Source organism: Anabrus simplex, chromosome 1, assembly GCF_040414725.1.
Source record: "Anabrus simplex isolate iqAnaSimp1 chromosome 1, ASM4041472v1, whole genome shotgun sequence".
Lineage (NCBI taxonomy): Eukaryota > Metazoa > Arthropoda > Insecta > Orthoptera > Tettigoniidae > Anabrus > Anabrus simplex.
In genome coordinates, this window is record NC_090265.1 from 581,831,568 (window position 1) to 581,903,656 (window position 72,089).

Sequence of the window (72,089 nt, forward strand, 5' to 3'; positions counted from 1 at the left end):
TCATTTGGCACATCACAATAGGCTAATGTAGGCAAAATATCGAATCTGTCGTACAAGGATGAGATAGAGCTCATTTGAAGCCTCGCGATGCGAGGAACAAACCTCGGTATTTTCCTACGGGACCCGAAAACCACATTTTAAGGCCTTAAAACCAACCGGCTGAGATATTAGCACCTCAGTACCCTGGCTCTAGGAATCTGCTGAAGTGACCGGTCGTAACCGTGGCAACATTAATAAATCAAGGATTCTAGATTATCGAAAAAGGACCAATATTAGTGTCGATCCATAGTATTCAGGGTCACTGAGATGAACTGTAACAAAATTATAGATGTAATAATAATCTAAACTTATACAGTAGCACCTGATAATTTGAAATCGGTTAATTCAAAGTCCCACCTAATTCGAAAAAGCTCTCGTTCCCGGAAACACGAGGTACGGTTTTGCATGTTATTTAAATTGTTTAGTTTGAAATATGGATAATTTGTCATTCGAAGAATAATGTCTGTCCCATTACCGAAATTCAGACTTGTAATTCAAACTGCCTTTATATTTATAAAAAGTTATTTTTAGAGTAATTTAAATTCAAAATTTATCCACGTCATGATAGAACAAGTCTTCCGGAACATGCTGGGGTAGATTTCAGTATTTTCACTTACTTTGGTGTGTTTACAGTGTGCTTCAAATTTGCTAAGTTTGAGTAAAATTGTAATTCTTTTGTATTCAGCATTTTAAGGAACACAATAAAGCACTTAGCAGGCAGTGTGCGGGGAAGCAGAATCCGTGAACACCGGCGATGCCGACAGTTGGTGAAAAAGCGTGGTTGATATAATCAATTCGTACACACCGAAAATTGTCAATGACGATGAAACTGCATTATTTTTTTAATGCCAAGCCCAAACAGACTTACGGTTTTCTAGGAGAGAAGTGCCAGCCAGGAAATCATACAAGGGGGGTCATTGCACTGTGTTGCAATGCACGCAGAAGCGAGAGACCTCTCCTCGTCACAGGGAAGTTCGATAAGTCACGATGTTTTAAGGGCGTCGGGCACTTTCCGTGCAAGTACAGGACATCTAAAATGCATTCAGCACAGTAATCCAATGAATAAAGGACTTGCACAAGGTAGCCAGCATAATTGGTCCTCATCTCTAACTTATTTTAATAATATAAGTGCACCTTGTTGGATACATTTCAGGAATAGTTTTTTCCAAGGCATTTGAAAGGTTTAAACTGTGAATCAAGGTGATCGCATACATTAATGTGTCTTAGAATACTTCGTGAAGAGCAAGGGTTCGCATTTCTGAATGACAAGATAAGTACCATGGCGGGAAATCGTTCAAGGATAGGCGGGTCACTGTACTGTGTTCGAATGCAGACGGAAGCGAGAGACTTTCTCCCCTCGTCATAGGAAAGTTCGTTAAACCACAATGTTTTAAGGGCATCGGGTACTTTCCGTCCAAGTACAGGACATCTAAAATGCATTCAGTTCAGTAATCCAATAAATAAAGGACTTGTTCAGGGGAGCCAGCTGCGATTTCTCGTCGTCTCTGAATCATGCTTTTGTTTTCCTTCGTTGCGTGAGGTTATGTCTGTCAGTGAGTTATCGAAGTGGATACTGTATTGTGAATTTCAATACTGTAAATACACCTTATTGAATACATTTTGGAAATAGTTTTTTTCCAGTGGCATTTCAAAAGTTTAAACTTTGAATCAAGGTTAATTGCATGCAGTACAGGTCTTAGAATATTTTTAATGCGGCTAGGGTTGGCATTTCTGAATTATGAGTTGGCGGTCAATTCAAAATCACTTAATTTCAAGTCCGATTTTTGCGTCCCAACGACTTTGAATTAACGAGGTTTTACTGTATACGTAAAATAACATGTCCTGACTGACTGACTGATTCATTATCGCTGAGCCAAAACTAAAAAGCTGAAGATGTTACAGACATGAAAACTGGTATTTGGAATCTCCTTTAATAATAAACACGTATTTGTTTTGTTTTGTTTTAGGAAAATTCAATTAATGGAGGGTGAAGAGGAGTGACAAAGGGGATGAAGTTAAGAAGAGATTATATCTACAGTATAATTATCTCAGAAACGTAAATTGTTACAGACGTGAAAAATGGTATTTTTAATCTCTTTTGAAAATAAAATAATAATACTTTTATAACAGCCAAATGGCCAAACAAAAAGAAGGAAATTACATACAAATATAAATTATTCAATTAATTTCAGTTTGCGCTCTGGTGCCTTGGTTTGCATAGTCTTTAATTGATTTGGTTCTTTTCCTGCACAGTTCTATGTGGTAACGTTCACATGTTTTTTCACATAAGTTGCATTCACATGTCTCATCTTGCTCATGATATGATGTGTTCTTACAGATGAGATGGTGAAAACTTGTTTACCGTCAGTCTAGTAAACATGTGCCTCATCTCGAAATTCGATGTTGTCCATGTTCGGTCTATCATGGCCCCTTGCTCCATAGAACTCTTGGGTATTTCTTTTCGTTGATACTAGATTTTCTGAGGCTCCAGTGTTGGGTAGGGTCAAAAGTGTCCTTAAATCCTCGATACTGAGTGGCTCAGACGGTTAAGGCGCTGGCCTTCTGACCCCAACTTGGCAGGTTCGATCCTGGCTCAGTCCGGTGGTATTTGAAGGTGCTCAAATACGACAGCCTCGTGTCGGTAGATTTACTGGCATGTAAAAGAACTCCTGCAGGACTAAATTTCGGCACCTCGGCGTCTCCAAAAACCGTAAAAGAGTAGTTAGTGGGACGTAAAGCAAATAGCATTATTATTAAATCCTCGATAAGGAATGTTTCTCTTACGAGGAGGTAGACGAGTCTGGAGCGTGTAGTTTTTGACACTCCTAGTGCTCTTCTGATGTACGTATAATGCTTTTATCCTTTCTAGTACGGATAGGTTCTTTTCGGTGAGATGTGACCATAATAACTTATATCCCATACGTTAGTACTGGCATTATTTTAGCTCTAAATAGCATCATTGCTGTCTTTAAGTTGAGGGTTCTACAGTAATGTAGCCTATCTCATGCATCACCCTTGTTGCTTGCGCTGCTTTCTCAGTTATATGCTTAGTGAAACATTTAGCGCTTGTTTGCAGTGTGATGCCTAGATATTTGAAATCTTTTACGATGTTTATTGTCGTCCTCTTGATGCTGATATTTGCCAATGCTGGGGCTTTTTCTCCCTGTCTAAAGACCATCATTTCTGTCTTAGATAAGCTGATCTCGAACGCATGCTTGGAGCACCATTTCTCTATGCCATCTATAGTGTTTTGAAGTTCAAAGTACCGAGGAACGATTACTTTTAACAAATTATGAGATCCACGCGAGTGAAGCCGTGGGTAACTACTAGTTCTTGTTAAATAATGGAGTGTACGTATGTGTTTGGAGTACATGATAAGAGCATAACAACTGCTTACAACTGAAATATATTCAGCTTCCATTCTGACCAAAGATATATAATTATGTAATCAAAATAAAAGATACACAATGCCAATAGTTTTTGACAAAAATGCACATTGTATTCCAATATATCAAATTAATATCAAACTCATCAGCTGCAGTAAAACAAAAGATACAAACTGATCTGCTTATTGATACGTTAAGATATTACAGTACGTAAAAAAGGAAAGCAAAAGTAACAATGATATCTGTAACAATACTGTACAAGCAATAGAAAAAATTACCTACATGTATAGGCATACATATTACAAGTAGGCAGCAATCAGGAAAAATTAAAACTCTCAACAACTGCTTCTCAATATCTCCATGGAGTTGTCCTTATTTTTTTCAGATTAGAAAAGTGTAAATAAATTATATCTGAGACCACTATGTGTAAATATATTGTATACATGATCCAGGATTTAAAAAAAAACAATAACATACAACTGGTAAATACCACAATAATGATATTCTTGACTCTCTTTCTTTAGTAAGCACATTCATCATCCTTTGCAACAGAATAATTGGCCTGCACTAAAACATATCATCATGGCTCAGATCTGGGATATAATGAAGTCCTCTCTCCTTAAGAGCTTTTGCAAGTAATTTCTCTTTTTCCTGTTTTGCCTCCTGTTCCCGCCTCTGGGCATCCAAGATGTCATCCACAGACACTTTCTGTAGGGGGATGTTGTCTTCTTTATCCCTATCCTGAAACATTTAAAAAGTAAATCTGATATTAAAATTTACATTCACATATAAATTATCTCAAGAATATGAAAACTACTATAACACACACAAAAACACATTATCTCAGCAAACTTACATATTCAAGGTGACTGCTGCACATAAGAGACAAAGCACACCTCAACAATAGTCAGTTTTAAGGGCTTAGAACATTGTAAGTCATCACACTTTGTTTTGTTCTATTCAATGATATTAGGGATTTTAAACCCCCTTCTGTTTTACGGTCATCTTTTCCTTAATTCCTTCCAGTGATCATTTCTTCCTTTTTATCTTCTAATATCAAGAGCCATCTGTAATATCTTCCTGTTGAATAGGAGCTGACGACCTTGCAGCTTATAAAAATAATTATGACAATAACTACCATCGCCAGTTAGCTCGTTAACATGCCAACTGAAGATATTGAAATTCTCTTATGCCATTTTCCTGTAAAATCTGCACAAACAAAACAAAACTGAAGTGAACCTATTTTAGACCTTCATAAACCTAACCCTAGGAAAAAAAAGAAAGAAGGATCAGGCAGAGATTTGAAGTGTACAGACAAAATCATAATCTTCCTGGCATTGTTCACATCATGGTGCAGGGTCCACCTTTCTGCATCTCGTTCTCCATTTTGTCTGATCCACAGCATCAGTGGGGCAGACAAAGACTGCTTGTGTCTTCTCGCAAGCAATCCATCCATCTCTTCCTCAGCAAAATCTGGGGGTCTCTGTCAAACTGGACTAAGCTTTCAGCGTCTGTTCTGAACAACGCAACCTCACTTCCCACATCTTGTCAAGAATGGAGGCAATTCTGAAGGTGTTCTGCATGGTTTTATTTCTGATATGGTCAACTCATGTTACTCCCATGGACTATCTCAACATATGCATCTCCACTATGTGAAGCATCTGCTCATGCCTCTTTGCTGCTGGCCAGCGATCAGATCCATGGAGCACTATTGGATGGATTATTATACGGTAGAACTTCGACTTGAGGCACAGGGGGATCTTCTATTTGCACAGGACACTCATGACTTGGTGCCACTTCATTGACAGTAGCATTTTCATGAGCTCAAGAATCCAGGAGAGTATCACCATTGGATGTTACGTGGGAACCAAGGTAAACAAACATCAAAAGTCTTGACAAGTGGGGTACTATCAACTACAATAGTACCATCTATTTGTGCACCACACTCAAAGTATTCCTTCTTGGTCAATCACTGTCCAAAGTCATCAAGACTGGTTTTCCACTGATGGACCAATCTTCCAGGCCTATATTGGGTCTCACTAGCCGCCAGCATAAGGTCGTCAGCGTAGAGCAGACTCCATAGATGAGGCGCTTGCAGGTCTGCCGAGACAAGTGTCCATGTAAGATGAAAAGCAATGGTGAAAAGACAGATCCTTATGGACTCCGACTTGGATGTTGAATGGCTCAGTGATACCAGCAGTGCAGTTGAAGGAGTTGGTGGTATGAGCTGCACTTGGCAAACGTAAGCTTCTGGTACACGATGGGAGTGAAGGTAATACCACTCATGAGGGATGCGACTGAATGTCTTTCCCAAATATAAGAAGGCTAGATGGAATTTCTTTTCTCACTATGTAATGTGGATTATTCATTATTTATTTTGTGCCATACCCCTTTACAAAGCCATACTACTTTGACAAGTTGGCAATGATGCTGTACAGATGGATGCCAAATGAATATACCGTATAATCCTGAATACCACCCGCCACCAAATAAGACCCACACCCTAAATTTGAGACGGCAAAATAAGGGGGGAAAAAAATCAAATAACTTGCATACCTATTGAATTTTCTTCAAATATAAATTCAAACAGCTTACAATTAATAAAATTATCACAAAAATCGTCAATAAAATCGGTCCAATACTCTGATCATTCACAATTCACCGTCGCCATCTGAAGTTTCACTATGGGAACTTTCATCGCTGGCATCTTTCCACAAATAGTCGTCCTCACTACCGTCCACTGAATTTGAAATTCCACATTTCTTAAAGCTTTTGGACACTAGATCGTTGGGAATACGCGCCCATGCGGTCGATTCAGCTGCATATTAGTCCCACTTCAGGCCTCTTCACTTGTCCCATTGGTGTTAACGCGTGATCACCATTAGACATCCATTTGGTGTACAACTGTTTCATTGCAGTTTTGAAAGGCTGATTCACGCACACATCCAACGGCTGTAGAAAAGTAGTGAGTCCTCCGGCAATTATCGCAAGATCTGTTTTTCCTTTCCTCCTCATATATTTTACGGCGTCAGTTGTATGTCCTCGGTAACTGTCCAACAAAAGCGTTTCGTTTTTGTAACAAAGATCCCAGGTGATGTTGCCAAACGCACTTCACCCAGTCCTCAACACACTGTCCATCCAGCTGGACCCATGTGTTGTAACAATAACACCGGACGGCAGGTTTCCTTTCGGAAGTGATTTCCTTTTCAGAACCACAAAAGGAGGGAGTTTGGTTCCATCCACTAATACGCACAACATTACCGTGCATAGTTGCTTTTCGTTACCACCTGTTCTGATGGTTACACTTTTAGAACCCTTCGTATCCATTGTATTTTCCAACGGCACTTCAAAATAGACAGGTGTCTGGTCAGCATTCCCAATTTGCGACAGTAAATAAGAATTTTGCTTCCTCAAATGAATAATGTGATGCTGAAAGGCCGTTAATTTTTCTCCATACACCTCAGGGAGACATGAAATAGACATACGTCTCCGAATGCACAATCCCTTTCTCCAATAAAAGTTTCGGATCCATCCGCGGCTTGTGCAATAAAACCCTATGTTTTGAGTTCTTTTGATATCTCTAGCGCTTTCAATTGACACATTTCACTAGAAACACCATATCCTAACTCGTGGAGTCATTCTTCAATTTCCAGAAACACTGCACTCCGGCTGCGGAATGCTCTGCGATCGCCGTTACTTTTTAGAAGTTTTTCCTTCTTCCGCCAGTCACGAATAAACGATTCACCAATATCGTACTTTCAGCCAACGGCAGGATTTCAGTATATTTCAGCTTTGCTTACAACTTTAAGTTTCTCACACACAGTAAATGACCGCAGACGCCGTTTTGAATCCATCGCTTACTATCGAGACAGCACTTTCACAGGATAGATACGGAACTCAAATGTGAGTGAGGTAGACATCCATAACCAACAGTCTCGACTCTCGCAAAGTACGATATCCTGCAAGATCAGCTATTCATGCACCCAGCATGCCAGCAACACTTGTAAAACAAATGACGATCGAGCATCCGTAGCAGCGGCTTTCATATTTACCCATATTGTTTGACTGACCTTTTTCATTACCTTATTCAAACACAATTTGTTCGAACCGTACGCTTTATGTTTTCTGAATCTAATACTGCACTTTGCTGCAACTAATATATGATCGCTGTCTACATCAACCCCTGGGTAACTGTGACTGGTAAGCACTTGCTTTCTGTATCTCTGTCTTACTATAATATAATCTAACAGATGTCTTCTACTATCTCCAGGAGCCTTCTATGAATAACGTTGTCTTTTGTGAACATCAAAGCATGTGTTAGTTATTAATAGATCATGTTGTTAACAAAACTCGAGCAATTTTTCTCCTCTTGCGTTTATTTCGCCAAGTCCGAATTTACCAGTATGTTTAAGATTTTCAAGACTACCAACTGAAGCATTGAAGTCTCTCATTAAGATAATATTAGCTTTGGTGTCTACTAATTCAAAGAGTTCTTGAATACAATCCTACATTTCTTCTACAACATCGTCTTCACTGTTTGTGGTTGAAAAATATACTTGAATAGGACTACGTCAACAGGGTCAGCTTTTATCTTAACCATCATAATCCTGTCCCTGATATGAAGGGTATTTATAACATTTTGACACCATTTACCTTTTAGGATTATTGCTACTCCATTCATTCCACCTTTATCATTTCTGGTGTGTATTACCCTGAAATTCCCTGATTGAAAGTCTCAGTTTCCTGCCCATCTAGTTTCACATATACCAAGCTTACTTAGTGTTCTCACATTCCATGTACCTAAGTTGAACTTACTGTTCTCTTTGCAAGGATTTCGCATGACGACAACCAGAGAGGCCTTGCTGCTGTTTCCACTCTGCCGAATCTTGGCTTCCGACTTCCATGATTAGGTAACTATAATTCTATTACCACAACTTGGCATGGCTGCTATACAAGGGATATCCCTACGATCTTTAATGCAGTGGTTTCCCGTTGCCTTCTGCATCCTAATGTCATTGACCAGATCAAGCCAGTTCATCTGCCTTTAGGGATGATTTCTCATCCCAAGGACAAGAGAGTGCCCTGGACTTTTACCTGTTCATTCGCCCTCCGAGGAGGCCGTTGGCACTTGGTAGAATGGGACCACTTATACCAGTGACCACTCGGTAGACGCAGTTTAATGTAACAAAGAAAAATACAGAAATGTAGTTTTTGTAAATAAGCATATTATACAGTATTTTTCTACCAATTGTGTGCACCAGTATCCAAAGACTCTTGTAGCATACCACAGTTTGCGAACCCTTGGTCTATTTCATTCCTTACCAGGGTGAACCTAACCAGAGAAATTTCATATATAATTATTTTTATAGATGATTCATGGTGTGGGTTACTGTAGTCACGTCCTAGTTTGTGAACCATGGGCAACTGCTGAGTGGCCTAGAAAGTGGTCCAGAGAGTCGGGATACCAGTTGCTACGGAATGGGAGTGGGCATCTCGGATACATTCTGGGTTATGGCCCTCCTTGTGCTCAGGCGGCTAGGACTATACAATCCACAGATGGTCCCTAACCCTTAAAGGAGAGATCCTCACTTGGACTGTGTGTAAGTAGGGTAGCATCCTTCTTCACGAATTGACCACGCTCAGAACATTTTAAGCAAGCCTCAGACCTATGAGTAACAGAGTCCCACTCCCATTTGATAGGCGAGGGACTCCTTTGGAACAACTTGGTGAACAAAATGGAATTCAATGGGGAGCTATCAATATTAATGGGGCTTATGGAAGAAAGAAAGTAGAACTGGCTAAGTCAGCAAAGAGGATGTATCTGGATATGGTAGGAGTTAATGCTATTCGGGTAAGGGGTGATAATGAGGAAGAGATAGGAGATTATAAAGTGTACTTGACGGGTGTTAAAAAGGGAAAGACCGGGCGAGTTGGCCGTGCGCGTAGAGGCGCGCGGCTGTGAGCTTGTATCCGGGAGATAGTAGGTTCAAATCCCACTATCGGCAGCCCTGAAAATGGTTTCCCGTGGTTTCCCATTTTCACACCAGGCAAATGTTGGGGCTGTACCTTAATTAAGGCCACGGCTGCTTCCTTCCAACTCCTAGGCCTTTCCTATCCCATCGTTGCCATAAGACCTATCTGTGTCAGTGCGACGTAAAGCCCCTAGAAAAAAAAAAAAAAAAAAAAAAAAAAAAAAAGGAAAGGCAGAATGTGGGATAGGGCTGTTCATCAGGAATACTATCACACACAACATAGCTTCTGTTAAGCACGTAAATGAGTGACTGATGTAGGTAGATTTTGCAGTTGGAGGAATTAGGATGAGAATTGTCTCAGTGTATTCACCATGTGAGGGTGCAGATGAGGATGAAGTTGACAAGTTTTATGATGCATTGAGTAACATCGTAGTCAGGGTCAATAGCAAGGATAGAATAGTGCTAATGGGCAATTTCAATGTGAGAGTTGGAAATAGAACTGAAGGATACGAAAGGGTGATTGGTAAATCTGGGGAAGATATGGAAGCTAACAGGAATGGGAAGCGTTTGGTGGACTTCTGTGCTAGTATGGATTTAGCAGTTACAAATACATACTTCAAGCATAAGGCTATTCACTGCTACACATGGGAGGGTAGGGGTACCAGATCCATAATAAGACTATATCTTAACCAACTTTGAATTCAGGCAATCTGTTAGGAATGTATGGGTTTTCAGAGGACTTTTCAATGATACAGACCACTATCTGATCTGTAGTGAACTAAGTATTTCTAGGTCTAGGACAGAGAAAGTGAAATCTGCCTACAAACAATGAAGAATAAAAAACATCCAGGACGAGGAAATTAGAAGTACATAGGTAGGATTAGTGAGAAGTTCCGAACAGTGGACAGTAAGCAGGTTCAGGATATAGGAAGGAAATGGGTGGCATACAGGGATGCTGTAGTAGAAACATTAAGGGAATGCCTAGGAACAACTGTGTGTAAAGATGGGAAAAAGCGAACATCTTGGTGGAATGATGAAGTGAGAGTTGCTTGTGAACGTAAAAAGAAGTCTTATCAGAAATGGCTCCAAACAAGGGCTGATGCAGACAGAGAATTTAATGCAGATGAAAGAAACAGAGCGAAACAAATAGTTGTTGAATCTAAAAAGAAGTCTTGGAAAGATTTTGGCTAGGTCAGGCAGCAGGAAAACCTTTCTGAACAGTAATAAAGAATCTCAGGAAGGGAGAGAAAAAGGAAATGGACAGTGGTTTGGGCAATTCAGGTGAATTCATAATAGATCTCAGGGAATCACTTGACAGGTGGAGGGAATATTTTGAAAATCTTCTCGATGTAAAAGGAAATATTCCTTGTGGTGTCGTGAACAACCGAGCTCATGGGGAGGAGGAAAATTATGTTGGTGAAATTACGCTTGAGGAAGTGGAAAAGGTGGTAAATAAATTCCATTGTCATAAAGCAGCAGGAATAGATTAAATTAGACCTGAAATGGTGAAGTATAGTGGGAAGGCAGGGATGAAATTGCTTCATAGAGTAATAAAATTAGCATGGAGTGTTGTCAGATTGGACAAAAGCAGTAATTGCACCTATCTATAAGCAGAGGAACAGGAAGGATTGCAACAACTATCGAGGTATCCCACTGATTAGTATATCAGGCAAAGTATCCAATGGCAACTTGCAAAGGAGGGTGCAATCAGTGGTTGAAAGGAAGTTGGATGAAAACCAGTGTGGTTTCAGACCACAGACAGGCTGTCAGGATAAGATTTTCAGTATGTGCAAGGTAATTGAAAAATGCTAAGAGAACAATAGACAGTTATGCTTATGTTTCGTAGATATAGAGAAAGCATATGACAGGGTACCAAGGGAAAAGATGTTCACCATACTAGGGGAATATGGGATTAAGGGTAGTTCATTCAAATCAATCAAACATATTTATGTTGACAACTGGGCTGCCGTGAGAATTGATGGTGGAATGAGTTCCTGGTTCAAGGTACTTACAGGGGTTCTTCTTCTTCTCGACTACATTTAGTGCGACTACAGTCGAGAGCTGGACTCCATAATCAGAGAACACGGGTGATACAAGCGGGCCACGTAACACTAAAATCGGACGGTTCAACTTCAATAATGCTTATGTACATCAGCCCATATCGGAACACAAAAACTAAAGTAACAGTATACAGATACCAGTTGATCCACACTGGAGGACAACAAAAACACTGAAACTCGAAGACTTCCAGCTCAAGACTGTTTAACAATCAACATTTCATAGTTTTTAAAATTTCATCATGCTTTCTAAAAAACTTTTTACCCAACATATCATTTTGTGTCTCTCCTATGTTTTTAATACATCATACATGTCTTACTGAGGATGATCCAATGCCAGGCCGAAACATGTCTATTTATGTGTGAACTTTCATCTTAATTGGACGTAAAAAATATAGTATTGACTAGCAGGATTAAAATAGTTTTTGTACAATTTTGCAAGAAGCAAGTCAGCTCCCGGACAAAACTACCTTTACATAGGTCTGTTTTCAGACCAACTTTGCTTTACAGGAGCGAAAGCTCAGTGGATTCCGGATATCTTATTCATGAGTTGGAAGTAACAGACATGAAAGTAGCGAGAATGATTGCTGGTACAAACAGTTGGGAACAATGGTAAGAAGGTATTTGGAATGAGGAGATAAAGGCTAAGTTAGAAATGAACTTGATGGATGAAGCTGTACGCATAAACCGACTTCGGTGGTGGGGTTATGTGAGGAAAATGGAGGAGGATAGGTTACCTAGGAGAATAATGGACTCTGTTATGGTGGTTAAGAGAAGTAGAGGGAGACCAAGATGGCAATGATTAGACTCAATTTCTAACGATTTAATAAGATGTATATAACCAAATGAGGCCACAGCACTAGTTGCATATAGAGGATTGTGGCGACATTTGGTAAATTCACAGAGGCTTGCAGGCTGAACCCTGAAAGGCATAACGGTCTATAATGATGTATGTATGTATATTATTTTTAAAGGTGATAATATGAAATTGCTTAGAATTGCAGTGATCAGCAGTGGAAGCCAAGATAAAGAGGGGCAATCACAAGATATTACAAGATTCCATCATAACATACGACGGACGATCAAATATAAACACGATTGTTTTCCTTAACATCAACAGTTGGTAGAACTGGCCCCGCGCTTCTGCTTTGCTTAGGCGGGACTGTTAGGAGTGGGAAGAGCGTGCTGTTAGATATTTTCCACCGTTTAGTCAGTAATGCTCACGACGTCAGAGTAACAGGCGCACCCCTCCGCTGTGCAACGCATAATTATAAAATTTCTTGCTCGTGAAGGAGTTACAGTAGCAGAAATTTGCCAGAGATTGACTGCACAGTTCGGTGATCAGACATTGTCTAGAACGCATGTGTTTGCCTGGCATAAAAAGTTCATGGAAGGACGAGAACTTGTGGAAAATCAGCAACACGATCGCCGTCCTCGGACCACAGACGAAAACATTCGTGGGGTTAAAGACATTATTGATGACGATCGACAAGCGAGAGTATCAGAAATTGCAGAACAAGTCAGAATCAGTTACAGGAGCTGTCAAGCAATCATCACACGCGACGTAAAGTTCAGTAAAGTGTGTTCCAGGTGAATCCCTCGCCTTTTGACTGAAAATCTGAAGTTGAGACGTTTGGAAGTCTGTCAGAGGCTTACAACAAGGTTTGTAGAAGAAGGTGATGCATTTTTGAGTCGATCATCACCTGCGACAAAACATGGGTCCACCACAATACACTCCCGAATCCAAACAAGCCAGTAAGGAGTGGCGGAGGAAAGTGGAGGCAGGACCAGTGAAACCAAGACTCGACTGTCAGCTGGCAAGGTTCTTGCAACCGTTCTTTTCGATCAGCGAGGAATTTTGCTGATTGATTTCTTGCATGAGTGACGCACAATCAATGCTGCTTACTACTGTGAGCTGTTGAACAAGGCAAGGTTTGCATATTGCCGCAAAAGACAAGACCAACCGATTCGACAGGTCATCCTCTTCCACGACAATGTACTATCCCATACTGCAGCTCTAACGATATCCAAGCTACAGGAAATATACTGGACTACATTTGATCATCCTCCTTACAGCCCGGACTTATCGCCCTGGGATTTCCATTTGTTCCGACGCTTTGAAAAGCTCTAGGAAGGCAACGATGTGAAGATGATGAGAGTGTGGACGACTTCGTGTGCAACTGGCTGGTGACACGACCCTGTTTCTTTTACAACGAGGGCATATAAAAACTGCCCATACGCTGGGACAAATGCATTTCCAGAGCAGGAAACTTATGTGAAAAAATAAATTGTAATTGCAGTGTGTTTTTCAATAAACAAATTTAATTAAAAAATAAAATCCCATTTATATTTTGATCCCCCCATCATAGTAGGTAGAGACCGCATTCCTGTACACGAGGCTATTTTAAAATTAAGGACTGTTTGCCTATAATATAAGAACCACTATATATTATTTGTTAATTCCTATTCTATTCTACATACCTCCCAGCTACTTTTCCACATCATTTCATGCTTAATGAAATGTTTGTCACAGCATGGGACAAGTTTTTGTAGACCCTCGTCGTAGAAGTTTGGCGCCTGCAAGGAAAGCCATTTCTGAATTGTCGTTCACTTTGGTGTCTGTGAAAATGCTTGCCTCCATGGAACTTCATCAGACACAGGAAGAAATAGCAGTCACTAAGCATAACATCGAGGGTGTAAGGAGGGGGGTCGAACTTCTGCTGGCCAAAAGACTGAATGAGTGCTTGCATTTGAACAGGACCTAGTAGTGACTACCACCTCTTTCTATACCTGAAGAAGTTCCTCAGCAGCAAGCGTTTTTATACCAACAATGGAGTGAAAACTATGATTCAAAAATTGTTTTCCTCACAGACGGCAGATTTCTATGACAAGGATCAACAAAAGCTTGTCCCATGCTATGATAAATGTTTCACTTAATATGAAATTATGTGAAAAAGCAGCTTGATATGCAAAAAGGTATTTAAAAAATGAATTGATCAATAATATGTAGTGGCTCTTACTTTACTGACAAACAGTCCATAATAAAAAAATAGCCCTCATACAAATATTAAACCACTGGAGGCATCTGGTTTATGTAGAGACATTACACATAGGCATATGAGTGACTATAAGGAGTTATCCCCTGTGGGTAGGGGCAATAAAATACATCCACTGTATCTCTTGCCTGTCGTAAGGGGGGCTTAAAAAAGGGAATCTAGGGCCTCTGAACTTTAGAGTGTGGACGGCAACCATGGATACCCTAGCTGTGTCTGTCAATGCTTCCACTTATTTGCATCAGACCCTTCACTTTTATCTTTCCTATCCCACCTTCCTTGGTCAACTCTTGTTCTCTTCTGACTCAGACAAAACAAGGTTTGAGTGGTCTACGGAGTCTTTCATTCTTTTGCCAATACCTTCATTCTTCTCAGCGTTGGACATAGGTATTCCCCTTCCCCTTTTAATTAATGTTAAGAGAGGACGGTTGCCCAGTTCTACTTCCTCTTAAAACAATAATCACCAACATATTATAAAGAGTTACATGGATTTGTATATATGTGGGGGGGCCGGGTGTGTGCAGACTTTTGTAACTATATATATGACTTTCAAACCAAGACTGCATTTAGTTTAAGTACAGTAATATTTATTAAAGTAGACAAATACGAATAATGTAACTGGTTATATGATAAAAACATTACAGAGAAACCTAATCCTTACTATTCTCAGTACATTAATTAATGAGCATGTGTCCTTACAATTTCTCCAAGGAGAACAACATTCTCTCCACGCACAATGAAGACGCCTCGAGGTATATCTCCATACTGCTTCCCAACGTGGATCCTCTCAATGGTATGATGTAAAACCAGGTTAGCAAACTGGTCAACACTCCGCAGGAATCCAATTAGTGTGCGTCCGTCTCGAAGGAGAACCATCAACTTCTCTGCGAATAAATAAGCATGTCTCCATACAATTCCATACTTGAGTTCACCTGCTATATTACACATAATGATGATCACAATCTACTGAATCAATAGAAGATAGGCCTACAACAGTGGTTCCCAAAGTTTGATCCACGGCTCCCAGGGATGTCGCTAAACTTTAATACGGGTGTCACATTGAGGACGTTGTTGTGTGCCTATTCAGTGCTCAGAAATGATAAAACAAAACTCTTACCTTAGTGAATATGGTTTTTCTGCAATAGCTGTAATAAAGTCAAAGGTGTAGAGCTAAACCCAATACTGAAAAACAGAAGTGGGTGTTGCACTGGATATGATACATCTTTAAGACCTCAAATTGTTACCTATAGCATTTACATGGAAATCTGTAAGTACCACAACTGCATCATTTTTACAATTTTTAGTCCAAAATATGACAGGCCTACATAATTTTAATTTTTCTAGACTAAATTTACTGTGATTAATTAAAAAACAATCCAACTGGCAAGAAACTATCTTTTGAATAAGATACTACTTTTGGCTTCAGAAGAACATCAAATATTGTATTACATTTAGCAGACTTTACCTAACACTGAATCACTTAAATCTCTATTGTTGCTTAACTTCACTTCTCTACCCAAAAGTAAATATGAAAATCAGAGTACCTACCGATAGTAGCTGGGATCTTTGGTCGTGCTAGAGGGGTCATATTCCACGGGGAGAGAGGGGCAATCCACATGCTTGTATCAACATGGCAATGTTCGATTTAGGAAGCAATGTCTTACAATGTTGCTTGTGAACACTCGTGTTCTTTTCTGTTTGGGCAGTACCATGCAGTCACTATAGCATGTGGTGTGATCGTCACCAGCTGTTTACCTTTCCATGCGGCCAAAGATCCCAGCAACTATATAGGATTGTAACTGTGATGAGGGTGCCAATGGTGCACAATAGCAGAGAGGGGGGATCGTGGGTGTCAAAAGTTTGGGAACCACTGGACTATAATGAAGAGTAGAGCTGCACCACATATTCAACATATTTTGACTAAGTTAAATAATGTAGACCTAATGAGAAAATTATAAATACCGCAGTTAACCAAACCAGGGAGGATGGACAATGACACTCTTTCAGGTAAGGATTTTTTTCAGTTAAGCCATGAACATCTATTACTATTTTTATCTAATTACAGGGCGTAACTTTTTTTTTTCTAGGGGCTTTACGTCACACCGACACAGATAGGTCTCATGGCGACGATGGGATAGGAAAGGCCTAGGAGCTGGAAGGAAGCGGCCGTGGCCTTAATTAGGGTACAGCCCCAGCATTTGCCTGGTGTGAAAATGGGAAACCACGGAAAACCATCTTCAGGGCTGCCGATAGTGGGATTCGAACCTACTATCTCCCGGATGCAAGCTCACAGCCGCGCGCCTCTACGCGCACGGCCAACTCGCCCGGTACAGGACGTAACTCAGTAGTGGCTTATACTGAGGGCTGCCAAGGCTATCGGTGAAGCCCAAACCTCAGTTGAGAATGACGGAAGTCTAAAGCACATTATAATGTAAGCATCTGACACATTGTTCCATTTACAAAACTCGAAAGCAGTGAGAAAAAACGTCGCACGTATTTCTGAGAGCTAGGCATCGGAGACTGAATTCGCAGCCCAGACTCTCGTCCCTTTCCCCTCTACTCGCCCCACGCGGCTTGCTGCTGTATATCGGATAGGAGTGGGGACCGGGGAGGATAGGTGTGCTAGGCTTCGGCCTGTCAGATCGCCACTACTAACTATCAACCATGCGTTACTCATCGTATATACTTCCTCACCTCATACTTCTGACTTAATCATATAAATAACAGAGTGATGGTATTTCACTTCCGTTTACTTCTACATCCTTGTAGGAAGACACTGCAGGGCTGCTGTTATAGGAGTAATGTAGTTTTCCTTTTACAGGTAGATCTGCTAAAATGGAATGCAGTCTTTCAGGTTCTCTTTCATTGTTTGGAATCGAACCCATGATCATGGGTCGGACACCACCACATATCTCCCAAGGAAACTAATGAACCAGTGAACGATGGGTACGACCGCTGTAAAATTTGGTATTTGTATTTAATAATAATAATGGTCCATGGCACCTGTATAGGTTTGGTGGTGTCCTAACGTGGATAAAATGAGTGGCGAAGACGTCATAAACATCCAGTCCCCAAGCCAGGGGAATTAACAGTCTGATGGGTTTGATTCTGAAAATTGATCCGGGGCCATCGGACCAAAGGCAAGCATTTTGTTCATTCAGCCACAAAACTGGACTTTAATTTGCTAAACCTTAGACTACCATCTCCACTGACCAGGGGTTGAGCATTGGCAGTAGCAGAGGCCAGGGCAGTAGCTTGTGAAGCAGCCTTCACAACACAACAGGCTTCTCCATTGGCTATTGGCTGCAACTCAAAACGCTGAGGTTTGACGTTCACTAAATCAACCATCGAAAAGGGGTAACCACTGATCTCTATACCTGGATGGCTGGTAGCTTGGGTAGCAGTAAGCCGAATAGAAGATGACTGGCGTAGTAAGATGGCAGCGAGTGCATGGTGCAATAGATCACGAGGAGCGCGCTTGCTTTGTTTATGCTTAGTTCAGTGACGCCAGGCCTCTTGATTGTAGTTCCACGAGTGTTCTGTGCTTTGTTATTGCAAAGTAAATAGTAGTGTATTTTACGAATCTAGGTTCGTTGCCTTGTAGTATACTTGTGGATTACAAGATTCAATTTAAATATGTACGTGTTTATCTGAAATATGAATGAAGAAACATTCTACGGGGTATTAACATACCGCAGTGTTCAGCTTATGGATGTACAAACAGAACCGATCAGGAGAAGGAGAAATCATTTCATCGGGGAGTTTTATACTGTACATAAGAATCTCCCTAGGGTAGTGTTTTGAGTTTTAGGTTTATTGTATCTTATTTCGCATATTCTGGGAGCAAAATGGCAATTAATTTTTGTAGGTTTCCTTTCTCGAGACCCGAACATCTAAGATCATCGATTAGGAGTATCAGGCGGGAGAATTGGGAGCCTTCTAAAACAGCTGTTCTCTGCTCGGATCACTTAGAGGAAGACTGTTTTGATAGAAATGGACAAATTGTACACCTTAGAAGTGATGTACAGCCAACTGTTTTCAATTTTGCTGAACATTAACTACAAGTAAAGATTTACTTTTTTTTTTTTATTTCTCATAATTAAACTGACGGTTTCGATGAAATAATTGAGGTGACCTTATAACAATCTTAGAAAATTAAGTGTGGAGGAATTCTAGACCTTATTTACATCAATAATAATTATGGGTTTCAGACACTGGAGTGGTGGGAGAAGGGAAAGTGTGGTGGGTGTTTGGGGCTATCCCATTATACTATTCGTGGTATTTGGGACTCTTAACTGGTGTTACATATTTCTGATGATGACTGTCAATATCGCTTTGCTAGCTGAATTTAATTAAAGAGGTCTGTAATAGTAAATTAAGCTGCATGTAATGTGATATATTGACAAGTTTTGAATATTTGCTGGTTTTATAAATGTGTACATTTGCTTCAATGATATTTTAATTTGATAAGATGCGCGTTATTTCATGGAAACAGGAAACAGAAATTCATTATCAAGCACCAATTACGATATGTCGAATCTAGGCCTGTATAGTGAGCTACGTTTATAGGTACATCATTTTAAGAATGCATAATTTCGTGGCATACATGTATACAATTTACAGCAATGTTTCCAGAAACTGATTTTCACTCGTATTGTGTTACCGATCGCTAATTGCATGTATTCAGCACCTAAGTTAATATTTGTCGGCCGTTACTATACACTCATGTTTATTGCTATCCCGGAGATTTACTGAGCTCGGAATGACGTGCCAGTGATCCCAATGTCCTTATGCTTTGAGTGAACATGTCTCTATATTTTTAATTATTCCAATGCGCCATTAATTGCGACTTAAAATTGACTATATTATCATTGCTTCCCCATAAGGAGAGCTCTAGGTTGGGTACGCCAACATGGCGAACCGCGCGCTCAACTTGGCATACTTTCTCCTGCAGCGGAGACCTGCCATCAGCGATCCATGTATAGAGATCAGTGGGGGTAACCTAAGTCTAGTGGTAGCCCATGTCTTGATCCCAGCATATGCCAATGTAACTCAGAAATGCTTTGAAGGCCCAACAACAATTTCAACTCTTTTTGTAGACTACAATTGTGTTCTTTATTTAAAATTAAAATTACATTTTTAGGAATACATAACATCAATACTGGTATATACTTAGTATGAATTATTCATGCAAATATCTCAATTTTATTTGTTTCTTGCGTCCATCCTGACGTTTTCGAGCAACAAATGTCCTGCAATCTTTCATTAGAAGGATGTCAGCCAGCGTTGATTCACTGCATTGTTCAACAAATCTTAGAGCAATCTAAAGTAACACCACCACATGTACACACTATAGTTTCTGTGTTGCTTTAAAAGAAAAAGTATTTTGGAGACATTTTGGATAAGCAGGGTTTTGGCTGACCCAAGCTTGGTTAACAAGGGTTTTACTGATACAGTACTGCGTATGTCCCCTTGCTTTGGAAAACCAAGCCCACACATTTCTGTACTGAAAAATAAAATTAAAAAAGATGTCAGATACTTAACCCTTATCCAGTGAAGCAAGTTTTACAATGTGGTGAACCAATGTCAGCTTGTAAGGAATAGCTCATAAGCAAATTTCACCAGTAAAATATAACCATTGCCAGGAAAAAGAAGAAACACCAAGAGGATATTTTGCTTGAGTCAGTATGAGGTGCTGATTATAAAGTGTAGAAATCAATCTTATAACTTCAGCATGAACTGTCTAATACAATTTATTATACTGGAAGGACTGTGGTAAAGTTTTAACAATTAGGTCCACAATATAGTCAATTAGACATTTACCTTCTTAGAGGGAAGGGAAACATGGAAATCCACTGGCATATAAGAACAGAAGCCCTTGAACTGTTACATGTTGGAAATGACATGGCTGGGTGAAGCATATCATAAATGAAGAAATACTGGTACAGATTTGATTGCAGATCCACATGTTTAGGAAGCAGTAAAAGCATATAAAAATTATGTGAAGGAATGAAGCAGTAAAGAGAGATCCTTCCTTTCTGCAAGCCAGGGACCCACCAACCCGTCAGACTGTGTAAACGTGTGATATGCGACCCTTTTCTGTGTTGCTATTGGCCAGTAATGAGGAAGGCAAATCTGCTATCCTCTCCGATAGATCTCGCATCATGTCTGGCCACAGGGCTACCACATTCGGTCAAAAGAAGAAAAGTGCCCAGTTTGAAATTGTCATAGTGTGTACAAGATGCGACTGCAATGACGTTTTTACAATAACTAACATTTGTGAAATTCATGGACTTTTTAATCAATCACAGGTTAATAAAGTGATCTATTCAGGGGCGGTAAGTCATTAAGGGCTAAAGGTGCTTAGCCCCACCAGATTTTGGACATAAAGAGTTTAGAAATGTTATATTATTCATATTTTAATAATTAATTTAATGAGACAAAATTAATACCTGAGTACCACTGTTCTGAAGTAATTAATGATATGAAAGTATGATTGTATTACATGTATTCTACATTTATCCTGACACTGGGGCTAATTCGCTCTCAGTCCTCACAGTGAATATTGTTAACTGTTTTGAAAGTTAGTGAACCTTTGAGGAAGTGAAAGTTTCAATGCATTTTAAATTGTCAAGCTAGTGGCTAGCTTTGACATGCCCACAATTAAAAAAGGACAATGTAGACAAAGCTGTAGCAGCGGGTGTTATGGTGGTGTTACTGCAAACTCAAATATTCTTCTAACCTCATGTAACATGTTCTGGTGATCATTCACAAAGTGAAGCTTTCGACACATTTCATATTTTAGTTTACAGTTCGCTTTTAACAGTTGCGGTGTGGAGAGCATAAGTTCTGGATAGCATTTGTTTAACAGTGATTAGTATGTAGAGTTTAAAATAGTGAATAGTTTGTACTGCAGAAGAATTGACGAGCGCAGTTTCTTCATAAAAAAGGTAGGCCCTCACTTTTAAAGTATTTTATTATTAGTATACATTACAGTCGAACCTGTCCTAACGGACACCTTTATTAAGCGGACACTTGCCTATACGGACAATTTCCCTTGGAACAGATTTTATTTTACATAAGACAAGTGTTAAATTGGCCTCATTTAAGTGGACACCTCGAACTCCGGACAGCGGACATCGCCATTTGTCCCATCCACTTGACTTAAGCGGACACTTTACACGTTGCAGGACAATTTATTATGCCGGACCACATGTCATCCTTTCTTTTAAAACCATTCTTCAGACATAAGGAAATCCCTTCTGAATGTTTGTACTATTTCGAGTGCGAGGGGAGAGAGAGTACATCGGAATGCAGTTCTACCTAGTGGTGTATAGGCCTATTCTGAGAATTCTAATTGCCCAGAAATGCTGCCAGAGACTGTTGACTCACAAGTTACCTGGGGATTTTCGTCCCTACTTGCATCATTCTATTCATAACTCGGATTGTCACTAATAAGGTCGAGCTCAGGTATAGTTGGGGACAAATCATGACGGCCTCGCCTCACACCACTACCGGTACTTTCCAGCGGCAGCTCGGTGTCTATTAGTGACTTATAGGATTTACTACCTCTACTGCAGCCAGAGTTGCCAAATCGGCTACTACACTCTACACGAAGAAGAGAGTGAGGAAGAAAGTGGTTTGGCAGCCTCTCCAAAACAAACAAGGATCACTTAGAACTCGTTAACTCAGCAGGGTGCGGGGTGTGATTGACTACTGGCTTCCAGCTCGCTTCTAGGAACTGAGGCCGTCATGTTTTGTCCCCAACTATAGTCAACTTGAGAAGGGAAAGACAGTACAGTACAGGCGCTAATTAGTGATACAGAAATACCGTAGCAGTTCAGTTGTCTGTTAAACATGACTAACAAGAGACGATAGTGTTTAGATCTCGAGGCAAGAAGAAATGTAATTATAGAAAGTGACAAGGGACTTCTGTGGTGTAGTGGTTAGTGTGATTAGCTGCCACCCCGGAGGTCCGGGTTCGATTCCCGGCTCTGCCACGAAATTTGAAAAGTGGTACGAGGGCTGGAACGGGGTCCACTCACCCATGGGAGGTCAACTGCATAGAGGTGGGTTCGATTCCCACCTCAGCCATCCTGGAAGTGGTTTCCCACTTCTCCTCCAGGAATGCCGGGATGGTACCTAACTTAAGGCCACGGCCGCTTCCTTCCCTCTTCCTTGCCTGTCCCATCCAATCTTCCCATCCCTCCACTTGGCCCCTGTTCAGCATAGCAGGTGAGGCCGCCTGGGCGAGTTACTGGTCATTCTCCCCAGTTGTATCCCAAGACCCACAGTCTGAAGCTCCAGGACACTGCCCTTCAGGCGGTAGAGGTGGGACCCCTTGCTGAGTCCGAGGGAAAAACCGTCCCTGGAGGGTAAACAGGTTACGAACGACAAGGGACTTTCACTGAGAAAGCTTGCCGAAAAATTCAACTGCGGGAAAACTCAAATAAACACTATTGTGAAGAATAGAACAGAATATCACAGTTAAGAAAACGTGTGCTAAATTTACACAGACGAAGCTTCACGATTACTTCACGAAGCTGTAATGCTTGTAAATGATGTAAAATCCCTTATAATAACTCTCTATGAAATACTAATACAGAAATGACTTAGAATAATAAAAATAAAGATATGTATGCTCATATTTAAGGTGGATGTTCTTTGCCGTTAAAATGTTCATTATTTTTACAACTTATTTTAGCGGACACCTCTCGTAATGGACATTTTTCCTCGGAACCGACTGTGTCCGCCGAAGGGAGGTTCGACTGTATAATCAAGCATGCTTACCTACTGATACTGCCAATAAAAAAATGTAATGACAAGGTTTAATATGGGTGTATATACAACTGCAGAAGAAACAAAAACTACATTAATATTAGGCCTAATAACAATAGTAACATATAACAGTGTAATAATAATAATAATAATAATAATAATAATAATAATAATACCCACATTAGCCCCACCTTCCATTTGACCCACAAGCCGCTACCAGAACTACTAATTCTTTCTAGCAACAGAATCGACCAATAGCCTTGTCTCAATTGCCAGACGTAACAACAGAAGACCGATGGTCTTGGCCGAGGGATATTAGAGGCCCAAAGGTCGCTTTGCAGTAGCTAACATGGTAAGCCTTCAGACCTCCTCTGCTTGCTGTGCAAGTGTAATTCAATGTTTGTCCACTACCAAACATAGAATGCACTGCTGTGCAATGTTTGTGCTGTGTAGGCTAATGCCACAATGTTGGCTGCTCTGTTTACTGAATTGTGACATTGTCTGAGCTATGCCGCGTTGGATTTATTATTATTATTATTATTATTATTTTTTTTTTTTGCATATCCGCAGCTGAACTTCTACAGAAATAATCAAATAATCAAGAAGGGAACAGTTTAGCAAAATTTGACCAGAAGCAACACAGAGTATAGAAGGTATCATGAGACACTCAGGAGTTTAAAAACTGATTCTTGAGAGAAATGTAAGGTGTGAAAATGATAAGGAGAGGTCAAGATATTAATATTAAATAAATTATAAAAGGAAAGGTATAATACAGGGTCTCTCTTATAAACCAAGACCAAACGCACGGTGTTTGTACTCTGTGTTACGGCAGCTGCAGTATGGGAGATGCGTACATAGTTCTTGACCTTGCGAACAGTGTGCACATGTTTGACCTGGCAAGGATGAATCACCAGTATGAATCTCAGCTGTTAACATGTATCTCTGCAACACCGTATTTTCATATGTAAAAGTTCTGGTTTCATCTTAATGGTCATGTAAACAGTCATAACTCTCAGTATTGGTGTGCAGAAAATTCTAATGGTGTTTATGAAGTCCCTCATTATGATAGGAAGATTGGTGTTTAGTGTGCTGTTAGTGCAAGACGAATAACTGGGCCTAATTTTTTTTTTTCGAGACTACAGTAAATGCAGAGAGGTACTAGGATGACATTTTGACGCCGTTCTTCCATCAGTTAATGGAAGAAGAAATATCGTGCAGGTAGTTTCAAGAAGACAGCCCCTGCTCATACAGCAGAAGATTCTCTTCTTACAATCTTGAAAGGGTTTACAGAGTGATCAGTGCTGGTCTATTTCCCCCTCATTCTCCACATCTAACAGTGTGCGATTCTTACTTATGGGGTAAAGTGAAAGAAAACGTGTATCGAACAAATCCTCACATATTGGAGGAACTGAAAGAAAACATTACTTCAATGATATCAGAAACATTACAGTGGTAGAACTCACTTGCATCAGCCACCAGATATAGTGCCTGTATAACCCAGGAAGGATGACACTTCCAGCATCTTTTATAAGGCAAGATTTCATACAAGATTGTATACACGCTTAAGATAGGGCGGCTGCATGCGACATAAGTTTGGCTGAGGCAGCTGCCGCAGCGCAGGGTACAAACACCATGCATTCGGTATGAGTTTATACGAGAGATCCTGTAGTTATAGAGACGAAGAGATTACGGTAGTATAAGATAGGGTACCGTGGAAGGCTACCTCAAATTAGTCTATAGAATAATAAAAGTGTTCTTGTCTGTGTTATCGAAGTGTGAAAAAATTATTTGGGCATAGTGCTGGGAAAGGTGGCTCAAAACTTGAAATAACATGATGCATTTTCCTGGAGTTTAAAATTTACATTCAAGATAGTCACTGTTATGTACCAGGAAAGGAATCAGTCATCTCGAAACAGTGCAAGTTTCTAGTCCTATAGTGGAACAGGATAACGTACTTCAACAAAAGGTTAGTTCATAAGAACCAATGTAGTCTACTGTGATATCCACCAACAGTTTCATGTTTTACATTACCAGTATTACTATCTAAATTATCTATTTTACTACTAAGCAGTCATGATACTGGTACTGTTAGTATTAATTTTGGATATGAGAGCCTATACTAATTAAAGGTTCCAAAATCTCTTATTCATAATAGGCCTATCCAAATGTTGTATGAAGGTTGTGGGAGTACTGTGCAACTTTTTTTTTTTTTTTTTTTTTTGCTAGGGGCTTTACGTCGCACCGACACAGATAGGTCTTACGGCGACGATGGGATAGGAAAGGCCTAGGAGTTGGAAGGAAGCGGCCGTGGCCTTAATTAAGGTACAGCCCCAGCATTTGCCTGGTGTGAAAATGGGAAACCACGGAAAACCATTTTCAGGGCTGCCGATAGTGGGATTCGAACCTACTATCTCCCGGATGCAAGCTCACAGCCGCGCGCCTCTACGCGCACGGCCAACTCGCCCGGTTACTGTGCAACTAAGAAATGACAGACTGGAATGGTTTCAAATAAAGAGAGAAGTACAAGGCAGTTCAATGTTTCCACTACTCTTCATCATACATGTGAACATAATTTTCAAGGAAATTAATACAATGAATGCTGCAGATCTGAAAGCATTTGTTTTTGTTGATAGTGTTGCCATCTGGAGAGAGACAGAAGAAATTGGATTGCTGAAGTAGCAAGATAGAGAATATAAGCTACCTGTTAGCAGCAAAAGGTGCATGTTCAAGAATAAGAAAATCAAGCAAAAATTACTATCAGCGCACTTTTTAGTGATAGATTTACACCCCAGTGCTGAAGTGGTCGACTTCGGTTATCTTCGAGATTCGTATTGGCAACCTTTGAAACACAAACTAAGAATCGCTTATCATCGCTGTGCGACATCTGGCGTACATTTTAAGTACTCGTACTGTTGTTGTTTACACAGCAAAGCCAAACTATAGAATTCATGCTAGGAACACGTTTCGCAACGGGAAATGTCATATAGTATTATATATTGTGTGTGTGATACAGTTGTTTGCTTAAAATAATAAAGGTTTATATAATTCATATCGATCGATCATATTATCGATTCAATTCAGATTTCATTTCCATTCAGTTGGCATTATTAACGGAACCCTTCTTACTTCTCCAACGAGTACAAAAATCTATCACTAAAAAGTGCGCATACTACATGTGAAATGATACTGAAGTAGCAGAGAGGAGAGATCCTTCCTTTATGTTTGCCAGGTACCCACCAACCCACCCCCAAAATTTAAATTAAAATGGAGGCTATGTCAATCTGGGAAATAAGACTATTTCCTGTGTTCCAAGTGGCTGGGTTTGCTTTTGTCTATGACAGAGCTCACATCCTGTGTGGCTACAGGGCTGCCATATTCTATGAAAATGAAACCACGAAGTTTGAAAGAGTCACATTATGTGCTGGATGTATCTGCAATGTGAATATATTAAGTACAGAAGGAGTAAAATTAACTTATTTTTAGCCTGACCAATGGTCTTGTCAGTAGCCAATTCTGTCTCAGGGGATACTAGAGGCCTGTGGACCACTTTGCGGCTCTAACCTGGTGACTTACGTCCCCAGATCCCCTTTGCTTGCCTCAGACCTATAGTGGACATATGGTCTTGTCACTAAGCCAATAATCTAACTAAACCAAAGCAATGGTCCCCTCACTAAACACATCTAAGTTGGAGAGCAGCACCATGTTGGATTCCTAACTTCTCTTTTGTACCCCCAGTTTTACCAGCAAAAAACAGCAGCAATGGAAATGAGTACAACATCCACTCGGTGTAATCTCACACTTGAGGGAGAGTGAACTGAATGTGTTAAACGCTGTATCCAGTTATGGGAATGTTCAAAGATCTAACTTACTCTACTAAGTGCACAATTGAGTCTGGAACAAGACAGTTTCTTTAAGAACAAAACAGACAATGTTATAATACTTTCTGCCAGTCATGACAGGCTAAAACTTGGAGAGTTATGTATTAAATACACAGAATGTTACTAAATTACAAGCATATGAAATGAAGTTTTCAAAATCAGCTATGCAGATGGGAACGGAGAGAATACGTGGGAAAAATGGCCAATGGCGGAAAGACTGAGAGGCGCACGACTGAAATGGTTTGGCCATGTAAAATTCAGGAGAGTGATTCCCAGGAAGTACTTGGAGAGGATGGTGCCTGGAAAAAGACCATTCAGACATCCTAGGAAATGGTGGGACCAAATTAAAGATGCTGTGATCAAATAAAAAAGGGAGAGATATTTGAAGATGTAACGAGAGAAGTTCACATAGAAAGAGATGGAAGCATGTTGTACACACAAATCCTGCTCAGCCTGTTGGATGGTTCCACAACTGGTGATGATGAAGATGATGATGATAATAATAATAATAATAATAATAATAATAATAATAATAATAATAATAATAATAATAATAATAGCAACAATAACATTTTGACATAAACCTAATAATACAATAGGCAGTGGTGTTATATACCTACAATGTTGCAAAAAGACGAAAGTGCTTCGGCCTAAACAAAAGCTAAATGACTCATTCCCCTTAAATGCATTTAGTACCATATCAAATTTTACAATATTTACAAGATGAAATCCCTAAAGAAGTGTAGGCCTAGTATTTAAATGAAAAGTTGTTTTTCATGTTCCAAAACAAAGTCAGTTAACAAGGGGAATACACAATACAATCATCCCCTCTGTTAAAACAAGTGTAAACATGGATGAAGATAATTTAGCATAGATAGTTAATGAATATCTGGGTGAGCTAATTATAATCAAGGGTCAAAATCTGTTTATTTACAATGAGCTTCACCACATTATGTATTACAGTAGTAATGAGGGGCAAAGGGCAAATAGCATCCACTTGAGGGCTATTTTGAAATAATGAAATCCTGTCACGTATTTTAACTTTTATAAGAAAATAAAGATTTTTTAAAAAAATTCCACTTCCCCCATCTCCCACTAAACTAGTGACAATTACTAGGTTAAAACCGATAATTGCCGGCGAGCTGCCATTATATACTCTATACGATATTCCCATCATTTCTTGATGTCAAGATGCAAACTTACTGTCCAATTCTTCAAGAAGTGTAGCTGTACCAGGAAAAGCATTCATACTGCGGTGGATGTTGTTTACACACTATACTAAAACATAACCTAAAACTTTCCTAATACAAAGTTAACATATTCTGAGAATGCAATAGAAATATTTATGTAAGGCAATCCGTGGTTAATAAAACCCCGTATATCCCAAACACAGTTTAGTTTAATGTGAAAGAAAACAGAAAACCGTCACCGCTTCTAAAACAGAGCAGTGACTCCCTAGCCCATACTTTTGGAAGTACACCAAAGAGTAGTAATAGTAGTTCCACACTATAGTACGCGCACCTTTTCTTGAGCCCTGGTTCCCATTCGTTACTATGGAGATTCGGGCTCAAGAAAAGGTGCGCGTACTATACACAAAACACGTTTGACGACGGCAAACCACGGGGCAAACATGTAAATGTTTCACTGTAGGCAACTATGAAAAGCAATAGACGAAACTGGCATTAATTCAGTAATATTCGAATAGGATACTAGTAAAATGAGAATTGTTGGGTAAACTTAATATTTACATTTAAGAGTTCGAAAGAACACGTTCGAATTTCAAACAGCATGTGCCGGAGATAATGGCAAGTCCTGTTGGACAATCTGCTGAAGTAAATCACGAACTGAATCCTGAGTAAAATGGGCTATCGCGGAGATTTTGAATGCTATGTTTTGAAGTGTAAAGAGTTATCTATGCAGAATGTTCAAATGTATGTCCCTTCCCCAATGCATTTGTATTAATATCTAATTAACGGTATGGTATTAAATGCATTCTTTGATTCTGGGGAATTATGGAATGTATAACAATTAGCTAGAAGAATGTTTGAGAGGGTCAAACTCAGAATTACATTTTCTATTCGATTTTTCTCCGTTCTGTAAACTAGAAGCTGCTCGAAAAAGGACGGTTTGGAAATATGCTTCACAATTGTCATAAAACCGAATATTTCATAATTTAGTGCTGCTTGAGCAAAATGTTCAAAAGTAATGTTCAATTTTTTCCAATTGAAGAATTATATCTGAAAGAAATTCCTCATTTCTGTATATTTCTACCTTTGCACTTCTCTTAGGGCAAAAAACGAACAAATCACAAACTGTAAGATTCATCACATACAGGGATACTTTTATTTGTGTGTAACAGGCATTTTGGGGGTGGGGAATAAACTTAACGGGAGGGGGTGTAAAAGGAGTTGAATTCTATTTTAGTAGGATACTTGTATCTGAAAAACTGAAAATGTTACAGACGTGAAAATTGATATTTGGACTTTTCAAAGAAACACGTACCCTTTTGTTTTCGGAAAATCCACTTAAGGCGGAGGGGGTGGAAGGAAGTAGAGAAAAGTTGATTTTTTGTTTAGTATACTTATATCTCAAAAACTGAATATGTTAAAGACGTGAAAACTAGTATTTGTAAACTCCTTTAAAACTAAGAATCACGATTTCTTTTGTTTTCGGAAAATCGCTTAAAGGGCTGAAAAGAATTGAAAAAGCGGGTGAATTTTTAAAACGAATACAGGTATATCTACAGTATACAACCTGTGACAATAAAGTTCTTTGAATGAAGTCAAAAGGATCGATCCGGCAACACTGGCGGCACGCAACGCTGCACCTGCTTAGCAGCAGGTTTTGACGAGCTGCTCCCAACGTTGTTCAGTTGAACATCGTGTGTGTGCCGTGTAAGACCTGTTTGACACAGTACGTGTTTCGTGCGTTGGTTCTGAACTGCGAACAGGAATATGAACGACCAAAAGATCAAAGTACAGTTTTGTTTTAAGCTTGGCAAGCCACCGAAAGAAACGCATGTGTTCCTGGTACGTGTTTATGAAGATCAAGCACTGTCCTTGAAGTGAGTGTACGAGTGGTTCGCCCGTTTTCGATGAGGTCGGGAACGTGTTTCTGACAACTCCCACAGCGGAAGACTGGCGATCGCCGTCAGTGACGAAAACATTGAGAAGGTGAGGACATCAATCTAGAACGATCGGCGATTAACTGTGCGCATGATAGCGGATGAACTGCAGATTAACGGTGAATCCGTGCGACAAATCGTTACCCAGAAGTTAGGGAAGAGGGAAACGTGTTCTCGTCTTGTGCCACATCACTTGACCTACGATCAGAAGCAGGCAAGTTTAGAAGCTTCACAGGATTTTGTCGAAACGGCGGAATCATGGAATGGCGTTCTCTGGGATCCCTTCATCGGTAAAAGGTCAGAGCCGAAAAGTCACGCATCAAAACGATGCTCATCACCTTTTTTTTAATAGTCAAGGCATAATCCACAAGGAATTTCTACCCGAGGGAACGACGTTGAATGCTGCACGGTTCATTGAAATTTTGACCCGTTTCATGAAACGTCTACGCAAGGTACGACCCCAGTGCGCACATCAAGGTTCATGGTTTTTTTTGTCCATGACAACGCTCGCCCACACACAGCCAATATCGTCAAACAGTTCATGGCAAAAAAGGGAGTGGTGCAACTTTAACATTCCCCATACTCGGCAAATCTCAATCCTTCTTCTTCCTATTTCCACGACTCAAACTTGCGTTGAAAGGAAAGAGATTTGACGATTTTCCTGGCATCCAACGAAACGTGACGAGGCTTTTGAACACCATCCCAAAGGAAGCCTTCTTGTAAAGTTTCCAGGACATGTATCGCCGATCTCAGAAGTGCATAGTTATGGGAGGGGACTATTTCGAAGGACAGTAAGGTAACTGTCGTGCATTGTTCATCTATTTGATGGTACAGGACTATTATCGAACTTTATTGTCACAGGTTGTATGTCTAAAACTTAACGTCTTACTGCCATGAAACTTGGTATTTGGAAAGCTTTAAAAACTACAGGAACATTTACTTCTTGTTTTCGGAAAAGACACTTAACGGGGGTGAAAATAAGTGAAAAAGGAGTTGAATTATTTTTATAAGGATACTTATATCCAAAAACTGAAGATGTTGCAGACGTGAAAACTGGTATTTGGAATCCCCTTTAAAAATAAAGAAATATGTACTTTTGGTTTTCGGAAAATCTATTTATGTGGGGGTGGAGGAAGGACCGGTAAAGGGGTGGAATTCTTTTTAAGTGGATATACTTATATCTCATAAACTGAATATGTTACAGACATGTAAATAAGTATTTGGAATCTCCTTTAATTTTTTTACAAGTTGCTTTACGTTGCACCGACATAGATAGGTCTTATGGCGACGATGAGAAGGAAAGAGCTAGGAGTGGGCAGGAAGCAGCTGTGGTCTTAACGACGGTACAGCCCCAGCATTTGCCTGGTGTGAAAATGGGGAACCACGGAAAACCATCTTCAGGGCTGCCGACAGTGGGGTTCGAACCCACTATATCCCGAATACCGGATACTGGCTGCACTTAAGCGACTGCAGCTATCGAGCTCGATCTTTAAAAGTAAACAAACATGATTTTCTTTCTTTTCGGCTTAAGAGAAGACTGTTTCTCACATGTACAGTTCTATGTCGCATTGTCGTCTTAGCCCCAAAAAGCAATATCACAAACGTGGTTTAGCATACAAAGAGTTTCTGGGGTGAGTTTATATACTTTAGGTATTTTCAGATAATGTCTTAGTACAGTGCCGAGGAACGATTACTTTTATCAAATTACGAAATCCACGCGAGCGAAGCCGCGTTAAACTACTAGTATCACATAAATATGCATGTTAAATATGATATTGTAAGGAATTTTTCCTTTTAGAACTGATGTATTATTTCATTATTGAAATTCTGTGATCCTATTCCTGGTATTCGATTATAGGAGGACTAAAAATTGATATAGCACCAATAATACGAACAATGTTATCAGTATGAGGCAATAAATCTGCAGTAATTTTGTTCCTTAATATTTTGCACACTTTCATTCTTTGAGTGACCCTTTCTTCGTGAATGCGAATTGATGCTATATCACACGTTGTTCGGACTTCCTCAGTGGAAAACTAGGGGTTGAATGAAAAGGTGGCATGACCATACACGTCCGTATTTGAGGGAAACCCTTATCTATATATATAAAATAACATGTCCTGACTAACTGACTGACTGACTGACTGACTGACTGACTGACTTGTCGCCGAGCCAAAACTACCGGACATGAAGAAACGAAATTTTGGGGATGCATTCATATTAAAGTGCAGGTGCTCACTAAGGGAGGATTTTTGGATATTCTGTCGCTAAGGGCGTGAAACGTGGGATGGATTGTTAAAATGAGTGTATTTGTATCTCAAAAACCTAAGAGTTTCCAGACTTAAATCTTGGCATTTGGAATCTCCTTTAATAATAAGGAAACACGATTTTTTTGTTTTCGGAAAATCCCAATAAGGAGGGTGGAAAGGGTGAAAAATAAGTTGAATGCTTTTTATGAGGATACTTACAGTATATCACAAAAACTGAAGATGTTACAGACATTAAAACTGGTATTTGGAATCTCCTTTAAAAGTAAAGACACGTATTTTGTTTTTGTTTTTTGTAAATCCAAATAATGGGGGTTGAACAGGAGTGACAAAAGGGGGTGATTTTTTAAATTGACTGTATGTATAGTATATCTCAGAATCGTAACATGTTATAGACGTGAGAAATGGTATTTGGAATCCCCTCTAAATGTAAAGAAACATAGATAAACGTTTTCGGAAAATCCTCTAAAGGGGAACTGAAAAGGGGGTGTTTTTTAAAATGAGCATATTATAGTATACTGTATCTCAAAAAACTTAATATGTTACAGACGTGAAAACTGGTACCGGTATTTTTAATCTTTAATACTAAAAATCATGTATTTTTTGTTTTGGGGAAAACGCTTAAATGAGGGTAAAAGGACTGAAAAAGGGGTAAATTCTTTTTGTTAGGGTACTGATATATCAAACACTGAAGATGTTACAGACGTGAAAATTGGTATTTGTAGGCTCCTTCAAAAATAAAGAAATACATATATTTTTGTTTTCGGAAAATCCACTTGGTGCCGGTGTGAAAGAATTGAAAAGTTAGTTGAATCTATATATATAAAATAAGAGTTTTGTCTGTACATTGCTCAGAATTTGAAAAGAATGGTATTTCTGTATCGGTTTTGTCCACTGTAACAAGGAAATGCATTTTTACTTTTCCGTAATTTCTGTCTGTCTGTCTGTCTGTCTGTATGTACACGCATCACGAGAAAACGGCTGAAGAGAATTTAAGGGAACTTGGGACACATTTTCTTGTTTTCCACAATTTTTGAGCATTCACAATGAAATTTTTATGGAATATGTAGGACTATTATGGAAAGAATATATCTTAATTTCAGCTTAATATCATTATTAGTTTATGAGATATGGTGTACTTTGTGTTTATGATACTCGCAAAACAGGCAACTTTCAAAAAGTTCCCTGTACGATGTATTTATACCTGAGAGTTTGAAAACTTGTGAAATGATTCTTCATTATAACATTAAAAAAACTCTAGGATGGAATTTTTTATGCACCCTATGTTGATCAATTAACTCCTGTTTCAAATTTTTAATTTTATTTCATGTAATTTTCCACTAATTTTCTGTTCATTTTGCCTCATAAAATGAGTATATTGAAGAAGAATGCAAAATCCATCCTACAATTTCTTTGTTAGGTCACATAGAAGCTACACACCAAGTTTGGTAAATATAGGTTTAGATTTGACCCGCATGGAACACTGCAGGTTACAAAAAATGGTGTTTTGAGTTAAATGAATTTTAGTTCTAAAACCATTAAAAATTTTCATAATGGCCTTTCCAAATCTCTTAAAATTCACTAGCACTATACCTCCTACCCTCCTGCTTCTTTTTGGCTTCCTCCCTGTGCACCTTGAGGATTTTCAGTTTTTTTCCTGGCTTTCTTTTGTTGGGTGACTGACCGCTGACTGTCAAATTTTCTTCTTTCATCTCTTTGTGTGGCAAGTTTGGTGGACACTGGTGAAAGTTTATAATTCCTTACAGCCATTTTTATTTCTTGTGTTGCATTGCATCACATGTTGTATTCTGAAACTGCATTAGAAACAGCTATTCCAAGTCTTTTTGAGGACACAAAGATCTCTTTTGGGCACTTTTTCCATATACATGCATGAAGACTTTCATTGGAATTTTGAGTAGCCCCTCTACAACATCTAGACAGAAGTTCTGTTGATGCCAGCCTTTGGTATACAGGCACAATTTTCAGCAGCATTGCAGTTGTGAATTAAACTGACATTTTTTTGTGGGTTTTGAGGGGTTTGTCCTGTTGCGATACTCTTGTTGTAGAAGCACCATGATTAAGGTCCTAAGAGGCATTTCTTATGCTTAGGATCTTCATCTGTGGAGGAGTAATGGTATAGTGAGGCATATATTGCAGATTTCAATTATCTACTGAGGGAATATTTGGAGCCTCACAATAGTTGCTTCTTTCAAACTTCCAGGCCTCCTTCCACCAAGTGTAGTTCCTTTTACTTTCCACTCTTTCACCAAATTCCTCAAACCAGTCCCCATCCTTTGTGCAACATGGTTAATGCACTCTTCTTTCTTCAATTGTACATCTGGTCAATATACTGCTTCATTTGAAAGGTGGAGAAATATTTTGGCATCCCCATCAAAAAGCACAGTTGTGTAGCGCATGCCATGTTCTTCCACTGATCTTTTCCATAAAATGTCAGCTGCAAATACTTCCATTGCTACAGATGATCCCTCATAATTCCTGGAGCATTTCCTCACATGCTTTATGACCTTCCAGCCGTACATTATATTCTGGAGAATCATCACCCAGTTCATGAGCAGTTACAACACACATGTGACAATATTTAGATAACACATGGTAATCTATAACTAATCCACTCAGAATGTCAATCACTATGCCAATGCCATAGAGAGATGTATGGCCACGCCTGTGCCATGTTCCATCAAATGATACAGCAATGTCAAACACTTGTTTACCTACATTGGATGGATCTACATCCTCATGATTTGATATAATATTCACTAACATTTTCCCACAACCTTGCTTGCAATTCACGAAACTGACCAAAACAAACCCAATAGTAAACAAGGAAGTGTATAGGCTGATGTCAGGCTTGTCCACTAACTTATTAAATGTATGCATTTGGTTACAACTCTCAAACATATTAAAATACTACTTCTATAAACACATAGAATTTTTTCAAGTCAAACATGTCACTAGAATGGATATAATTATAAACATGTTCTAAAATATAAAGTTTTATGTTGACTAAATTATAGGTTGAAGTAGTTCACAACATAGCCAACAGATGGCAGTATATATTCTGATATTCAAAAATTGTGTCATCTCAATGCTACTGTAAAGAGGGAATTAATGGTAACAGAAGGGACACGGATAGCCGAGCATACAGAGAAAAGGGGGCGTGGTGGAGAATCAAATGACCGTGCAGAGCCACTTAAAAACGGCCGTAACTACATCAAAATTAGTCACAGTGGCACAAAACCACTTTTGTTATATAGAGCAAGGTTAATATAATTTATTTATGCCAGATTTCAAATTCCGACAATTTCATCCATTTACCGAAAAAAATGTGTCCCAAATCCCCTTAATGAAAATCGGTATGTAAAGTCGGGGTATGAACCACTACAATTAAGGCTATAAATCATTTTATTAATGCTGAGTGAAATGGTATATTTAGGGGAAGGCTTAAAATTTAATTCTCAAAATATTTATATTATTAGTGGTCCTATCGATAAACTACGCATAACTAAAGTTATACAGAATTAAATTCGTGATAATTTATACCTTATACATGTTTACCGTACCGGCTATGGTAACACAGATATTCATGAATTTGTATTTTTGTTGCTAAGTCCATATCAACGCCGAGCCACGAGAAAATGGGTTAACAGGATTTAATGAAAATCGGCATAGGCCTATAGAGTCGGGGAATAAGAAACTACAGTCTAGGCTATAAACAATTTTATTCACCCTGGATGAAATTGTAGTTCAGGGGAAGACGCACTAAATTTAATTTTTAAATACCTATGTTGTTGGTCCTTTCCAAAATTACTACATAACAAAAGTTATAGAGAATACAATTTCCGAACATTTGTGTTTTATTCAGTTTTACCGTACCGACTATGATAAGAGTGGTATTTCAGAATCGGAAGAAAACTAAATATGCAGGGCTACAATATCGAAAGCGCATAATATTGAGCAACAGTAACATTACATTGACCATTGTTTGTTGTGATATCCTTTGTCTCTTATACTTCCATCAACTCCGATGGATGGGATTACTGCTGTGTACCAAGTATAACAGCCTGACTGAATATTGGCGGGAAATGGCTGGGGAGTTAGAAAACTTTCTTCTTTAGCATGCCATCCCTCTGCTTCATACATTTTCTGATACTGCTGCTACGTAACATTCTGGTTCATCATAGTATTCCAGCTATTCGATTCCTACTTTGACGCGCTGTTTTGAATGAGCAGTGTGTCCACTTAAGCCAGAGGCTCGCTTACTAGCAGAAGTAGTGGTAGTATGACCTGGTCTAGAATTACAATTTAGGTCTATTCCAAATTATAGCACCACAATTAATTCCAAGTCAGATAGATTTTTCCGCCGCCAGTGTACTGATTTTCTGTCTCATCGGGTACTCCTAGGAAACACATTAGTAAAAAGACGTAGTTTTGCCCTGGTACTCTCGACTATTCGACTCCCCCGCCGAAAAAAGACGAAGAGTGTTCACGGATCACGGCTGTCTGCGGCCTGGTCATTCCAGCTCTGGAACGTTGGACTCTTAGATCGGCAGCGTTCGTTAAAAGTGAGAAAATGTGTGGTTTTTCATTTGATCGGCTATTTCATATGAAAGCATTGCTTTTAAATGCGCCATTCCTACTGACGTCATCGTAATCTATGTTCATTTCAGTTGGGAAAACCACTAAGACAGTCTTTCTGAGGATGTAAAAAGGCAGGTGGAGTGTGAGTGTCTGACATTATAATGAAAACGCCCCAATCTGATTGTGACTGATGGTAGGTAAGCGGGCCTACCTTTACAGTGCAAATGCCCTAACCCAGTTTTCATATAAGAAAATACGTTTGGTGAATTCCCTGTCGCGTTTCTAGGGTAACGTTAAGAGATATACAATTTAATACAATTTTGCTCACAACGTGTACACTACCTAACCTAGAATTCTGTATACAATGTAAAATTCTGTAGCGAAGCACGGGTACATCAGCTAGTTATTTATATGAGGATACTTATTTCTACAAAAACCTGAAGCTGTTGCAGACGTGAAAATTGGTATTTGGAAACTCCTTTAAAAATAAAATCACATGCATTTTTGGGGGAAAATGAACTTGGGCGAGGAGAGGGGTGAAATAGGAGTTGAAATCTTTTCATGAGGTTACATATATCTCAAAACTGAAGATGTTACAATCGTGATAATTGGTTTCTGGAAGCTCCTTTTATAAATGAAGAAACATGTACTTCTTGTTTTCGAAAAATTCACCTAAGGGGGAGGGTGAAAGGAAGTTCCTTTTTTTTTGGGAATACTTATACAGTATAAAAACTAAATGTTACGGACGTGCAAAATGGTATTTGGAGTCTCTTTATAAAAATAAAGAAAAACGCATTTTGGGGGTGGGGAATAAAATTAAACGGGAGGGGGTGAAAAAAGGAGTTGAATTCCTTTTAGTAGGATACTTATATCTGAAAAACTGAAGATGTTACAGATGTAAAAATTGGTATTTAGATTTTTCAAAGGAACACATATCCTTTTGTTTTCGGAAAATCCACTTTAAGGCGGATGGGGTGGAAGGAAGTGAAGGAGAAGTTGAATTTTTTGTTGAGGATACTTATATTTCAAAAACTGAAGATCTTACAGACGTGAAAACTGGTATTTGAAATCTCCTTTAAAACTAAGAATCACGAATTCTTTTATTTTCGGAAAATCCACTTACAGCGCTGAAAAGAATTGAAAAAGCGGGTGAATTTTTAAAAATAATACCGGGATATTTTATTTATTGGAAAAACAGGCCTTCGCTCCATACAGTGCTCAACATCTTAATAAGCATGACCAAATTGTATAAATTGTCCCTTTTAAAAGCAATGACAGAGTAACCATACACTATTTAGAAACAAAAGACCTACGGTCAACTCACTGGCGGAGAGCCGTTGGCCTTTGGAGTAAACCAAATCTACCTTTATAAACAATGATAAGTGTAGTATAATGAGCCCTGCACGCAGTGATCTTTGCCCAGTGTAGCCTATAGATGGCGAGGCTACTACTACTACTACTACTACTACTACTACTACTACTACTACTACTACTAATAATAATAATAATAATAATAATAATAATAATAATAATAAACGATCACCGCGCATATGAGTCTGGTGATTACCAGATGTTAAATGATGCCAGGTGGCGTGAGGTTTCTCACGTTACTATTATATAAGAGGGATGATAATAATAAAAGTTCCTCCCAGTAGTGCTAACTACAGGTTGGAATCCGATGCTAACCAGAGAAATAAGAAGTAAGAAATGTTGCGCATCCTGTTGAGGTTACGCAACTTGTAGCGGTAAAGTACACTATTGAAAACTGCCACTGCCTGTTATACCTGGCCCTGACCCATATTAACGTTGCCTCAGTTAGCTAGTCTGGTATTTCAATACCACTACCAGCGAACTTTGACAACCTCCTACTTTCTGCTGGGTGCATTAGTTTTTCCGCTGCCTCAGGTCCGTCCTCAATACAGTTTAAGTTCCTTTCCACTTAAGTGTTTACATGAATTCTTAACTCACTATCATATGCTGACTTCACTTTTCTTTCACAAAGTTTCATCACGGCACATAGGAATGGGTACAGATTTCCTTTGCTGTTCCATTTTTTTGAGATCCATGCAATAATTTTTGGTTTATGTCCAATTCTACACAATTCTTGCTGTTTAACACTTAGGAACTTATTCCTTAGCTTTTCTCTCTCTACACATTCACCAGCTAGGTGTAATTCATCCGCCCTGTTCCCGCATAAAACACACAGCGTTTTGTCATTTCTCTTTATCCATCCCTTGTTCTTATGGAACCACAAGATCCACCATGTTAAACCTCTTCTCCACATTCTCTCTCCGAATCTTATTGTAGCGGTATAATTATTGAGACTATGTGGAATTACCGCTACACCTGAAATTGTTTCATGCGGAATTAAAAAAAACAAGAATGGAAACTATCATTTAACTTTGAACCATGTAATGCAACAGAGCGAAATCTAATTGTTGTGCATTTAAAGTCCCGATTGGAGTAAAATGAGAAATAACGGTGGGGTGTTTCCTCACCATTGGCAATTCGGTGGAACTGTGTTGTTATAAACTTGGTATTGGTTGGCTCGCCAACTGACTGGCACTGTTTTCGCAGCGCGCTCTGGTGTAAACCACTGGAACCGTTGGTTGTTGTGCGTCAGCTTCGCTACAGACAATATGTGCGTGCTGCGGCCTCTTGTTACAATGGCTAGCAAAGGGTCCGTGTGTATCTTCAAACCACCATAATGTGTGATTTCGGCCAAGAATTAAATTATCTTTAGCGGTGGGGGGTTACAAAAATTATGTGTGTGTTTCTCTTATAAATTAAAAATTACGTGACCGTTCCCTTCGCCATCGGAGCATGCCGAAATACATGGAAATAATGCCACCACGGTTATAAGTTGTAAAGTTTTTCTGTGTGAAACAGCCTCAGCACCTTGGTAAGTTCAACTTCATATAAGATATAAACTATCTCGGCGAAATAGCACTGCGTCACTTCGTTCAAGTTTACTGGTGTAGGAATCCAATATGTCTGTTCGGCATGTAATATTAATTATGTTTTTGGACTGAAGATCCCTTCGTCTTCCGACCATATGAAGGCATATGAAGTGAACCTTTTTGTGGTTGAAATTAGATTATTCAGCGAATTTAAACGTGCCCAACCAATTATGTTATATTCCGACGAGTGAATAATTTCAATTGAAAGGACGCACTTCTACGTCACTAGAACCACTGTTTGTAACTGTTAGCGTGTGGTTTCAAACGATCTGCTCGTTTACAGGAGCTGTGATAAATTTACTTGCTGTATTTCAGGTTATTAATTTAAAATTTCTCCCGTTGGAAAGAAAAGAAACAAGGTAATGGATTTACCCACTGTGCAGTCTGTATATATAGTTAGGCTACCAAAGGTGTCTGAATATTTAAATTAATGTAACGTTTGTAGATTTTACACCCAAGTCAATACTGAATCGTGCTTTGGGTTGAATTGAATTTTATTCCATTTTCTTTTTGTTCTATTTCTTCATTTGCAGTTATTATTATTATTATTATTATTATTATTATTATTATTATTATTATTATTATTATTATTATTATTATTATTATTATTATTAATATTATATCCTTTTTTAAATTTTGGTATGATGGCTACTGTTTCTGAAGCTACCCTCCATTTTATTGAACTGTTGTGGTATGCTTCCGTCTATTGTTATCTTGGTAACGGTTCTGATTAGCGCGCATTGCCGCGGTGTGAGTCAGTGTCATAACAATACTTGTGGTGTTCGGATGCTCCTTGTTGTGTTTTGAGCGTATGCCATGGTGTCATGAACTTGGTCACGGGAAAGAGTTTACTTCTTTTCTTATTGGGTTACCTTATGATTGGTTTCCTTTAAACTTTTTTTGACGCAGGCTCTTAACCTTATTTAAATTTTAACCTACCCTTATGTTACTTCACGACGTTGTCGTTCTGTTTGGGGATGCGAATAGATGGCTTCTTTTAAAACGCTTCCGTGTTCATTGTGTAACGGTTCAAATCCCGTTACAAGATATTATTATTATTATTATTATTATTATTATTATTATTATTATTATTATTATTATTATTATTATTATTATATTTTATCTATGAGATTACTATTATTTTGTTATAATTATTATTTATAATTGAGTGTATGCATATATACGTATATGTAGATTAACATTAAATACCTGTACAGTGAGAGTTTCGATGTATCAGATGTTGTATGTGACGTTGTTATATTGTGCTATACTGGCGATTCTGCCAAGTCATCGCCACGTCATGGCTACGTCATCGTGAGCTTTTAGCATTTCGCTCAGAGAGTCGGCCGCCCCAGGGGATTTCACCATTACATGCAACAGTTTGAGGCGTTGTGGGAGTATGTCATTGTTATTTCTGGAGATTACGTAGCTGTGTCAACCAACGTCTATAAAAGGTGGCTGCATATTGTAGCGTCAGTCATTAGTTAAACGGAAGCTGAACAGTGAAGAAGTCTACGAGATGAAGAGACCTCAGTCGGTCAGTCAACGAGTGTGGACGAGAGATGGAGAAGACTCAGTGAGCCATTAATCATTGGTCATTGAGAGAGTGAGGCCAAAGGTTGGTCCGTCACTTAGTTGAAGACACGGATGCAAGGGCTTATCATGGAGTCAGAGAGGGATACCACCTACTATGAGGTAATACCATATTGACTTACAAAGAAGTCAGATGATATAGAGAAGAAGCAGTCACAAGGACGTATCACCAAGTTAGGCGTGACACATCTACAGTAAACACCAGATCAAAGGATTACGTCGTAATTACACTCAAAGTGTTGAAGGTACAGTCAAGTGAATCAGCGAGGGAAATATTTCGTATAAATTGTTAAATGTCCGGTCAAGAAGAATTCAAATTCATGCCTAGTTTCTTTCAGTTGCAATGTCATAATTTCATATTCTCATCTGTTTTATCGCAACGAGACTCACTATTTTTTATATATTATTTAAAGAATATATTTTGTTCTATCAAACGAATTCATAGTTTTATTTCAATGACAGTAAAATATCTCAACCTCAAAATTAATGGGGAAACCGAACGCCAATCTCCTTTTCCCATAACTTATATGGTATGTTGTCAAAAGTAAGCTTATTACCCCACACCCTAGAGATAGTCAAGAGTCTCATTCTATTAGTGCTGCACTGAGTGGTAGCCGGCGCCCTTCAAATAACGTATGTGTAAGTAAGCAGGTAACAAGTAAGTGTGAGTACAAGGTCCGACGAGTGTGTATTTTATTTAATGAAGATTAATTTTCATATTTTCCATTTTAAATGCAGATATTTCATATTTTTCAAGTTAAATGCAGTTTTATAATATTTGTAAAATTAGTCAGCGACTTAGGAACCCTATCACAAACCATGTAATTATTTGCGGTGGTTGGGCCTGTTGGCTTTGAATTGGGTTATAACAAACTGATAAATTGTAAATGGGTAAACTGAAGGGGCACGCGAACCCAGGTATGTGCTCGTGAGGTATAAAATTACATGAGTACTCCTTACATCCTCTCAATGAAGAAAAACAAGGTGCCGAGCTCAGATAGTTATTTTTTATGCAGTTCAAATTTTAATGTCAACTTAAGTTAATTTCTTTTAGGAAATCTTATTGTACCTTACTAATTGGTTGAAGTTGTAGACAATCTAGCGTTGTGATCACGCTTGGTGTGGTAGTTCTTTTTGAAAATGAGCCTTGTCATTATTTTTTAATTGAGTAGATTTCATTTGATTTTTTTTTGCTAGCGGCTTTACGTCGCACCGACACAGATAGGTCTTATGGCGACGATGGGATAGGAAAGGCCTAGGAGTTGGAAGGAAGCGGCCGTGGCCTTAATTAAGGTACAGCCCCAGCATTTGCCTGGTGTGAAAATGGGAAACCACGGAAAACCATCTTCAGGGCTGCCGATAGTGGGATTCGAACCTACTATCTCCCGGATGCAAGCTCACAGCCGCGCGCCTCTACGCGCACGGCCAACTCGCCCGGTTTCATTTGATTTATATATTTATATTGGACCACCCACTCTATTTCTTGTTTTTTTTCTTAAATAGTATTAAAATTTGGTCCTTAAGTGTGACGGTGAGTGTTATTGTAGTGAATTGCTCTATTCTGCACTCCTTCCACCTTCTGTTATGGTCATTGACCTATTGGTTTTGCCCAGATTCCATCCCTTCCCTAGCCTGTGTTTGTGTTTTGTTCGAGGCCTTCCCTCAGTAGTTGGCGTGATTTCGCACTGGGAGGCGCCTCTTATCTCTTTGGTGGTTGTGCTAGCAATCGAAGACCTGGGTTGCGGTGTTGGACCGCCTGTCATTTGATTGCCCCTTTCTTCGATTTTTGGTATGCCACAGAGAGTGAGTGATAGCTGCGATCGCGTGGTTATGGCTACGCTGTTGCTATGATTGCCGAAGTGAGAGACATTTCACCTTGAGAAATGATTATCACCGAAAGTCAATAAATGGTGGTACGTTGCTCATTTTTGCTTCCTAACCTTTTTCTGCCTGTATGTTTGCCTCACCCATTACCTTGGTGGAGCAATTCATCGTGGGTAACCGTGTATATTTTGTAAAAATGTAGTTACTGGCCAGGTACATCCGCTTATTGTTCTGGTAATTTATGTTACATATTCATCCGCGATGCCTGCCAGACCTGTACCGGACTCTCGAATGTCGAGGCGTGCTGAGCTTGAATACGAGCTGAAGATCCGTAATTTGAGTATCACTGGTATTATTGCTTCTGACGCTGAATTGCTTTCTGGTGTCGGAGATGCACCTATTGCTATTCCTGATTTTAGCCCTGAGGATATACGTGAGGAACTTGAACCAACAAAATATCAGTTAGATAGGATTAAGGAACGTATCTCACACCTTGTAGTTCGCGTGCACGACTTGCTACATGTTTGTATGGACGTCCAGAGTTTAAAGGAGTATTCTGAACTACTTTCTCTCGGTGTGACATTGTCTTATCGTATTGGTAGCATGTTCAATTTACTTGGGATTAAGACTACGTCCTTCAATATCACCCATGATAGTAACACTGACAAGGGTATACAGTCTGAGAATGTCAGTATACCCATCACGTCTAATGATTCTGTGCCTACTATAAGAGTGTTACACGAACACTGTTCATCTAGTAATTATGTTATCTCTTCCGTTAATGATATGTTCAAGGGTCAGAATTGTAATTTCAATATTGACACCATTGAAGAGGTTATCAGATTCTTAAGATTTTTGTGGAGTTAACTCGAACGGCCAATGTGTTTGACATTGACAATAAGGGAATTTTCCGTGCTTTGTATCCTGTTTGTCTTGGCGTACTTAAACATGAAGGTGCCCGGGCTCTTGATGAGTCTGTGTCAACCGATAAATTCCATGATTTTATTTTGCTAAATTATATTCCTGCCAAGGCGTTAAGAACCTTGATTTATAAATATTGCTTTAGAGTCGAAGCATCGAATGAGACCACCTATATTCTTGATTTGTGCTTCTATTGCGAAGTGTTCAAGCTGCCTGTTCCGGAGTCTGAGATGTTTGAAGATATCTTAGAAGGTTTTTCTCCTCAGCATAGGTCATATTTTTCTGTCATTGACTTTCCTAGTACTCTTGCCTATCTTAGAGCTGTGTGCGTTAAAGGAGAGCGCATCAAATATGCCCACACTTCACGTGTAGTTGATGCACCTGCTCCATTGCTTGTCAAAACCAGTCAGGACCGTCTTCTAACTTCACCCCAACCTAACCCTGTCAGGTTGTGTTATGCCTGTGGCGCGCAGGACCACTTGCGCCATAAGTGCCCGTTCGTCCGACGTACTACCTTGTCATCTCCTACCAGTCCTAAACCTGGTTGCTATTTTTGTGGTTTACTGGAACATTTTCAAAGGCTTTGTCCTTCCCAAAGTGTTAACCGTGGTAAACCAGCTGACCGTGCAAGGAAACAATGACTAGACCTGAAAGACTCTAATCCTGTAGCTCTGAATAGGGTTCGAGAAGTGTTAATAAGGATTATAATTCTCTGAAAATTAAATTTCCCCCATCCTGTGATCGTATCTCTGCCAGTATATCTATGTGTGTACCCATGGTAGATATTGAAATCAATAACGAACCTGTTAGTGCTGTGACTGACACAGGTAGCGTTGTATGTCTGATGGACGCTGAATGGTATGAAAGGATGTCTAGTCCGTGTAAAATTCCTTCTATTAAATCTGAAGTCCTCAATTGTGTTAGCTGATGGGAGACAGTTAAAAATGCTGGGATCTGTTTCAACTAAGGATTGATTAATCAATTTCACTTGGAAAATTAAAAGTTTCGTTGTGCAAGATCTGTCTTGTCCATTCATCATTGGGGCTGACTTCATATCCAAGGTGGGAATTCTGTTGAATTTACAAGACAAATGCCTTAATTTCAAATTCTGTCCATCTCTTAGTTTTCCGATGCGTGTCATATATTCCTGTACCGCTATGGCTGTCGTGGATGTTGATGATTGTGTTGAGGCGGATCATGATTTAAATAATCTGAATGATAACCAGGCTGACAAAATTTGGGAAATGTGTGACCAATTTAAGGATGTATTCACTGATCGTTTGCGTTGTACCAATGTCCTTACTTACAAGATTGATGTTTCTGATAACATTCCGATTCGATCTGCTCCATATCGTTTGGCCCCCAAAATGAAAATTCTAAAGGATATCATTGATGAGATGCTCCGCGATGGAATTATTCGGCCCTCCACTTCTCCGTATACTTCTCTAGTATTCTTAGTACCGAAACCCTCTGGTTGTTTCCGTCCAGTCATTGATTATAGGGAGTTGATGCGTATGGTGATACTTCAATCTGTACCTCTTCCTGATCTACACTTATGTTTCGAATGGTTTCATGGTGCTAATTTGTTTAGGGCGTTTGATCTCAATAAAGCCTACCATCAGATCCTCCTCGATGAGGAGAGCAATCATCTCGCTGCCTTCTGTACGGATTGGAACTTGTACGAATTCAATCGTTTGCTGTTCGTCTTCTCCGCTGGAGCTGCCGTTCTTAGCAGACTCCTAGATTCTATTCTGGGAGACATAAAATTTAAATATGTATACCACTATTTGGATGATGTCATCGTGCACAGTGAAACTTTCGAGGATCATCTCATACACATCAAAGTCTGGGCTAACTGTCAAGGTTTCCAAGGTCAACTTCGCTCGTAGTCAGATTTCCTTTTTAGGGCATATTGTATCCCAAAATAATGTCTGTATCGATCAGTCTAGAACTAAGGCTATTCAAGACTTCAAGCCTCCAAAAGATACTAAAGGTATAAGCAGATTTATTGGCATGGCTGGATTTTTCAGGAAGTTCATCCCTAAATTTGCAAATATTGCTGCACCCCTAAATTTACTTCGAAAGAAGGACCAAAAATTCATCTGGGAAGAACCCCAACAAAACGCTTTTGATCAATTGAAGGTGGCTCTATCTAACGCTCTAATTTTGGCTATTCCTGACTTCACCAACACCTTTATCATCCAAACCGATGCTTTTGCTAAAGCTGTTGCCGCAGTCCTATTGTAAGATATCGATATCGGTCGTCGAGCTATCGCCTATGTTTCCCGATGTTTGTCACCATTAGAGAGTAAATATTCCATCTACGAGTTGGAGGGATTAGCAGTCCTTTCCGCCCTCGAGAAGTTCCGCATGTATGTTGATCAAGTCTAGATTGAGCTCGGAACTGACAATATGGCATTGTCATGCGTTCACAGTCGACCCCGTAGATCTGGTAGATGGACGCGATAGCTATTTAAATCTCTTTTTTTAAATTCATTGTTCGGCACATAAGAGGATCTGAGAACATTATCGCTGATGGCTTAAGCCGCATGTTTGACGTTCAACAAGATAATTCTGATCCTGCTAAAGGTGTTCTAAATTTGCCTCAACCTCGTGTGGGCACAAATGTCCCAATGAATGCTGTTTTTACTGATTTTTCAGTACTCTATCAGGATATTAGTAAGTGTCAGGCTAATGACCCTGAAATAAAGAATATTGTCGACCAAATTTCTGCTGGTGTTACTGTTAAGCCTTATTCCATTGTCAATGGGGTTTTATGTTGCAAGTTACATTGTGCCAAAAAGTTCAAAATTGTTGTTCCACTTGATCTCGTTCCGGCTATCTTTAAATATTATCATGGATCTGTTTGCGGAGGACACCTTGGTGTATTTAAAACACGTCAAAGAATAAGATCCAATTTCATTTGGAAAGGGATGGATATCGAAATTCGTGAATGGGTCAATTCTTGCAAAATTCATGCCATAAGCAAACCCACTTTGAATACCCGTGTTGGTTTTTTGTCTTCTTCCCTTGCTACACGTCCGATGGAGAAGTTGTACATAGATTTCGTGGGTCCGTTCTCGAGGTCTCGATTGGGTCACAAGTTCGCCCTTGTGTGGGTAGACGGTTTTACTCGTTTTTGCTGGATTTTCCCAACTCGCCTTGCTAACGCTCAGACCACTACCGTATATCTAAGTTAACATCCATATTCTCTTGTTTTGGTCCTTGTAAATTTATTTTTTCCGATAACGCTAGAGCCTTTCGGTGTAATACTTTTAAGAAATTCTGCTTCGAGCTATCTATCTCACATGCCAGGACTAACGCCTACTACCCCTGTCCCTCCCTTGCGGAGAGAGTTAATCGTAATTTAAGATCATCCCTCATTGCTTACCATTACTGCGATCACTTTAATTGGGACACCAGTCTTCATTGGTTGCAGTATGCTTTCAAAACTGTGGTTCAAGAATCACACATGCAATCTCCTGTTACTATGATGTTGAGTTATGAACCATATTCTTCATTGTCTAATGCACTGAAATTTAATGAGATCCTTTCTGAAAATATGTGCGCTCATGACATGCGCAAGGTATGGGATTGTGCCAAGGCGAGATTATCTGTATCATATGATAATGTGCGTAAACAATACGATAAAGAACGTAAGCCATGTGGTATATCCGTGGGTGATCAAGTCTTTGTCAAGACTTATCCTTATAGTAAGAAGGCTGACAAGTTTGCGGCCAAATTGGCCACTCGTTTTAACGGTCTTTGCATCGTCTTACAATTTTTGTCTCCTCTCTCCTTGCTCGTCAGTGACCCTGTTGCTACGAGAATAAAGAGCGTTCACCCGAGCCAAGTGAAGACAGTGTAAGTGTAAACTCGCCTATTTGATGCATATTGTAATGTCTTGTACATACACTATTGTAAACTTCTTGTAATTATGGTAATGTAAGTCTAATTAAATGTCTCAGCGAAAATTTGGACCTCTGTGTGATTTAAGGCATTTCGCGAATTGTTTTATACTACAGTGGTGAACTGACATTAATGAAAAGTATCCGTATGGCACACACATCCTGTAACTGATTGAGGTTTCCCCGGTGCTACGTACTCATATTACCCCTGGTGTGTCTACCCCTTCGAGATATGTCAGCAACGTGCGTACGTGACTTTATCATGTAATCTTCCACCATATATGCTGAAAAGTGGGCTGGATTACCATTCTATTATGTTGTATGACTGTAGCCATTGCCTGTGCTTCCATCGACTGTGTATAACAACATCTACTTGGCAGTATGAACATGGTACTGGCAACCCCGCATTCATCATTTCTGTGCCACTAATAATCCTGTCGACGACATTGACTTTGTGTTGTTCCCATTACATCATATTGCTAAAGATTGTGATTACTTCCATATCTAAGAGCATTTGCACTGTGACGCTTCGATTCGGAATCAACGATGTGTGTGAATCGTCATGTTTCGCCAGTCTCTACCTGTATCTGCCCATGTATTCAAACTCAACTCAACACCCTACCCTGATGTGTGCTTTTGTGGCGTGAGGCTGTAGCGGTATAATTATTGAGACTATGTGGAATTACCATTTACCTGAAATTAGTTCATGTAGAATTAAAAAAACAAGAATGGAATCTATCATTTAACTTTGCGCCATTAATGCAACACAGCGATAGCGATTTGTTGTGCATTTAAAGTCCTGATTGGAACAAAATGCGAAATAACGGTGGGCTGTTTCCTCACAATTGGATATTCGGTGGAACTTTGTTGTTATGAACTTGGTATTGGTTGGCTCGCCAACTGATTGTCAACTGTTTTCGCAGCGCGCTCTGGCGTAAGCCGCTGGAACCGTTGGTTGTTGTGCGCCAGCTTCGCTACAGTCAAGTTGTGCGTGTTGTGGCCTCCTGTTACAATGGTCAGCAAAGGGTCCGTGTGTATCTTCAAACCACTACAATGTGTGATTTCGGTCAAGAATTAAATTATCTTTAGCGGTGGGTGGTTAAAAAATATGTGTGTTTCTCTTTTTAAAAAATATTACGTGACCGTTCTCTTCGCCATCGGAGCATGCTGAAATATATGGAAATAATGCCACCACGGTTATAAGTTGTAAAGTTTTTCTGTGTGAAACAGCCTCAGCACCTTGGTAAGTTCAACTTGGTATAAGATATAAACTATCTCGGCGAAATAGCAGTGCGTCACTTCGTTCAAGTTTGCTGGTGTACGAATCCAACATGTCTGTTCGGCATGTAATATTAATTATGTATTTTAGACTGAAGATCCCTTCGCCTTCCGACCATATGAAGGCATATGAAGCGAACCTTTTTGTGGTTGAAATTAGATTATTCAGCGAATTTAAACGTGCCCAACTAATTATGTTATATAATAATAATAATAATAATAATAATAATAATAATAATAATAATAATAATAATAATAATAATAATAATTTCAATTGAAAGGACGTACCTCTACGTCACTAGAACCACTGTTTGTAACTGTTAGCGTGTGGTTTCAAACGATTTGCTCGTTTACAGGAGCTGTGATAAATTTACTTGCTGTATTTCAGGTTATTAATGTTAATTTCTCCCGGTGGAAAGAAAAGAAACAAGGTTATGGATTTACAAACTGTGTAGTCTGTATACCAGGTGGCTCACGGACGCCGTACTTTTTACTTATAAATGTCCCACATGCATAAGTGATGTGTGGGGTGTCTACCAACTGATTTTAACAGGGGAACTACTGCCAGCGGGCAGGTTACGTCAGAATATGAAGAGATAAGAAACAGAGTCACGCTCGCAGCATGTTACTCAGCGTTGCCGGTCGAATGCACCCCTTGCGTTAGTAAACATCGTTTTCGAACGCATAGCTCTAGGCTGGTGTATGCTACAGCCGCACTGTATTTGCTGTCTGCATATCGGCAGTAGCTAGTATGATCAGCAGCGGTGAATACACAGACATTATTTTAATCTGGACAATCTGGTCGGAATGCAACAGAAGCTCCAAACAGACGTATGCCTCCTACATACGTACTTCACCGAACAGTATTAGTTTTTGTTTCATACACGCAACTCTTCTATCGAGTGGAATGTCTACACTTGTATAAATAAATAAGTTATTAGATTTCCTTTTCTACACCTTTGGCGTGTCTACAAACAGCAGCGGCGATTAGGAGGTGCGGCGAGGAGGACAGTCGCTCCCCCCTCCACTTTGTGAGGTACACATTACATTTTCATTCCACTTTAGCCAGCTGGAACTAGGAATTATTTTAAAAAGCTGTTTGTACAAACCTTGTTATCATTTCTGCTAATTTCTTCATTTATTTTCTTTAATTATTAAAATAATTATTGACAGAAATACGTACAAAATGCTGTTCGTCGCCGCTAACCAATCTGTATAGCACTACGGCAAGTATGATTAGCTGCCACCCCCGGAGGTCCGGGTTCGATTCCCGGCTCTGCCACGAAATTTGAAAAGTGGTACGAGGGCTGGAACGGGGTCCACTCATCCTCAGGAGGTCAACTGAGTAGAGGTGGGTTCGATTCCCACCTCAGCCATCCAGGAAGTGGTTTTCCGTGGTTTCCCTACTTCTCCTCCAGGTGAATGACGGGATGGTACCTAACTGAAGGCCACGGCCGCTTCCTTCCCCTCTTCCTTGCCTATCCCTTCCAATCTTCCCATCCCTCCACAAGGCCCCTGTTCAGCATTGCAGGTGAGGCCGCCTGGGCGAGGTACTGGTCATTCTTCCCAGTTGTATCCCACGATCAAGAGTCTGAAGCTCCGGGACACTGCCTTTGAGGCTGTAGAAGTGGGATCCCTCGCTGAGTCCGAGGGAAAAACCGAACCTGGAGGGTAAACAGATGATGATGATGATGATGACTACGGCAAGTAATGGAGACTTTGCCTGTGCTGTGAGGAAGGGTAGTACGGGTTTATATTGTTTGCCGAGGTTGTGGCCACTGAGTTATAATTCACCCACTTGTCGCGCGCATTCATCAGTCTGGCAGTCTCTTTAGTGTCTGTTAGTTTCTTAGTGAGTATTCAAATACTAAATTATTTTTAATTGCATAATCATGCCGTACTTCTATGTAATTATACCGGGCGAGTTGGCGGTGGGGTTACGGGCATGCAGCTCTGAGTTTGCACTCGGGAGATAGTAGTTTGAATCCCACTGTCAGCAGCCCTGAAGATGGTTGTCCGTGGTTTCCCATTTTCACACCAGGCAAGTGCTGGGGCTATACCTTCTTTAATGCCGCGGTCGCTTCCTTTCCACGCGTAGCCCTTTTGTCTCATCGTCGTCATAAATCCTATCTATGTCGGTGCGACGAAAAGCCAATTGTAAAAAAATATATTCAGTTGTAATCGTATTTCAACAGGAGCTAATACCAACGTTCCTAAGTTATTTCTTTGTGTTGTGTTATGTTATTTATTAAGTAAATGCCCCGTAGTAAGTTTGTGAGACCTGGTGAAAATTTTATTATACAACATTGAATCAAAATATAAAAAAAAACTATTATTACGAATAAGCCTATTCCACGGGGCTGATTAATTACATATAAAAAGCATAATACAAATGAAATAATTTAGTCCGGTGAATGTTCGTTCGTTCGTAATCTGTTTACCCTCCAGGGTCGGTTTTTCCCTCGGACTCAGCGAGGGATCCCACCTCTACCGCCTCAAGGGCAGTGTCCTGGAGATACAGGCTTTGGGTCAGGGATGAAACTGGGGAGAATGACCAGTACCCCGCCGAGGCGGCCTCGCCTGCTATGCTGAACAGGGGCCTTGTGGAGGGATGGGAAGTTTGGATGGGACAGGCAAGGAAGAGGGAAGGAAGCGGCCGTGGCCTTACTGTAAGTTAGGTACCATCTCGGCATTTACCTGGAGGAGAAGTGGGAAACCACGGAAAACCAATTCCAGGATGGCTGTGGTGGGAATCGAACCCACCTCTACTCAGTTGACCTGCCGAGGCTGAGTGGACCCCGTTCCAGCCCTCGTACCACTTTTCAAATTTCGTGGCAGAGCTGGGAATCGAACCTGGACCTCCAGGGGTGGCAGCTAATCACGCTAACCACTACACCATAGCGGCGGACCCGGTGAATGTAAAGTTGGTATTCTCTCGTGTTGAAATTACAATTACTATTAAATAGGCCTATATCTGTTTTTACAATTGACTTTATGTCGCACCGACACAGATAGAACTTATGGGAAGGAAGCAACCGTGGCCTTAATTAAGGTACAGCCTCAGCGTTTGCCTGGTATGAAAATGGGATACCACGGAAAACCATCTTCAGTGGTGTCGACAATGGGATTCGAAACCACTATCTCCCGAGTGCAAGATCACAACTGCGCGCCCGTAACCCCACGGCCAGATCGCCCTGTACAATTACATAGATGTACGGCATGAATATACAATTAATAATCATTTAGTATTTGAATACACACAAAGAAACTAACAGACAATAAAGAGACTGCCAAACCACCGAATGAGTGCGGCAAGCGGGTGAATTATAACTCAGTGGCCACGACCTCGGCAAAATATTTGTACCGAGCTCGATAGCTGAAGTCGCTTAAGTGCGGCCAGTATCCATTATTCGGGAGATGGTAGGTTCGAACCCCACTGTCGGCAGCCCTGAAAATAGTTTTCCGTGGTTTCACATTTTCACACCAGGCAAATTCTGGGACTATACCTTAATTAAGGCCACGGCCGCTTCCTTCCCACTCCTAGCCTTTTCCCGTCCCATCGTCGCCATAAGACATATCTGTGTCGGTGCGACGTAAAGCAACTAGCAAAAAAATATTTGTACCCCTACTACCCTTTCTCACAGCTCATACAACGTCTCCACTACTTGCCGTAGCGCTATACAATAAAGGAAAGATTTAACATATAAGACAACAAGGCTTGTACAAATAGCCTTTTAAAAATAATTCCTAGTTCCAGCTGGCTAAAATGGAATAAATGTCATATTTACTCTACAAAGTGCGGGTGGGAGCGACTGTCCCTCCGCACCCCACCCCCTAACCGCCGCTACTGTTTGTAGACACGCCAGAGATGCAGTAAATGAAATCTAATTTATTTATACAAGTGTAGACATTCCACTCGATGGAAGAGTTGCATGTACGAAACAAAAACTAATACTGTTCGGTGAAGTACGTATGTAGAAGGCATACGTCTGTTTGGAGCTTCTGTTGCATTCCGACCAGATTGTCCAGATTAAAATAATGTCTGTGTATTCATCGCTGCTGATCACACTAGCTAATGCCGACATGCAGACAGCAAATACAGTGCGGCTGTAGCATACACCAGCCTCGAGCTATGCGTTCGAAAACGATGTTTACTAATGCAAGGGGTGCATTCGACCGGCAACGCTGAGTAACATGCTGCGAGCGTGACTCTGTTTCTTATCTCTTCACATTCTGACGTAACCTGCCCGCTGGCAGTAGTTCCCCTGTTAAAATCAGTTGGTAGACACCCCACACATCACTAATGCATGTGGGACATTTATAAGTAGAAAGTACGGCGTCCGTGAGTCACCTGGTATATACTGTAGTTAGGTTACTAAAGTCGTCTAAATATTTAAATTAATGTAACATTTGTAGATTTTACATCCAAGTGAATACTGAATCGTGCTTTGGGTTGAATTGAATTTTATTCCATTTTCCTTCATTTATTCTATTTCTTCATTTGCAGTTATTATTATTATTATTATTATTATTATTATTATTATTATTATTATTAAATTTTCCTTCCTTTAAATTTTGGTTTGATGGCTACTGTTTCTGAAGCTGCCCTCCATTTTATTGCATTGTTGTGGTATGTTTCAGTTTATTGTTATCTTGATAACGGTTCTGATTAGCGCGCATTGTCGCGGTGTGAGTCAATGTCGTAACAATACTTGTGATGTTCGGATGCTCCTTGTTGTGTGTTGAGCTTATGCCGTGGGCGTGATGATCTTGGTCACGGGAAAGAGTTTACTTCTTTTCTTATTTTATTACCTTATGATTGTTTTCCTTTAAACTTTTATTTATTTTGCCGCAGGCTCTTACCTTATCTAAATTTTAGCCTATCCTTATGTTACTTCACGACGTTATCTTTCTGTTTGGGGATGTGGATAGATGGCTTCTTTTAAAACGCTTCCGTGTTCACTAAGGTATCTCAAACCATGTAATTATTTACGGTAGTTGGGCCTGTTGGCTTTTAATTGTTTTATAACAAATTCATAAATTTTAAATGAGTAAATTGAAAGGGAGCGCGTACCCAGGAAGGTGAAAGTAAGGTATAAAATTACATGAGTACTTATTACATCCTCTCTTTGAATAAAACAAGGTACCGAGCTCAGATAGTAATTTTGTTATGAGGTTCAAATTTAAATGTCAACTCAAGTTAATTTCTTTTAGGAAATCTTATTGTACCTTATTAATTGGTTGAGGTTGTAGACATTCTAGAGTTGTGATCACGTTTGGTGTGGTAGTTCTTTTCGAAAATGTGCCTTGTCATAAATCTTTTTTGTTAATTGATTTCATTTGATTTATGTATTTATATTGGACCACCCACTCTATTTCTTGTTTTCTTAATTAGCATTAAAATTTGGTCCTTAAGTGAGACGGTGAGTGTTATTGTAGTGAACTGCTTTATCCTTTACTCCTTCCACCCTCTGTTATGGTCATTGATCTATTGGTTTTGCCCAGATTCCATCGCTTCCCTATCCTGTGTTTGTGTTTCAATCGAGGTCTTCTCTCAGTAGTTGGCGTGATTTCGCGCTGGGAGGCGCCTCTTATCTCTTTGGTGGTTGTGCTAGCAATCGAAGACCTGGGTTGTGGTGTTGGGCCGCCTGTCGTTTTATTGCCCCTTTTTTGATTGTTTGTTTGGCACATTATGCTAATATTGGAGAACTGGACTATCTCATAAAATAGACTCAAAGATGTCTTTTTCCTACATTCCTCCATCCATCGTTGCCTTTGATCTTTTATTCTAGTCATGAGCGCTCTCTGGGTTCTGCTCCCTTTCTATTTCTAAGTTTCGATCCAGATATAACCCATACCTATATTTTGAAGGTTTTTTTAAATTTCTGCTAGCCAATTGTCTTTGTACATGTGTTTTTCTTGCTGTTTAAATGCCTCCTGAACTACTCATCCTCCTTCCCCCCGTTTCAATCTAGACCAGTAATTCATCACTCTTCTGATTTCTATGAATTCTCCGCATAATAGGAACGCCCCCATATTGGCTGTGCATAGAGGTAAACCCATATTAATCTTACTAAACTTATGGATGATTTGGTTTAATGTGTTCTTTTTCCGATCGAGTCCCCATAATTCGGCCCCATATAATGCTCTGCGTAAGACCAGTGATCTTAGTACCATCCTCAGAATCTTATAATCTATCCCCGGGAATTTAGCTACTAATGTCTTGACCACGGCTAGTGCTGCGACGCCTCTCCATTTTGCCCTCTTGATATGGTCTTCCCATCCTCCTCTCCTATTTAACAGGACTCCTAAATACTGTATTTTATCTACTTCTTCTATTCTTTTCCCCCTGCATCAACCAGTACCTCTTTATATTTTTCCGTCTTCTTTTGAATAGTTATCACTTTCGACTTTTTAATGTCAATTTCTAAGGTCCATTTATCCGCGTACTCCGACAACTCATTCAGACTTTTTTTGAAGACCCCCTCATGTTAAGGCTATAATAACGATATCATCCGCGAAAATCGTTCCTGGGATCTGTAACTTCTGTACTACCGGTACTGCCCATTTTGTTCCTCCGTGTCCTTCCAAGATATCATTTATAAATAACAGAATAATAATGGCGAAACTTTGCATCCTTGTTTCAGACCAATCTTACAATCTATCGGCTCAAGGATTACACTTTTTCCTATCTTAGTACAACTGTATACCTTGTAGTAAATCACCTGAATCGCCCGTGTCATCTTCCTGGAGACTCCCAATCTGCCTAGTTTCTCAAACAGTGCCTCCCTACTGATCTATCGAATGCTTTCTCGAAGTCTACTGCGGCCAGGTCCATCTTCCTTTTCGGAACCCTCCCTGTAGTATTAATATTATTTCGTGTTTTTTTGCCCAAGTCGTTAACCTTTTTGCCAAAACCCCTGTATATATCTTGCTCACTGAGTCCAGTAGCGTTATCCATCGATAGTTGTCCGGCAGATTTTTGTTTCCTTTTTCCTTATATATTGGGGGATGTTCCCACCTTCTCATCCTTTGGGTATTTTGCCACCATTAAATATCCTATTAAACAGTTTTGAAATTCCCTCCCTTATCTGTCTGTATTTACCAACGTTCTTCCATACCTTGTTATTTATACCGTTCAACCCCCCCTTCGCAGATTTACTCGTAAGTTTCTTCAGTACATCCTGGACTACCTCTATGTCAATCTCTTTGTCAAGTTCGTAAATATCGACCTCTAGGGTTCTCCCTAGTCTCTTTATCCCCTCTTTCAATTTCCAGCTGTCCTTTCCCCTAATAAACCACTGAAGTATATCACCCATTGGTCACAGTCAATCCTGGCTTGGACCCCCCGATTCCCTCCTTTGTTAATTTTATTTATTTTTATTTATTCTTTCCCAAACTTTCTTCCCCCGGTTTAACCTGCAGTCTTTATTAATTAACTCTACTTGTTCCATTGCCCATGCATTTTTCTCGGCGATTTTTCTTTTATACTCCTTTCTTAACCTACAAAAATTTTTCTCTTTCCTCGTTACCTTCAGTTAATCTATATTTCTTCAAGGCCTCCTTTACTGCGCACCTTAATACCTTGCATTCCTTATCGTACCATACACACTCTCTACATCTACTTCTTTTACTTTCCTCTCTATCCTTGCCACCCTCCATATAGGGCATTCAATTAGGTCCAAGGCTCTCTCTCTCTATTATTTTCCTTCAGGGCTACTTCCCAACCACATCTGATTAATTCTATTTCTTTCTTCGCGAGGTCCTCAATTTTTCTTTGTGAGTTCTTAGCCCATCTGTATCTGTTATATCTCTTACCCTTCTCTTGTAGCCACATTTTGACTCCCTCCCTTACCTCCTTTCCTTTTCTTTCAATCCACACCCCCTACCAGCGCGTGGTGTGATTCAATCCAATCTTCATTCTCCATCCTTGCTATGTTTTCTAGCTTATCTCCTGAACACATCACTAAGTCTATCGTACTTCCCCCTTGTTCTGTAATGTACGTCAATTTACCTTCTCGGTCCCCCTCCCATAAACCATTTAGGATATATAATTTTTCTGCCTCACAAAACTCCAAGAGCCTTCTTCCATAACCGTTTACTTCCTTGTCTTTACTTTTCCTTTCTACACTTCTGACTCTCTCTTTGTTAGACATTGGGCTTAGTTCCCCTATTCTAGCATTACAGTCACCTAGTAATATCACTCCATCCTCTTCGTACTTTCCAATTATACTACTGACCTCTAAAAGTAGCTCCTCGAAAAACTTATCGTTAGCATATGGAGATCCCCTAGGGTGACAGTACGCATATGCTCTACATAACTTCCTTTCTCTACCCTTTTCTCTCCCTAATTTCGATCTCAACCAGACAACTTCATCCATACCACTCCCAAGTTCTTCTACTAGTTCCTCAATCCCTTTCTTTAGCAGTACAATTATTCCCCCTGCCGATCTCCCTTTGTCACTTTTTTCTTTATGGCTTTACATTTGACAATACGTCCACCCCAGGATATCTCTTTTCATTTTGGTAACCAAGTCTTCAATAGAGCACCTTTATCACCTCAGCGTTACTCATTTTACTTAGTAACCCTTCGATATTCACAAATCCTACCTTCAAGTCTAGTTATAAATTACTATCTCTAGTTTCTCCATTACCTTCCTTGTATTTACTCCTTGTCAGCACCACCCTCTCCTTTTCTATCACCTTCCCTTCCTGGTTTGACATTTTCTGGCAATCATTCCTATCTTTTTTCTCTGTACCCTTGGTTTTCTTCCCCCACACATCCTTTAAGCTTCTACTTCTCCCTTTCATCAGATTGCCTTTCCTCTCCTTAAATTCCCTCGCTTCACATCCCTCTTTATTATGCTCTTCTCTCTTGGATTCTGCAGCAGGCTTATCTTGGCCCTCGGTCACTACCTCCCCCTCTTGATCCCTTTGGCCTAGCCCCATACTACCTCTCTACTTTGCTTCTTCGTTTTTTCCCTGCTTACCTCCATTGCTCCTCTTGATCCGTAGCCTGCCTCCCATCTTTCCTTGAACTCAGGTCCTCTTTCTTCTTGAGCTTTTCATCCATAGCTCTCAGATCTGCTATAGTCCAAAACCTCTTCCATTTTCCATTGGAAACCACCAGCTGCTGCCCGCTTAGATGCGCCTTCAGTTCCTATGCTCTTGCTTCCCTTGATATTTCCTTAGTATCCTCAGGTTCTCGTTGCCTTCTCTTCCCACGTCTCTTCTAATCCACGTTTTCTTTCCTTTAAGTTTGCTCGAATTTCTTAATATCGTCTCCGCCATTAGGGTAGATAACAGTTGCACTTTTATTGGCCTATTGCCCTTTACTCTGCCTACTCTTTCCACGTCGTCAATGTTTATCTCACTAAAATTAATCTTCATCTTATTTTGTATGATTTCCACAACTTTATAAATAGTCTCTATCTTAGTTTCTATCCCTTCCTCCTGCCCACCGTATAAGAATAAACATTTCTTCCTCCTCACCTGGCCGTATTCTATGGTCTCTCTTTTCAAGCCGTTCACCTCCTTTTCTAAACTTCTGATTCTCTTTCTTACAACTGCAGTTCCCTCCTCGTTGTTTTTCACTTTTGCTCTTGTTTCGTCCACTAATTCCTGAAACCATTTCTTCATTTCTCACGTTTCTTCGATTGCTCCCGCATCGTATTCTTAATCTGTTCGACCTGGGGAACTTCTTCTGACACCTCCTTTACTATCTTATTGCTTCTACATCTTCCCATCCCATTCTGCCATTAGAACTCGGCCCGGGGTTCAAATCCACACACCCAATACATAACAATACTAAAATCACCACCGCTGTCAGCATCGTCTCCATCTTCGTTCCCATTTCCATAACACTTCCTCTCTTCTCTCTCTTTATTCTCCCCTGCCATCTACCTATAGCTGCCCTGTATTGTTCAAGACTGATCATTTTCCGACACTCTTCACTTCACTCTTGCTCTCCCCTCCAGCACTACTCTCTTACACTACCAGCACGCTCGTCCCAGCACGTCCATGCTTGTCGCTTGTTCATGCTCGACTGGATACCGGGATATCTACAGTATATGTCAAAAACTTAACATCTTACTGGCATGAAACTTGGTATTTGGAAAATACAGGAACATTTACTTTTTGTTTTCGGAAAAGACACTTAACGGGGGTGAAAATAAATGAAAAAGGAGTTGAATTATTTTTATGAGGATACTTATATCTCAAAAACTGAAGATGTTGCAGACGTGAAAACTGGTATTTGGAATCTCCTTTAAAAATAAAGTAACAAGTATTTTTTGGTTTTCGGAAAATCTACTTAGGTGGGGGCGGGGGAAGGGCCCATAAAGGGGTGGACTTCTTTTTAAGGGGATATACTTTTAACTCAAAAACTGAATGTGTTACAGACGTGGAAATACGTATTTGGAATCTCCTTTAATTTTTTTACAAGTTGCTTTACGTTGCACCGACACAGATAGGTCTTACGGCGACGATGAGACAGGAAAGGGCTACGAGTGGGAAGGAAGCAGTCGTGGTCTTAACGAAGGTGCAGCCCCAACATTTGCCTGGTGTGAAAATGGGAAACAACGAAAAATCATCTTCAGGGCTGCCGACAGTGAGGTTAGTACCCACTATCTCCCGAATACCGGATACTGACCGCACTTAAGCGACTGCAGCTATCGAGCTCGGTCTTTAAAAGTAAAGAAACATTTTTTCTTTCTTTTCGACTTAAGAGAAGACTGTTTCTCACATGTATAGTTATATGTCGCATTGTCGTCTTAGCCCCAAAAAGCAATACCACAAACGCGGTTTAGCCTACAAAGTTTTTCTGGGGTAAATGAAACACTATTTTTCCGTGAGTTTATATACTTTAGGTATTTCCAGATAATGTCTCAGTACAGTGCCGAGGAACGATTACTTTTATCAAATTACGAAATCCACGCGAGCGAAGCCGCGGGTAACTGCTGGGCACACATACGATATTATCGATGTTATCAAGGAGACCAGAATTTACCGTCATATAACTATCAGTCGCCCTTCCACCATAGCATTTAGAGATGAAAAATAAATCAATAAATAATAAATAAATACTTTGAGGTTTTCGAAAGTTACATCACTGCAGTCTATGATGCATGTGCAATTTTCAAAATTTGTTTTAAAAGCAACGGTCATAGTTCTCTTAATGCTTGATCGCTGTGGCCAGAATATCCATCGCTTAATTTGCTCATATAAATGGTGTAGAATGAACTTACAACTGGCAGACGCTGTCGTTCTGTGGTAATTAAAGATTGCTCCAATAGCAGCAAAATATATTCCCAGTTTCATTTTTATAGGAATAACAGTAGCATGTTCTCTTTCCTGGGTACACTACACTTTCATTCTTTGAATGACTCTTTCTATGTGAATGAAAACTGATGCTATATCATACGTTGTTCGGACTTCCTCAGCGAAAAACTGGAGGTTAAATGAAAAGGGTGGCATGACCATTATGGCATTTTTACCTTCAATACACGTCCTTATTTTGTGGGAAACCCTTATCATACATAACAAGGTCACCTGCCCCAATATTATCAAGGATAGTATGACAAGAGCATATGAAATACTTCCAATTTTATGCCACCTATTTCGAGAAAATATGCCGGCCCCGTGGTGTAGGAGTAGCGTGCCTGCCTCTTACCCGGAGGCTCCGAGTTTGATTCCCGGGCAGGTCAGGGATTTTTACCTGGACCTGAAGGCTGGTTCGAGGTCCACTCAGCCTACGTGATCAGAATTGAGGAGCTATCTGACAGTGAGATAGTGGCTCCGGTCTATAAAGCCAAGAATAACGACCGAGAGGATTCGTCGTGCTGACCACACGACACCTCGTAATCTGCAGGCCTTTGGGCTGAGCAGCGGTCGCTTGGTAGGCCAAGGCCCTTCAAAGGATGTAGTGCCATGGGAGGGTGTTATTTCGAGAAGGTGCTGCTCATTTTGTTCTATCGATTTATAACCAAAAAATGAATGATTAGTTTCTATTATATCTTCCTGAACACTGAAGTCCGTTTTAAAACAAGTGCCAGTCATTGTCTGCTTGTTACTACGTGGTAAAGGCAAGTTCATCTGGACTTGAAACTGGAAATCCACAGCCTGTTTCCAGTCATTAGACCGGGTCAGGAATGAATTAAGCCCCCATCTAGCGGAGAGGATAGGGATTGTGCCGGCTGCCGAAGCCTGTCGCACTCCTCTGGGGCAATTCGTCTGGACTTCTGCATCATAATCACTTTTCAAATAGCAAAACATCACTTTCACATTTTGTTCACTTTCCAGAGTAAGTGTACTTATATTAGTGGATAAGCAAACAACAAATTGTGAGTTGCTGGTTTATCCTATTTCGATAGTTACATGTCTCAGCTTTCTTCTTTTATATCTTGCTGCAGCTCTCGCAGCTGCGTCCTGCCGTGCGTGAACAGAGGCGATGGGAGTCATAGATGACATGTATAGATGGTATGTACCCTGGGCTATCAGGCTCTCTTGTAGGTAAGCCATGAACGAAATGCCGACTACAAACAGGATAATTACGACCAGGTTTTTTGTCAATTGTATCCCGTTTCAGCGCTGTAATCCAAGCTTTCCTTCTAATCACATGTTGCTTTTCGTGTGGAAATCGGAAAAACTTGGTTCCAGCAGGACAATTTTGGTATGTAAAGTTACATCCTACCACAGCACAGTTTCTTCGACTATTTGAAGACGCGGAATTATCTTTGAGATCGGTCATATCTATATAACTCTTTCATTAAGTGACTAATTTATTACCAGTTAATTCCATTTACCGTGCTAGCTGCTGCCAGAGTGCAGCACTGGTCATTCGCACGGACTCTATAACGTTGTGAGGGAAGGGAATGAACGTCTCAACTGATGCAGTGGAAAAGTTGGGGATGTTGCAAAAGTGAAGTTAGTGATATAGATATGTGCAAAATCAGTGCAATTTTAAGTGTTGAATCAAGTGTGGAACTAGACCTGCATTTTCCTCCTGAATGCGTTATAGGCCTAAGGTTTAGAATAGTAGTCCCTGTGACTTCTTTTTTTGCAAGCTGCTTTACGTCGCGCCGACACCGATAGGTCTTATTCCGACGATGAGACAGGAAAGGGCTAAGAGTGGGAAGGAAGCGGCCCTGGCCTTAATTAAGGTACATCCCCAGCATTTTCCTGGTGTGAAAATGGAAGCCATGGAAAACTATCTTCAGGGCTGCCGACAGTGGGGTTCGAACCCATTATCTTCCGAATACTGGATACTGGCCGCACTTCTGTGACTTTTTGTGATACTGAGCGGAGTTTCAGTGAATACAAAGCAATTTTAAGAGACAATATATGCAGTTCCACTTTAGAAAAGAAAACCGTTCTGTAACCCACTGCTTCGCAAATAGGCAGTTCCCCTTAAAAGATTAAGATGTGCCCCCACCCCAAAGAAAAAAAGAAATCTACAAAGCAATTTTAAGAGATAATAGACGCAGTTCCACTTTTGAAAAAAAGTTCTGTAACCCACTGCTTCGCAAGTAGGCAATTCCTATTAAAAGATTAAGATGTGCCCCCACCCCAAAGAAAACAGAAATCTAGCCACAGCTGAAAATAAAATCCCAGTTATATATGTAAGAATGTTAAACGCTTGTTTTGTTAATTTCTTTTGAATTATTGTGGCATGTATGTAGATTTTTTAGCCCGTATGTGTTGACATATTTAGCCATATATAAGACATGTAACTTACATAAATCCTAGCCCTGATTATTATTATTATTATTATTATTATTATTATTATTATTATTAATAATAATAATAATTCATTTATTCATCGTATCACAGATTTGAATGTAGGCTAAGTATAAATTCTAACGAAAAACATTTATATCTATAATTATAAAATTAGGCCCCAAATAGGGGGATATTGAGAGAACTTGTCCCTTCCCGATAATGACGCCCCTGCTCACACTCAGGTTCGTTGTTAGCAACCCGGCGTGCAGTTTGGATAATTGCACTTTCAAGACGAATATGATGTCGCTGATGAAAGATTATTCCAACTCGCGGTTGGTAAACAACAAATTGAAACAAACTGACGATTTCGAGTAATTGCGTGGTGTATTTTTAAGTACGGTAAGATGGAATTGGGCAAAAAAGGAGATGTAATCATCATCATCATCATCTGTTTACCCTCCAGGTTCGGCTTTTCCCTCGGACTGAGCGAGGGATGCCACCTCTACCGCCTCAAGGGCAGTGTCCTGGAGCTTCAGACTCTTGGTCGGGGGATACAACTGGGGAGTATGACCAGTACCTCGCCCAGGCGGCCTCACCTGCTATGCTGAACAGGGGCCTTGTAGGGGGATGGAAAGATTGGAAGGGATAGGCAAGGAAGAGGGAAGGAAGCGGCCGTGGCCTTAAGTTAGGTACCATCCCGGCATTCGCCTGGAGGTGAAGTGGGAAACCACGGAAAACCACTTCGAGGATGGCTGAGGTGGGAATCGAACCCACCTCTACTCAGTTGACCTCCCGAGGCTGAGTGGACCCCGTTCCAGCCCTCGTACCACTTTTCAAATTTCGTGGCAGAGCCGGGAATCGAACCCGGACCTCCGGGGGTGGCAGCTAATCACGCTAACCACTACACCACAGAGGCGGACAGGAGATGTAATACCGGAAAATATTAATTGGATTTGGATCTTACTTGCGATTGATTGCAGATACTGTACTTCTAAGATCAATTACATTAAGCTGTATCATTCAATGTTAAGACAGACTTTCCAAGCGAATTAAATTTTGCACAATATGGAGACAACTAAAATGAAAGGAACATGAATTATTACCGATATAAGACAGTGATCGTAAAATAAAAGAAATAAAAATAGACTTCATTCGAAATGAATACGTTGAATGAAACTTTACGTTTGAGTCCGTTTGGATAATTATTCATATGGATGAGGAGAGAGTACGGTGGGTGAATGCTGATTTAAAGGGCAGCACAATTAGGAAACCATTTCCCCAACACTAATCAGATATATATTTAATTTTTCAATTTGCTTAACTGCCGTAGCCGTGTTGAAACACCGGATCCCGTGAGATCTACGAAGTTAAGCAACATTGGGCGTGGTCAGGAGTTGGATGGGTTGCCACGCGCTGTTGGTGGGGGGTAAGGGAATGGAGGAGCGGAAAGGAACTGGCCACCCTACTGCAAGTAAACTCCGGCTCAGGAATACCCCTGCGGAGGTTCGGACCTGCCTCCGGGCAGAACAACCCCTTACCCTTACAATTTGCTTTAGGTCGTACCGACGCAGATGGGTTTTATGGCGACGATGGAATAGGAAAGGGCCAAGAATGGGAAGCAAGCGACCATGGCCTTAATTAAGGTACAGCCCCAGCATTTGCCTTGTGTGAAAATAGGAAATCACGGACAACCATCTTAAGGGCTGCCGACAGTAGGGTTCGAACCCACTATTCCCCGAATGCAAGTTGATAGCTACGTGACCCAAACCGCCCGGCCACTTGCTCGATAATTTACATTCTATTGGAAGGACAATTTATTGAAAATTCACCCGCAGTAACTTCTATGAGTCATGACTACTCACACACAACACCCACACTATCTGTGTTGAGGTGGCAATAAATCCATGCTAATGCGAAAAACGTATTATTACGTATTATTACGTTTTATTATTGCAGTTATTCAGCTAAGCACAACATTCAATGCAAGTGTAAATTGTTAACAAACAATTATTTCTATGTGTAATTTATGCAATTGGTCCCCAAATAGGGATTATTGTTTATGACAATCGAAATTTAAAATAGACGACTGCTGTGTAGGGCTTAAAGAAAACTGAGTCGCCATAAGACCTTTGTCGGTGCGACCTAAAACAAATTCCCAAAAATGAAAAAGAAAGAAAACTCCTAAATTTGTACCTGTGCATAAAGTAATCCTTCTTTCTTCTTTCTTAATCTGTTGCCTCAAGGGCAGTCCTGGAGCGTGAAATTTTGGGTCGGGGGATACAACTGGGAAGGACCAGTACCTCGCCTCACCTGCTGTGTTGGGGGGATGGAAAGATCGGAAGGGACGGACACGGAAGAGGGAAGGAATGGGCTGTGGAGGAGAAGTGGGAATCCACTTCGAGGAAGGCTGAGGTGGGAATCGAACCTCCCTCTACTCACTCGATCTTCCGAGGCTGAGTGGACCTCGTTCCATCCCTTGTACCACTTTTCGAATTTCGTGGCAGAGCCGAGAATCGAACCCGTGCCTCCGAGGCTGGCAGCTAATTACACTAACCACTACACCACAGAAATGAAATGGCGTATGGCTTTTAGTGCCGGGAAATCCCAGGACGGATTCGGCTCGCCGGGTGCAAGTCTTTTGATTTGACTCCCGTAGGCGACCTGCGCGTCGAGATAAGGATGAAATGATGATGAAGACAACACAAACACCCAGCCCCGTGCCAGGGAAATTAACCAATGATGGTTAAATTTCCCGACCCTGCCGGGAATCGAACCCGGGACCCCTGTGACCAAAGGCCAGCACGCTAACCATTTAGCCACGGAGCTGGACTACACCACAGAGGCGGGCGTAAAGTAATATCATTTATTAATAGAGGACCGCCAAAACATCGCACAGAAGGAAAATGCATGGAACAGCTTTCTTTTTCAAAGCGGTTGTAGGTGAATGCGTCAGAAGAGGAAACTTGGCATTAGATTCTGTCAGCATCCTCAGCGTAGGTGTCCAATGTTCACCTTCAGTAAGAGTGACTAAAAATAAAATCAGGAGAATGTCAAGGAAAGATCTATAATTTCCATACATAAAATAAAATATCCGATTTAGAGAAATAAATCTCAAAATTACAATACAAACAAAATCTTCATGGCCTTCATAATCAGATAAATGTTCTTTACTATGGACCAGAACGTGGCGACCATAGATTGATATTTTTATTGGAACAAATTCAGGCTTTCTTGAATATACAGGGTTTTTCACCTAACATGTTACACGGAAACAACTTCTAAACTATTAAAGATATCAGTATTCTGTTTTCATATTCGTAAATGGTACGCAGGGTTTTGTAAAATAACGTGCTACTTAGTCTCATGGGGTGATTAATAACCGATATATTGATACTAACTCCATATTTTTAAATGGAACGGCACAAATTCATACAGCTGGCCTAAAAAATCAACTGCGTACAAGTTCAAATATGTAAGTATTTTCAAAATCGAACAATTACTTTTCGAGATATAAATAAGAACAGCATGCGCGGTTTTGCTGCCGCATTAGACGGCGTGAGTCGGGCATGGACATATTGAGGCGCAAGCTGCTTCTGGCCTTGATTCCAGCCACAGAACGGATACCAAGCATACTGTAAACATAATGTGATGTACCGTAACGTACCCTGCGTGTGCAATGTTAATGTGTGACTGGCGAACACACAACGGGGAAGGGAGATTAAAGTTGTATTGTTTTGTTTTGACATATAATAGGTTGCGCTCAGTTTAGCGTTTTTTCTCACGGATGGGAATGGGAAGGATTTAGAAAGGAAGTCGGCCGTGGCCTATCACAAAGGTACCTATCCGGTTTTTGCCTGGTGTTGAACACGGGACACCATGAAAATCACTTTCAGGTTGGGCGAGGCAGGACTAGAACCTACGCTCTCCCGAATGCACGCTACTACAGTCGCGCTGGAGCTCTGCGGAAATTAATGCGTGTAAAACAAAACGTAAAAAGTAGTGTTGTTGACATTTCACCACGATCAGCTCTGACCATTTGCTTTTCTAGAAGGTGGTCTTCCGTTGTTTTGTGTTATGTTTATTTCTCAACTCATAGAGTAGTATGAACTGTACACTAAAACCAGTGACAATTATAGCTTTCGTTATGTTCCTTTCAAGGCAAAGTACTTATTCTATTCCTTTTAAACACATCAACCCTTTCTGTCCTGTCAAGTGTTCGTCTGTCATACACACTTTGCAAACCCGTCACATGTGTACGAGGTGGTTACATGCCTAGTATCCGTTCTGTGGCTGAACTCACTCCCAGGAAACTGCTTGCGCCTCAGTATGTCCTTGCCCGACTTCACGCCGTCTAATGCGGCATGCAAAACAGGACTTGCTGTTCTTACTTATATCTCAAAAAGTAATTGTCCGCTTTTGTAAATACTTACATATTTGAACTTGTACGCAGATGAACTTTTAAATCAGCTGTATGAATTTGTGCCGTTCTATTTAAAAATATGGAGTTAGTATCAATATCTCGGTTATTAATCACCACATAAGACTAAGTAGCACGTTATTTTACGAGGTCCTGGGTACCATTTTTGAATATGAAAACAGAATGCCGATATCTTTAATAGTTTAGAAGTTATTTCCGTGTAACATGTTAGGTGAATAACCCTGTATATATCATCAAACACATCGGTCAATTTACATTTTTTTTAACAAGTTGCTTTATGCCTCACCGATACAGATAGGTCTTTTGACGACAACGGGACAGGAAAGGGCTAGGCGTGGAAAGGAAGCGACCGTGGCCTTAATTAAGATACAGCCCCAGCATTTCCTATTATGAAAATGGGAAACCACGGAAAACCATCTTCACGGCTGCCTACAGCGGGGTTCGAACCCAGTATCTTCTGAATGCAAGCTCACTGCTGCGTGACCCTAACCTCACGGCTAACTCGCTCATTATGTTAGAATGGAAGGATTTGTTTCGGAAATGGAAACAAAGTTATATACTAGAAGTCATCTGAAATTAGTGCGGGAATTCCAGGAAGCATAGATCTTTCTCACCTAAAATGGGCGACGAAGGTCGTTGGGGCCCGCTTAGCTTTCTGTGGGTTCTCAGACTCCAGTACTGGTTGAGTACATGTAGAGTTTATTTCAGTCGTTGTAGTTTGGATGAGGAGTATCACGATGTGTAAGATCGACTTTAGGTTGTTTCGTAGGTCACTTTATTTTGAGTTTTAAATCCCCCCAAATTTTGCTCAGAATAGGTTTACCTATTATGCTAAGTGAGTAGGTCTCTCAAATTCCAGTTAGAACCAACACCAGGGTTGGCGCTATTATTCCGGTATGTAGTTGGAGTTAACATCAATATTAGGACTAGTAGTAGGTATTATGGTTGGAGCTAGAGGCACAATAACAGCCAGATTCACATACTTCTTTAGCTGTTCAGATTGGATAATAAATTAATGAATGCGGTGGCCTTGGTGACTTTAATGATTCAATTTCACTTCTGAGAAACCATTGGTATTGTAACGAGTTGGCGAGGTAGTACGATAAATTATCACTAGACTGGTAGCTTCTATACTAAGATTTATTAACTAAGCAAGCACTAAATCTACACATTTACACACATACGACAGCCAGCTCACAACTTACACAAGTACGCAGGATACACACTTACACGATTCGCTCCCGCTCCCCCCGCGTGACCATCGACTCAATCTACATGGCCTCCGACATCCTATTAATTCTAAAGAAGAAAGAGTGAGAAGTGATACAAGGAGTATCTGCCGGTTTCCGAGTTAGACTCGCTACCACGGCAAGAGTTTGTGTTGGTAAGGTGGTGGTGAAGTGTGGTATTGAAGGGTCAGGGAAAAACCACATAGGCAGAAAATAGAAATAGCCTACATGTAAAACCTGACATCTTGTGATAGCACATGCAAGGATGTGGGCTGGAAAAGTCCAGTGGTAGTGTTAGTTGAGAAGAGGTATCATGCACCAAACCATGAACCGTAGTCTCGCCATTCCATCTGCCAGGGGATCAGTCCGTCTGGGCACTGCCGTGACTAGCGCGGGCCTTGCCGGTTGCGAAGCCATGCGTCGAGTACCACTAGGGCCCGCCGCAAAGCGCCACCTCCTTGGGGTCCCTCGTACCCAGTCTCCGATCCCGGAGAATGAGACCAAGCCCGCCGAGGCGGGGCCTCCTGGAAGGGGGTAGGTCATGACGCTGGGCCTCCTTCCTCTCTGCACGCGCCATGGCCCGGTAAACAGGGCAACTGCGATGGGAGGCCGGGTGGCCCCCCGCGCAGTTGGCGTACACGGGTGCTTCCTTAAGTGTTGCGCAGGCCGCGTAGTGGTGATCACCACCACAGCGGTTGCACCTCACTTGGAGCCCACACCTCTCTTGCCGGTAGCCCCACCTCAAACAACGGAAACACTGCAAGAGCTGTTGAGGGGCACGTTCCGATCTCACCTGATTGCCGCTACCCGGTGAGGTCCTCTCCTGGCTGGCACCTCGGTTGGCTGCTGTCCTGGGAGCAGTCCTGGGTTGTGGCTGGGCGGCCCTTTCCTGGTGGGCCGGTGTCTTCTGCTTCCTCCTGGTCCTGGGGCGGCGTCTTCTTCCCGGGGGTCTCTTCTCGGCTGAGGAAGAGGCCTCTAGCTGGTGGCCCTCCTCCCGGCCTGGTGTCCCTGGGGTAGCGGTGGTTCCGCTGTGTCGCCGTCTTCTTCCTCCTCCTGGCTGGCGGCGGTGGCGTCGGTCGGTGCTAACACTCGACTGCGTTCCATGTCCTGTAGGGCGCACATCGAGGTCTGCAGCTCGACAGACAAGCTGGCAGGCTGGGGCTGGACAGCAGCCTCTGAACACCAGGGGGCTCCTCCCCCACTGCTGTGGTGTCGTCCGCCGTCGCGGGCGCTTTCCTGGATTGCGCCCGGGTAACAGGTACTTCCTAGTAGGCCTGCGTCTGCGTCCACTTCGAGAGGGTGGTCCATGGAAGAGCGGTCTGCGTCCACTTCGCAGTACCGAGCCGCTCAGCCTGGGTCGCACAGTCGCGGCGCCAGGGGGCGGCATGCTCCACCTCCGTGGTGGCGTTGCTGGTCGCCGGCTGGGTGGCCAGGACTAGGTCGGTGTAAACCGCCCTATGCCTTAGCCTCCTCGGCGTCTGGTCTCCCTGGTCTCCGTCACGGCCCTCCTCCTGACTGCGCCGTCGTTCATCCCTGGCACGCCGTCCCTCCCTGGTAGACGGATGACCTGGAACAGAGTAGAGCTCATTCGCTCCTGGTCGTGATGCCTGATGATGAGGCCTCCTGGTAGGAAGCTCTCGACGGACATGGTTGTCGAGATGATCCTGCCTCCGTGGTGAGGGCGTCGCATTCTGTCCAGGACGAGGCCTCGTTCAGAAGGTATAGGGCGCCCCCGCCTGTAGTATACGAGCAGCGCCTCGTACTCCGGGTCGATGTGGCCTTTGGAGAAGAAGAAGCCGTTAGGGGGGTCACACCCGTCCCTGTACGGCTCCGTCTCCACCTCGATCTCCGGCTCCTCCTGCTGCAGCTCCGGCTCGGGTGCCGGCGTCTCGTTGTCCGCCGTAGTCGTCCTGATGTCTGCCGCTGTCCAGTAGTCCGATGCATGCCACACGTCTGACTTCATCCTGGTCCTCCTGAAAGTGAAACTCCTGAAAAAGCGAGCACTGAGATGTGCTCAGCTCTGACAAAAGCTCTTTCGAAGTGGTATTAATAAGTATAGCTGCCTGACTAGCACTTAGAAAGTATAGAGCGCCTGGCAAGGAGAGGAACAGCAGAGCGAGAGGCACGCGTCCTTCCACTACAACAGTCAGCTCGTCCTTAACTCACTGAGTAAGTCGCGCCTGACTTAAATACCTGGGCCGACGTCATCAGGATGCTTCTAGGAGGGACACGCTTCTCAGAGTCTTCCCGAAGGCGAATACTCTCCGCGCGCCACCAGATTCTTCCGACCCGATCCGAACTCGGCGCCAGTGGTTAATGAGTGGTGGGACCTCCGACCTTCTAAGGTCCTATGTCCCATGCCAAGGGATGGTTTAATTGCTTGGTGCAAGTTGGTGTTTTGCAACTTATTAGTCAGCATTTCGTATGTGTGTGGTTTAGCTAGTGTTAACGTTGAGTTTCATCATCAAATTATTAACAAGTAGCATACACAACTAGGGCTATATGTACTTTTATGTATGTGTTGATATATGCAAGGCTTGGAATTTAATTATTTCTCGATTCCTGGTCTTGAGTCAGTTGTAGCTGCCTATTAGTCCTGTGCGACCGATATTGGTTAGGATAAGGTAGCGAGGCTGAGGGACTAGCATGAGGGTGTTGATGCGTGTTTTAGTTAAGTTCGTTTTTTAGCGCGGCATGCAGTATATTTGACGGCGTGAGATACTTCTGTGCGAAACAGCGGTTTTTACACTGAGTGTGGGTTAGTTGTACAATTTTTAAGTAAAAAATTGAGTTTTTTGTTGCATATGAACAGGTGGAGCTAAGTGATGCGTTGGCAGAAGTTTACTATCTGTTCGTACTAGGGTTGGAGCCTAGGGGGAAGTTGTTTATATACTGCACTATGAACAATTACTATTTACAATCTTTTACAGTTTCACAATGTACAGTTAGTATTTGCAATTTTTTACAGTTTAAATTTACAGTATAGTCTCTGGCAACGCCAGGTGGTTGTAGATCTAAGCTATAGTTATTTACAGTGTTATTGGGTATATTTATATGTGTTCACGT

The 72,089-nt window shown here is 40.7% G+C and overlaps 1 protein-coding gene across 1 annotated transcript; it reads right to left on the minus strand.

Annotated features, from left to right (window-relative positions):
* Positions 1-3,459: 3,459 nt before the first annotated feature.
* Positions 3,460-28,664, minus strand: LSm1 (U6 snRNA-associated Sm-like protein LSm1). Its single transcript, XM_067144917.2, has 3 exons — positions 28,367-28,664; positions 15,207-15,391; positions 3,460-4,166 (listed from the first exon to the last, which is right to left on the minus strand). Exons 1-3 carry the CDS (start codon positions 28,410-28,412, stop codon positions 3,993-3,995), a joined length of 405 nt encoding a protein of 134 aa, XP_067001018.1. The 5' UTR covers positions 28,413-28,664; the 3' UTR covers positions 3,460-3,992.
* Positions 28,665-72,089: the final 43,425 nt, after the last annotated feature.

Excerpts from the sequence above, each read along its gene's own strand:
- LSm1 (XM_067144917.2), bottom strand. The coding sequence starts at position 28,412 with ATGAATGCTTTTCCTGGTACAGCTACACTTCTTGAAGAATTGGACA. Across the intron at positions 15,392-28,366 it reads ACTTCTTGAAGAATTGGACA|AGAAGTTGATGGTTCTCCTT; the intron begins GTAAGTTTGCAT and ends ATTTATTCGCAG. Across the intron at positions 4,167-15,206 it reads TTGTTCTCCTTGGAGAAATT|GATAGGGATAAAGAAGACAA; the intron begins GTAAGGACACAT and ends TAAATGTTTCAG.